The sequence below is a fragment of the Lithobates pipiens genome, unplaced genomic scaffold (genome assembly GCF_037356315.1).
Source record: "Lithobates pipiens isolate NorthernLeopardFrog02 unplaced genomic scaffold, aLitPip1_a1.2 Scaffold_122, whole genome shotgun sequence".
Lineage (NCBI taxonomy): Eukaryota > Metazoa > Chordata > Amphibia > Anura > Ranidae > Lithobates > Lithobates pipiens.
In genome coordinates, this window is record NW_027507710.1 from 240,496 (window position 1) to 305,195 (window position 64,700).

General features: G+C 48.8%; 1 non-coding gene and 21 pseudogenes across 1 annotated transcript; 14 read left to right on the plus strand and 8 right to left on the minus strand.

Moving 5' to 3' along the window:
• Positions 1-26,499: 26,499 nt before the first annotated feature.
• On the plus strand, positions 26,500-26,618 carry LOC143973840 (5S ribosomal RNA; annotated as a pseudogene).
• Positions 26,619-26,725: 107 nt separating this feature from the next.
• LOC143973838 (5S ribosomal RNA) lies at positions 26,726-26,844 on the plus strand (annotated as a pseudogene).
• A 324-nt stretch (positions 26,845-27,168) lies between these two features.
• On the plus strand, positions 27,169-27,287 carry LOC143973846 (5S ribosomal RNA; annotated as a pseudogene).
• A 323-nt stretch (positions 27,288-27,610) lies between these two features.
• On the plus strand, positions 27,611-27,729 carry LOC143973843 (5S ribosomal RNA; annotated as a pseudogene).
• A 106-nt stretch (positions 27,730-27,835) lies between these two features.
• On the plus strand, positions 27,836-27,953 carry LOC143973847 (5S ribosomal RNA; annotated as a pseudogene).
• Positions 27,954-28,059: 106 nt separating this feature from the next.
• Positions 28,060-28,178, plus strand: LOC143973844 (5S ribosomal RNA; annotated as a pseudogene).
• A 324-nt stretch (positions 28,179-28,502) lies between these two features.
• LOC143973833 (5S ribosomal RNA) lies at positions 28,503-28,621 on the plus strand (annotated as a pseudogene).
• Positions 28,622-28,729: 108 nt separating this feature from the next.
• Positions 28,730-28,848, plus strand: LOC143973835 (5S ribosomal RNA; annotated as a pseudogene).
• Positions 28,849-29,331: 483 nt separating this feature from the next.
• Positions 29,332-29,450, plus strand: LOC143973845 (5S ribosomal RNA; annotated as a pseudogene).
• Positions 29,451-29,559: 109 nt separating this feature from the next.
• Positions 29,560-29,677, plus strand: LOC143973848 (5S ribosomal RNA; annotated as a pseudogene).
• Positions 29,678-30,227: 550 nt separating this feature from the next.
• Positions 30,228-30,346, plus strand: LOC143973836 (5S ribosomal RNA; annotated as a pseudogene).
• Positions 30,347-36,758: 6,412 nt separating this feature from the next.
• Positions 36,759-36,877, plus strand: LOC143973841 (5S ribosomal RNA; annotated as a pseudogene).
• Positions 36,878-37,201: 324 nt separating this feature from the next.
• On the plus strand, positions 37,202-37,320 carry LOC143973839 (5S ribosomal RNA; annotated as a pseudogene).
• Positions 37,321-37,655: 335 nt separating this feature from the next.
• Positions 37,656-37,774, plus strand: LOC143973828 (5S ribosomal RNA; annotated as a pseudogene).
• A 328-nt stretch (positions 37,775-38,102) lies between these two features.
• LOC143973837 (5S ribosomal RNA) lies at positions 38,103-38,221 on the minus strand (annotated as a pseudogene).
• A 312-nt stretch (positions 38,222-38,533) lies between these two features.
• LOC143973834 (5S ribosomal RNA) lies at positions 38,534-38,652 on the minus strand (annotated as a pseudogene).
• A 342-nt stretch (positions 38,653-38,994) lies between these two features.
• LOC143973842 (5S ribosomal RNA) lies at positions 38,995-39,113 on the minus strand (annotated as a pseudogene).
• Positions 39,114-39,713: 600 nt separating this feature from the next.
• On the minus strand, positions 39,714-39,832 carry LOC143973832 (5S ribosomal RNA; annotated as a pseudogene).
• Positions 39,833-40,958: 1,126 nt separating this feature from the next.
• On the minus strand, positions 40,959-41,077 carry LOC143973827 (5S ribosomal RNA). The gene has a single exon (XR_013272121.1). It is a non-coding gene; the product is annotated as a 5S ribosomal RNA (ribosomal RNA).
• Positions 41,078-54,745: 13,668 nt separating this feature from the next.
• Positions 54,746-54,864, minus strand: LOC143973829 (5S ribosomal RNA; annotated as a pseudogene).
• A 274-nt stretch (positions 54,865-55,138) lies between these two features.
• LOC143973830 (5S ribosomal RNA) lies at positions 55,139-55,257 on the minus strand (annotated as a pseudogene).
• Positions 55,258-55,365: 108 nt separating this feature from the next.
• LOC143973831 (5S ribosomal RNA) lies at positions 55,366-55,484 on the minus strand (annotated as a pseudogene).
• Between the last annotated feature and the right edge of the window lie 9,216 nt (positions 55,485-64,700).

Here is a 64,700-nt window from a genome sequence, read left to right on the forward strand (position 1 = left end):
CGCTTTGAAAGGCATTTTTTATTGTCTGCTTGCTTCTGCTATTCAGGTCGTTCTTTCAGGCATTGCTGTTTATCGGTGATTTCTGGTGTCCATTCTGACGAGCCAACCGTTTTCAAACCATGTTTCGTCTACATACTCGTCGTAGAGTTTGTGCTGTGCAGGGGCTTCGTGTTGGGGTTCTTACTTTGACACAAGCCCGGTCCATGGACAGGGTGGGGAGGCGTTTGTGGACCAAGAATTGGTTGCGCCAGCGTGACCAGTTCTCGCACATGCCTTTGCTCCGTGAGGTCCACGAGAATAATCCTGATGATTTCAGGAATTATCTCCGGATGACGGACCCCGTTTTTCACCGTCTGCTGGCTTTGCTGACCCCTTATATTACCAGGCAGATTACCTGCATGCGGCAAGCCATCACTCCGGAGCAGAGGCTCATCGCCACGTTGTGCTACTTGGCGGCTGGGAGAAGCCTTCAGGACCTCAAGTTCTCTACAGGCATCTCCCCCAGGCTCTGGGGATCATTATTCCAGAGACCTGTTCTGCCATCATCTGCCGTCCTGCAGAAGGACTATATGAAGGTAAGTTTTATCCTTTAACATCACATTCTATGTATTTCATGATTGCTAATGTCTTGCATTTCTTTCCTCATTCCCTAATTACCATCATTGCAATATGCTCGAATTCATATACTCTGCCCCTTTGTCCTCATGCATATTTGCCTCACTAACTTCCCCACCATGCTCTTCTTGGCCCATAAAACTATAGTCTAGTCACTTACCAATGTCTTTTGTCAGCTCCATAGTATTGCTTTCCCCTAAACACCCCCTGAAATGTCTCCAAATGTGATGTGTATGCTTCAATTCATGCAGAGTGACATTTTTTTGGGGGGGGGGGGGGGGTTTGGGGTTGCTTCAATTCATGCAGAGTGAAAAACATTTTTTGGGGGTTTTCATTAAGAACCCCCCTCCCCCCAAATGCTAGCTCAGCTGATAGCAATCCTCTATCTGCTGACTTTACCAAACCCAATACACACTCTACCTACCTTTTTGATGCTCACATTTATGGACGAGTTCACCAAAGCATGTAGTGCAAGGGCCTGCCTCAATACTTTCAAATGCTATATATTTTTTTTAACCTATTAATTATCTGGATATGTAATAGCAGAATGTCCAAAAGTGCTTCCATTTTGGTTTCTTTTTGTTATTATGACACTTCTTACCTGTCCGGTGGGCTGCCAATAGTGTAACTAAGGAGGGGCTTCCCAAAGCAGCACGCATTATTTAGCCATTCAGCTCTCAATCAAGTGGAGAGGGTTACCTGTCCTAAACATCCCCCCCTAATTTTTTAGCAAGGGCCCATCACATGGGGGATATGGGGTGGGGGAGGGATGGGGGGGTGATGACTCTCATAAGGGGACATTAGACTTTAGGCTTTAAATACTCAGTTCCCAAAATGTTATACTAATTTTGACCAAAAATGTTGGTGTCTAATCTGCTTGCAATGTTGATTTGTCAAATTACAAATTTTTGTTCTTGTTTCACTCCACAGTGTCCTTCAATGCCACAGGAATGGCAGACTGTGGCCTCCCACTTTGCCAGTTGTTGGGACTTTCCCAATTGCAGAGGAGCAATAGATGGGAAGCACGTCCGCATCGTCCCACCACCCAACTCGGGGTCGTACTATTATAATTATAAGGGGTTTCATAGTATCGTGATTTTGGCAGTGGTGTCTGCGACATATGACTTTTTGTATGTGGACGTGGGGCAAAATGGACGGATTCGGATGGTGGAGTCTTCACATGGACGGAGTTCTACTGGCATCTCCAGAGTGGCAGTCTGGGCTTGCCACCCCAGAGGAAAATCAGGAAGGACTCCCGTTCTTCTTTGCTGCGGATGAGGTGTTTGCCCTGGTGAACCATCTGATGCGGCCTTTCCCCATGAGGACCCTCACCCCAGACCAGAGGATTTTTCATTTCCGCCTGTCCAGAGCCCGAAGAGTGGTGGAGAACACTTTTGGTATACTGGCCAGCCGGTTCCACCTTTTTCTTACGCCTATTCACATGGCGGAATACAAACTGAATCACATAGTGCTGGCGTGCTGTGTTTTGCACAACTTTATGAAAAAAGTTTCTGTGAACTATGCGGTCTCAGTTGGCCAACAAGAAGCAGACTTGCTGGAAAATTAAGATGACCTCACGGGCCTTGAACATGCTCATCCTGGCTTGCCCCCCCCAAAGCGACCGTGAGGTTAGAACCCAATACATGGACTACTTTGTGGGTAGGGGGGCCATTGATATGCCAGACAATGTTTGAGCGGCATTTAAAGAATACATTTTTATCTAAAACTCCTTCATTTACTGCTTGGCTTGGTTTTAGGTGTCTCCTAGGTATATTTAGTTTTTTTCAAGTTGTGCCTTTTTCACCAACAGTGCAAACCCAAGTTCATAGCGAGATGAGGGGACGGTCTCTTCTTCAGATAATGTTATTATGTTGTGGGTCTGCTACACACACACCTTGTTTTTGGAACTAATGTATGTAGTGCATTACTGACCAAAATTGTGCTCATTTTCTGCACCATGGCAGGAAAATGGCATGATTGTTCAAATTTACACCTCACTGTGGGTGTTTTTTTACTAAAGACACATCCACTATGCATTACAAGTGCACTGCAAAAGTACACCTGAAACTGCACTTGGAGTGCAAAGTGGAGTTGCCTTTAGTAAATCACACTCCTTCTCAGCACAAACTAAAATTGTACTACAAATACATTTTTGGTGCAATGAAAAAGGAAGCCACACATTGTTGATAATTAAACTTTCACATGTGCGTTTCGAAAAGGTTTTTACAACAAACCAAGAAATTGTGTGATTCAAAAACAGAGTTTAATCAAAATTTTGTTTACTTGGTGTTTTTGGGTAAACAGGCATGTATCAAACCGTAAAATACAGAACACAGGAACTTACAAAGTTCAACTTTGAAAAGTGAAGACAATATCAGACATGAGTATGTACAAACTAGGCTGATATTGCCTTCATCACATGGGGTGTCACCCCTGAAAAAAACTAATTTGGAAGATGCACACAGTGTGTCAACATGTGCTATCTCCCATCATGGGGGAGCAATGTACATGCTTTGGGGCTGCAACCCCTTCATCTCAGACACTTTACACAAAACACGTACATTGATCCCCCATGAAGGGAGATAGCGCATGTTTACACACTCTGTGCATCTTCCAAATTTTTAAGTTCGAGAAATACAACATTTTGTTTTTAAAATAGCAAAAATAAAACCCTATCTAGTTTTTGGTGTTTCACACTCTCCCCAAAACATCAATGATGTTCTTCATTTTATTTTTAACATCATTGATGTTTTGCAGGATATTTTCCAAATCCCGATTGCACCCCATTATCTCCCAAATCTGGATCTGGGCACTTTCACTGGTAAAACGGGAATCTTCTTCCACATCACCTACAAAACAAAGCAAAAAAACACACCATGTAATAAAAATATGGTGACATACATTGATGAGCTTACCGGAAGCTGTATTCTCTGACACTCACCTGTTGTGGTGACAATTTGCCCAACCTCCACGATCTCTCCTTCCTCTTCCTCCTCCTGCTCCTCTGTTTCTGCTTTTGTAAGTTGACCTTCTTTGGGAGGGGTGTGGTCCCTGGTGTCCTCATACTTGCAGAGTCTTCTCTCCCCTATGAGAATGGAAAAAAAAAATAATTAGCACACAGAGGGCAGAATTAACAATATGAAACATTGTTTGGAAGTGTTGTCCAATTGTTTATTTTGGCCGAGCTTTAAGGTCATAACATTATTGGGGACACTGTGTTCAGCTGGAATACTTACCGGAAGAACAATGTTTCCTACGAACGAATGAAACCATGAACTTGAAAGTGGCCATTTTAAAATGCACAACATGAAATCAAAGCACATGGAGCAGTATGCAAGCAATAAAAATCATATGAACACACGACAACTACTTACTTTTGTCAAGAACACGCTTCATCCTTAGGTACTGCTCGTGCTCCCTCAGTTTCAGGTCTGACCAGCGTTTTCGCAGTTGATCCATGGATCGTGTACCCCAAAAGTCTTATGAAGACTCTTCACAACTTTATTCATGATCTTGGCCTTTCTGATATTTGAGTTTGGGTAAGGTCCATACTTCCCATCATGGCTGGTCCTGTTCAATATGTCGACCAGCTCCAACATCTCTCCAAAAGACATATTTGAGGCCTTAAATCTTCTCTTCCTGGATCAGGACGTTTCAGGCTCCGGGCTTTCCTCACCCTCCTCCTCGTTAGTGGAACTATTATTAGTGTTCTCTCCGCCATGTGCTCTCCCCACTGCTCCAGAAGCAAAGGGGCGGGGAATAGTCTGGAATGAATGTCAGGGGCGGGCAGAGTTTCACGCATGCGCACTGTATATAAAACGCAACACGCGTGTATTGTCCGTACAATCGGTGAACAGAGGGAGAAGCTGACGTGACGAACGTGCAAACGAAGGTAACATTTTGAACTTGGTGCATCACTAGGCTACACTGCTTCTAGATTGAGGCCTGCATTAGTGGAGTTTAGACTGACATTAGGGTTTGTCTTGTGTTGTGTCTTGCAGACATTATGGACGGCTTCAATGACCATAGCTTCCTCCCTCTGTTCATCGATAAATTCAGAGACATGCCCATCCTGTGGCAAGCAACACACCCACTATATAGTAACAAACAAAAGTGGCAGGCAGCACTGTTGCAACTGGTTGAGTTTGTGAAGCCGGGGGTCCCCAAGGCAGAGGTCAACTATTTAAAAAAGAAAATTGGTAGCCTCAGGAGTACATATATAAGGGAGAGGAGCAAGGTGCTGAAGTCCATGCAATCTGGAGCTTCAGCAGATGACGTTTATGTCCCCACCCTGTGGTATTATGACAGGATGCATTTTCTGGCAGACCAGGCTGATGTCAGGGAATCCCTCTCTACTCTTCCTTCCACGCGTCTTTCTATGCTCCATTCCACACCGATGAGTCTTCCGACACCCAACCTGGGCCTTCCACTCAGGAAGAACTGTGGGAGCCCAGCTTGAGCCAGGTATAATATTGTTGTACATATTTGTGGAGTCAAAATGAATGATGTTAACTTGATTTTTGCTCACTAATTGCTGAGTTTAGAAAGTGTTTCACATATCAATAGACAGTAGTGGCCAAAACCTTTGGGACAAGAAAGAAAAATGCTGGGCTCAGAATGATAGTCTTTTCTATTGGTTAACAATTTGCAACAGTGTTGATGTGAAAATTGAGTGTGTTTGATGAACCTAAAACTCAAACTATGTCCCTTTTTCATACACAGGAAGAACTCAGCCAGGAACAGGAGGGTGTGGAATGCAGCAGCCAGGAGGTGGCTCTGGAAAGTGGCAGCCAGGAGGAGGCGGGGGATAAGCGGCAACCAGGCGGTGGGCAGCCAAATGAGCCTCACTGAATGCCAGGTCCCTCCCCTCCACCTTCCATGCAAAAGGGCAAGAAAGGGGGGGAATGTTGAGGAGTCGGCCCTGAGGCTGATTGGTGAGGCTTCTGCGGCACTCCAAGCAAAACCCACCTTCCAAGAGTCCTTTGCTGCCATGGTTGCGTGCAAGCTTGATAAAATGGAGGGGGGGCAACAGATCTTGTGTAAAGAGGTTATTCTCCACACCCTCAACAAGGGTCTGTTGGGCCAAATGACACCAGAAACACACTTGTGTGGTTTGGCCCATGCCCCTCCTCCTCCTCCTTCTGCCACACCTCCAGCACCACAGCCACAGCCTGGAAGGAAGCGTGGAAGGAAGACCAGAGAGTGATGACCTGGGTTCAGTCTGGTCTGAAAGAAGATGCAGCCTGTTGTAGTACCACAGCCTGGAAACATAGATGTCATCTGCTGCTGTTCCGGGTTTCATGGACTTCAGGACCAGACTTCTCTCCCTCAAACATGTATTCCTCAGGCCACCAATTTTTGCGTTAAAATAGTTGATGTGTGCCCTGGGGGTCAAAGGCTTCGCTAATCTCCCCAGTTTCAACATTGCTGCTTCCCTCTTTATTTGTTACTGACACCGAAATAAAGGTATTTTTTGTTTGAAGAAATACTTGCATATGTGTTTTCCTTTCAAAAGGCCAGTTTATTTGTGAGCAGGCAGGTACATTTCAAAAATACAAAGTGAAATAAATAACAAGGGGTACCAACACTAAACAACCTCCTGTAGATTAAAAAATAAAAACAAAATATCAAAAATAGAATAATGTTGTTGTGGTAAGTTTACACACCAAAAAAAAAAAAAAAAAAGGAGAAATGAGCAAACTGTCTTTAAAGGAGATTTTTTAGGGAATCCAAAAAAAAAAATCCAAAAAAGAATAAACAAAATCTAAAATTGTATAGATGTGACGCAAACTAAAATTGTATTGCTGAAATGGTTAAAAAAGAGTAATGAAATACGTTCGGTAGAAGTGTGTGTGACTATGAGCATCAAAAAAAGTTCGTTCTTGTAGCATTGTAAAGAACAAGAGAATGCGCTTGATGAAAGAATTTTTAACATTGCAGCGTGACGAATGTGCTATATCACTTACGAGCAGTAGTTTTACCTGAACGAGCGCTTCCGTGTCAGAATTTGAATGTGAGCATGCGTGGCACTTTGTCCATCGGAGTAGGCTACACATGATCGGAGTATGTCTGATCGGACCAATTTGTCGGAAAATATTTCCAGCAAGTTGGAAAACTTGGTCCGATGGATATTCCGACGGAATCAGTCCGATGCATACCACACACAGTCGGATTATCCGACAACACGGTCCGATAGGACACATTCCGACAGATTCTCCAACCGTGTGTACAAGGGCTAATAGGTAGTGAGGAGTGAAATCAAAAATTTGCGCCCTTAGAAAACCAGAAGGTTGTGATTGGTTTTCGGGGCCCCGTACGCAGCTAGGCTCCCAAAAAGTCCCACACATGTGGTATCCTCGTACTCAAGAGAAGCAGCTAAATGTATTTTGGGGTGCAATTCCACATATAACCATGGCATGTGTGGGCAATATATAATTTAGTGACAACTTTTTGTAAAAAAAAAACATTTTTTTTTGTCATTATTCAATCCCTTGGGACAAAAAAAAAAATATTCAATGGACTCAACATGCCCCTCAGCAAATAGCTTGGGGTGTCTACTTTACAAAATGGGGTTATTTGGGGGGGGGGGGTTTGCACCATCTTGGCATTTTGTGGGCTTCAAAACTGTAATAGGTAGTGATAGGTAGTGAGGAGTGAAATAAAAAATTAATGCCCTTAGAAATCCTGAAGGCGGTGCTTGGATTTCGGGGTCCCGTACGCGGATAGACTCCCAAAAAGTCCCACACATGTGGTATCCCCGTACTCAGGAGAAGCAGCAGAATGTATTTTGGGGTGTAATTTCACATATGCCCATAGCATGTGTGAGCAATATATCATTTACTGAAAGCTGAAAAATGGCCTGGGCAGGAAGGGGGTGAAAGTGCCTGGTATTGAAGTGGTTATGGACCCTGCTTTGTGCATTGGTCCAAATCATTTGGTGGAGGGGGGGATTATGGTTAGGGGTAGTTTTTCAGGGGTTGGGCTTGGCCCCTTAGTTCCAGTGAAGGGAACTCTTTAGGTGTCAGCATACCAAGACATTTTGGACAATTTCATACCCCCAACTTTGTAGGAACAGTTTGGGAATGGCGCCTTCCTGTTCCAACATGACTGTGTACGATATATACAGTGGCAAAGCGGCTCCTCTGCACAGAATCACGTACCTATAGGTGTCCTCAACAACCCCATTTCCGCTGTAATTGGACACAGAGGGAGGCAATTAGTGGGTCCAGCAGATGAGATCCGATTGTTCCCAAGAGAGACAGAAAGGTGATCTACCTATGTAAACCAGGCAGAGCGTCATTCTGTGAGGAGGGGAGATAGTGATCCTGTGTTTCTCAAAACAGGAACATGGATCTCTGCCTTCCCACAGTACAAGTACCTCCCCCACACAGTAAGCACTCCCTAGACCAGTGATGGCAAACCTTGGCACCCCAGATGTTTTGGAACTACGTTTCCCATGATGCTCATGTACTCTACAGTGTAGTTGAGCATCATGGGGAAATGTACTTCCAAAACATCTGGAGTGCCAAGGTTCGACATCACTGCCCTAGGAACACATTTAACCCTTTAATCGCCCCTTGATGTTAACCCCTTCCCAGTCAGTGTCATTAGTACAGTTACAGTGCATATTTTTAGCACTGATCACCATTGACCACTTCAGCCCCGCAAGGTTCACTTTCATTTTCTTTTGGTGGTATTTGATCACCTCTGCGGTTTTTATTTTTTGCGCTATAAACAAAGAAAGACCGACAATTTTGAAAAAAAAAAAGAAAAAAAAATTTTTTTTTTAACTTTCTGCTATAAAACATATCCAAAAAAAATGTAAGAAATCAAATTTCTTCATCAGTTTAGGCCAATATGTCTTCTACATATTTTTGTTAAAAAAAATCCCAATAAACGTATATTGATTGGTTTGAGCAAAAGTTATAGCTTCTACAAACTAAGGGATATTTTTATGGAATTTTTATAGATTTTTTTTAACTAGTAATGGTGGTGATCTGTGATTTTTAGTGGGACTGCGACATTGTGGCAGACAGATCAGACACTTTTGGCATTTTTTGGAGACCAGTGACACCAGTCCAGTGATCAGTGCTAAAAATATGCACTGTCACTGTACTAGTGACAGTGGAGGGGAAGGGGTTAACATCAGGGGCGATAAAAGGGTTGAACTTGTTCCCTAAGGGGTGCTTTCCAACTGGGGGGGTTGCTGTGACTGGGGAAAGAAAGAGATCAGAAACACAAGAATGCTATCTTTCCCTCACAGTTTGGCAATCTGCCTTGTTTACATAGGTAGACTGCCGTTCTGCCATTCCTGTGAGCAACCAGCTGGTCCCAGTGGACATCGCGTCCCATTGGACCCGCTGATTGGCTCCCACTGTGTCCAATCACAGCATGAGTGAGTCACGTGCGCCCCCCAAACCTTGTGCACTAAATCACGTACGGGAACGTGATTTCGCACAGCCGGGCCGGCCTGCCACAGTATACATGCGTGGATCAGTCTGGAAGCGGTTAATTTCACTGGTCCCCAAAAAAAGTGTCAAAAGTGGCACTTAGTGTCCGATTTATCCACCATTCACTTATTTATTTTTTTACCAAAAATATGTAGCAGAATACATATTGGCCTAAATTACCCACTTAAGGACCAGGCCTCTTTTTCAGACTTGGTGTTTACATGTTTAAAACAGTTTTTTTTGCTAGAAAATTACTTAGAACCCCCAAACATTTTATATTGTTTTTTTTCTAACACCCTAGAGAATAAAATGGCGGTCATTGAAATACTTTTTTTCACACCGTATTTGCGCAGCGGTCTTACAAGCGCACTTTTTTTGGAAAAAAATCACTTTTTTGAATAAAAAAATAAGACAACAGTAAAATTAGCCCAATTTTTTTATATTGTGAAAGATAATGGTATGCCGAGTAAATTGATACCCAACATGTCACGCTTCAAAATTGCGCCCGCTCGTGGAATGGCGTCAAACTTTTAGCCTCAAAAATCTCCATAAGCGACATTTAAAAAATTCTACAGGTTGCATTTTTTGCGTTACAGAGGAGGTCTAGGGCTAGAATTATTGCTCTCGCTCTACCGATCGCGGCGATACCTCACATGTGTGGTTTGACCACCGTTTTCATATGCAGGCGCTACTCACATATGCGCTCGCTTCTGTGCGCAAGCTCGTCGTGACGGGGTGTTTTTAAAAATTTTTGATTTTTTTTCTTATTTATTTTAATTGATTTTATTTATTTTTACACTGTTTTTAAAAAAAAATGGATCACTTTTATTCCTATTACAAGGAATGTAAACATCCCTTGTAATAGAAAAAAAGCATGACAGGTCCTCTTAAATATGAGATCTGGGGTCAAAAAGTCCTCAGATCTCATATTTGGGCTAAAATGCAACAAAAAAAAAAAAAAAAAAAAAAGAAGAAAATCTGACATTTAAAAAAAATATACCTTTAAGAGGTATGGGCAGAAGTGACGTTTTGACGTCGCTTCCGCCCTTCTATGGTATAGAGACGAGTGGGGGCCATCTTAGCCTCACTTGTCTCTATGCCCAGCAGATGAAAGGACCCGATCACCGGCGGCGGGAGGGGGGGTGGCACCTCTCCCGCCTCCGATAGCGGTGATCTCGCGGTGAATCTGCCGCGGAGACCACCGTTATCGTACAGCCGACCGCTGCCTGAAGAGATGGATATCTCGGTTGTGGCAGCAGCTGCTGCCGTTACCGAGATATCCCTCTTCAAAAATAGGACGTACATCGTCGTGCGGCGGTCGGCAAGTGGTTACTGAAGAAAAAAAAAAATTTTCCCATTTTTTTTATTGAATATGTTTTATAGCAGAAAATTTGATTTTTTTCCCCCAAAATTTTCAGTCTTTCTTTTGTTTATATTGCAAAAAAAATAAAAAATGAATTAAAAAAACAAAAACACAGAGGTGATCAAATACCACCACGAGAAAGTTTTATTTGTGGGAAAAAAAATGGAGTTAGACTTACCGGAAACTCTTTTTCTAGGAGTCTTCCAGGACAGCCTCTGAGATATAGGGCTCCTCCCTCTAGGACAGGAAACACGTCAACCCAATCAAATAAAAGGTGTGGTCCTCCAGGCCCTCCTCAGTTTTACTCCAAGAACCGCCGGAAGGCTCTGAAAGACATAACACACTAACAATCACGTTAGTACACATCCTCACCCTTTAGTCCAACTTAAGCAACTTTGGGTGGGAAACCAGGCTGTCCTGGAAGACTCCTAGAAAAAGAGTTACCGGTAAGTCTAACTCCAGTTTTCTCATATCGTCTTCCAGGACAGCCTCTGAGATGATAAGTAAGGAGCTCACCTTGTCAGGGTGGGACCACTGCCTGGAGGACCTTTCATCCAAAAGTCTGCTCTTTATCAGACCATAAATCCAGACGGTAATGTCTTGCAAATGTAGAGTAGATGGACCAGGTTGCTGCCTTGCAGATCTCCTCTGGAGAGGCTCCAGCCCTCTCTGCCCAGGTTGCGGAAACCGCCCTGGTAGAATGTGCCTTAACTAAGGGAGCCTGCTTCCCATCTAATTCATAAGCTTTAACTATCGCCATTCGTATCCACCTGGCGATAGATGATTTGGACGCCTTTAACAAAAAGTGAGTCTGACTTCCTGAAGACCCTAGTGGCTTCTAAAAGAATTAATAGACTTCTTCTGACGTCTAACAAACTTAAAGATCTCGCCTCATCTTCGTCTGAGGCTGAGAAAAATGTTGGTAAAATAATATCCTGTGTCCTATGAAAAGTGTACACAACCTTAGCGAGAAAACTAGGGTCAGTATTAAGCACTACCCTGTCCTCTAAAATTAACAAAAATGGCTCTCTGACCGAGAGCGCCTGCAGATCACTGACCCTTCTAGCTGACATGATCGCTATCAAAAAAACTGTTTTTAGTACCATCCACTTAAGTGATGCTTTCTCTAAGGACTCAAATGGATCTTGGGTCAAAGCCCTAAGGACCAAGGACAAATCCCAAGTAGGACAGGTCTTCATCTTCACAGGCCTGGATCTAGCCAAAGCCTTGAAGAAGTTCTTGACAAAAGGATTCTGCTGGAGAGAGGACTGAAGGAAAACACTTAAGGCCGCCACCTGTACCTTTAGGGTGCTGATAGAGAGGCCCAGCTCTACCCCTGCTTGCAGAAAATCTAGGACTGCCGGGACCCCGGGATGTGCAATCCCCTGTTCTCGCAACCAGCAATTAAACCTTTTCCCTATCTTGGCGTAAATCGCTCTAGTTACTGGTTTACGGCATTCTAACAAGGTCTTAACCACTCTCTCTGAAAAACCCTGTGATCTTAAGATCTGTTCCTCAGATACCAGGCCGCAAGCTTGAGTCTCTCTATCTGAGGATGCAGGATAGGCCCCTGGGAAAGCAAATCCTTCCTGACTGGCAGTAATATCGGAGGATGAACAGCCAACTTCTTTATGCTGGCAAACCAGGGTCTCCTTGGCCAAAAAGGAGCCACTAAAATGAGGTCCGTAGCTTCCAACCGGAACTTCTGCAGAACCCCCGCCACCATCCTTACAGGAGGGAAGGCATAACACAGGCCGAACTGCCAAGGATTGGCAAGGGTGTCTATCCCCCTGGCCCGATCCTGTGGGTGAACCGAAAAAAATTGTGTCACCTTCCTGTTGCTTTCTGTTGCAAATAGGTCTATTTCTGGCCTTCCCCAGCATGACACAATCTCCTCGAACACTTCCTTGTTGAGGGACCACTCGTCCTGGCCTATCTTCTGCCAACTGAGAAAGTCGGCCAGCAAATTCTGAGTTCCCTTCAGATGAATGGCTGATATCGAGGACAAGTTCTTCTCGGCCCAGCAGAAGATTCTGTCCGCAATAGCCTGCAGCGCGGGGCTTCTGGTTCCCCCTTGCTTGTTCAGATAAGCTACGGCTGCTACATTGTCTGACCGAACCTGCAGATCCCTGCCCTGTAACTGGGACTGGAAGGTTTCTATAGCATTCCAAACTGCCAGAAGCTCCTTTCGACCAGGTTCCCTGGGCTAAGATTCCCTCTAGGTGGACACCCAAACCCAGCGCACTGGCATCGGTCGTGACCACCACCGTAGCTTGTGGGGACCAGGGAAGACCCTTGTCCAGGTTGACCTGGGCCCGCCACCACCACAGAGACCTCCTTACGGCAGAAGATAGGGGCATAACCTGCTCCCTGCCATCCCAATAACGGAGCATAAGTCTCTGCAAAGGGCGCTGATGATGCCTTGCCCACGCCACCGCTGGAAAGCATGATGTCATCAATCCCGGGACTCTCATAACCTCCCTGATCTGGGCTTCCCGACTTGATTGAAGCTGGGCTACCGCCTGCTCTAGCTTGTTGATCTTCTCCGCAGGAAGAAACACCCTCATCTCCACCAAAGAGATCCTGTATCCTAAATACAGGACTTCCTGTGAGGGGGTCAACTGGGATTTTTCCTGGTTTATCAGCCACCCCAGTGAGCGCAGGAAACCCAAGGCCTCCTGCACGTCCTTCTGCAGCTGTTGGGCCGACTGAGCTATAAACAGTAGATCATCCAGATATGGAATCACCGTTATAGCCTTGAACCTTAACGGGGCCAGCGCCTCTGCCAGAACCTTTGTAAAGATCCTTGGCGAGGCCGAAAGCCCGAAAGGGAGAGCTCGAAACTGGAGGTGTACCACTCCCGTGTTCATCCTCACGGCCAACCTGAGAAACCTCTGGGACTCCGGATGAATCGGGATATGCAAATATGTATCCCTGAGATCCACTGTGGCCATGTGACAACCCTGAAACAGAAACTTGGTTACCAAGAAGATTGACTCCATACGGTACCGCTTGTATTTTATGAACCTGTTCAGGGGGCGGAGATTTAGTATCAGCCTGAATTTCCCCGAAGGTTTCTTTACCACGAATACGTGGGAGTAAACCCCCAAGCCTCGCTCCTCCGGAGGCACCTGCACCAGTACTTCTTGGTCCACCAGATCCCCCAGAAGAAGACCCAGAGCCTTTGCCTTCTCTTGGTCCCTTGGTAACCTGGTTACCTGAAAATTCGGGAGGGGAACTGAACCAAACTCCAACCTGTAACTGTTCCTTATTACATCTCGTATGAACGGACTTTCGGTTGAAGTATCCAATTGTGGAAGGAACTTCCCCAGCCTTCCTCCCACCGGGACACAGGAGTCACTGGGTTTTAGGGGAGGGTTGAGGAGGATTAAATAAGATTCCTCCTCTGCCCCTTCCCTTGTGACCCGATCAATGTTTTTTGGGGCGAACCTCCCTTTCCTGCAGGTTCTGTTGCCTAGAGCCTCGAAAAAAGCGCCTTCCTTCAGCTTTCTTTTTCTTTTCTGGGAAAGCTTTCTTCCTATCCTGCGTGCGCTCTAACGCCTCTTGCAGGCCGGGCCCGAACAAATGGTCCCCTGAAAAAGGTAATCCACATAGCTTGAATTTCGAAGCTGAGTCGCCTGTCCAGGTTTTAAGCCAAACGGTCCTTCTGGCAGCGTTCACTAATGCGGCAGATCTAGCAGCCAATTTGACTGATTCTGCAGAGGCATCGGCCAAAAACCCCACTGCCTTGAACAGTAGCGGAAAGGACTTCAACAGCTGTTGCCTGGAAGTGCCCGCTGAAATATGCGATTGTAACTGTGTAAGCCAACACTCTAAGTTTCTGGCCACACAGGTAGCTGCTAAGGCTGGTTTAAGCCCAATGGAAGAGGCATCCCAGGCCCTCTTAAGCAGCACGTCTCCCCTCTTATCCATGGGATCCCTGAGAGAACCCATATCATCAAAGGCCAAATCTGTCTTTTTAGAGACTTTAGCCAAGGGAGCATCAAGTTTGGGAACTTTGTTCCAGGGATGCACCGCATCCATCTCAAAAGGGAACCTCCTTTTAAGGCTACCTGAAAAAAATTGCCTTTTTTCCGGTTGTTCCCACTCCAGCAGAATCGCCTCAATCAGCGATTTATGGATGGGGAATACCCTGTCTTTCAGTACACTCGACCCCTGATACATCATGTCGTGTTTTGAAAGCTGGACCTGTTCTTCCCTGATCTCCAAAGTGTCATATATTGCCTTGAAGAGGTCACCCACATCGTCCAAAGACAGCTTGTATCTGGATGATCTAATGGATTCTTCCTCCCCCTCTGACTCAGAAGTAGACTCTGTCCTAGAGGAGGTTAATGACCTTGGTAACCTCTCCTTATCCACCTCCTCCTCCTGACTTGGTTCAGACAAGGAGGGCATACTCACGACCCTGGGTAAAGAGACAGAAGGACGCTGCATCCTATCCATCATGCTCTTGAATGACTGGAAGGTGGATGCTATTTCATCCTTTATGGATGTCAAAACTTTGTGGCAAGCCCTGAGAAGAAGGAGCTCCCCTACTAGTTCCAACGTGCTCCTTCCCATCCGGCAGGAAACACAAAAACTGAGGAGGGCCTGGAGGACCACACCTTTTATTTGATTGGGTTGACGTGTTTCCTGTCCCGGAGGGAGGAGCCCCATATCTCAGAGGCTGTCCTGGAAGACGATATGAGAAAAAAGGAAAAGGACAATATTTGGACACAACGTCGCTCTTACTGTATGCAAATTTGCGTTCGTGGCTTGAAGGTGTTACTTTTTTTTTTTAGAACGGCGTTTGGCTTTTTAGTGATAACAACCAAAGGCGGCTAAAAGCCGTTCAAGAGGGGGCGTCCAACCCCCCCTCCCGCCGCTCTTCCTGTCCCACTGGTAGACCTGAGCTACCAGTCGGCACATCCGTCGCCTAGGCTGAGACCTGAACAAAGCCAGATTTGGTTTGGATCGGGTCTCCCATGTAAAATCCCAATGGCACCGATTTATAAAAAAAAATAACAGTATTCAGAATCGCAGATTTTTGTGTTCTGAATGCTTGTAAGTGCAAAAGGAGGGTCTTTTAGACCCCTGATACCTCCATAAAGAGTACCGGTCACATGCCCATTACTGTCACAAGGGATTTTTACATTCCTTGTGATAGCAATAAAAGTGATCAGAATTTATTTTTTTTTGTTAAAAGGGACAATGCAAAAGAAGAAAAAAGAAAAAAAAGAAGATTATTTTTTTAAAGCACCCCCCTCCCGTCTTCGCATGCTTGCGCAGCAAAGAAAACGCATACATAAGTCACGCCGCATATATAAATGGTGTTCAAATCACATATGAGGTATTGCCACAATCGTCATAGTAAGAGCAATAATACTAGCACTAGAGCTCCTCTGTAAGCCCTTGTACACACGGTCGGAGAATCTGTCGGAATGAGTCTTATCGGACCATGTCGTCAGATAATCCGACTGTGTGTGGTATGCATCAGACAGATTCCGTCCGAATCTCCGTCCGACCCAATTTTCCAACATGTTGGAAAGATTTCCCGACCAACTGGGCCAGACGGACCTAATCCGATCATGTGTAGAGCATTTTCATCGGACCAAGTGCCACGCATGCTCACATTCAAATTCCGACACGGAAGCGCTCGTTCAGGTAAAACTACTGCTCGTAAGCGATATAGCACATTCGTCACGCTGCAATGTTAAAAAATCATTCATCAAGCGCATTCTCTTGTTCTTTACAATGCTGCAAGAACCAACTTCTTTTGATGCTCATAGTCACACACACTTCTCCCGAACGGATTTCATTACTCTTTTTTAACCATTTCAGCAATACAATTTTAGCTTAAATCACATCTACACAATGTTTTTTTTATTTTTTATTTTTTTGGATGTTTTTTGGGGGGGGAGGTTCCCTAAAAATCTCCTTTAAAGACACTGCTGCTCATTTCTCCTTTTTTTTTTACTTTTTTTTTTTGGGTGTAAACTTACAACAACAACATTATTGTATTTTTTAGATTTTATTTTGCTTTTTTAATCTACAGGTTGTTTAGTGTTGGTACCCCTTGTTATTTAGTTCACTTTGTATTTTGGAAATGTACCTGCCTGCTCACAAATAAACTCTACTTTTTGAAGGAAAACACATTACACAAGTATTTCATCAAACAAAAATAAAATTTATTTTTTTTGCTTGAAAATAAAAATAGGAACGCAGCACTGGATAAACTTCTTAACTTTGGTGCAGCCTTTGGCCCCCAGGGCAGACATGACTAAATGACATATAAAAAAAATTGGTGGCCTGAGGAGTACATATCTCAGGGAGAGAAGTCTGCTCCTGAAGTCCTAGAGAGCAGGAAATTCAGATGACATTTCTGTCCCCAGGATGGTGATCTTGAAGAGGCTGCATCTTCTGGCACACCAGACTCATCCCAGGTCATCACTCTCTGGTCTTCCTTTGTGACTTCCCACCAGGCATCCTTCCAGGCTGTGGTTGGGCTCCTGTAGCTGGGGCAGGAGGAGAAGGAGGGCGTTGTTGGACCTCCTGGCTGCCACTTGCCACAGCCTCCCCCCGACTGAGGTCTTCCTGTGTATGAAAAGGGGACATAGTTTTCATTTTTTGATCATCAATCACAACATTTTGTGCTCCTGGCTTTTGCTATTTGACTGTTACCAAATAGAACAGACTATCATTCTGACACCAGCATTTTTCTTTCCCGTCCCAATCATTTTTGGTCACTACTGTCTATTGAGATGTAAACCACTTTGAGAAATCACAACTTACTGATCAATAAGAACATCTAGTTAACATCATTAAATGTAACACAAGAAATATGTTCAACAATGCAATACCTGTCTCAAGCTGGGCCCCACCACATGGTGCTGCCTGGAAGGCTCAGGTTGTACATCAGAAGCCTCAGCTGGGGGTGAAGGATGCCTTGGAGGAAGCCTGGAGAGTGGTGGCCTGAGTGGTGGCCTGGGTACCCCCTGGTCTACCAGAAAATGCAGCCTGTCAAAGTGCACCATCCTGAGGTAATAAACAGCATCTGGATCTCCTGCTCTCAAGGACTCCAGGTGCTTCTTTCTCTCCCTGAAATATGTAAGCTTCATGGCCACAATTTTGCGATTCAGCTATGTCATGTCTGCCGTGGGGACCCTGATCTGCACCAAAGCAAGCAGTTTCTCCAGTGCTGCGTTCCTCTTTGATCTGTCATAATAAAATTTGTTGTGGAACTGCCACAGGCAGGGCATCTCCATGTAGAGCTCGAGGAAGAGCCCCATAAAGTTGGGATTGTTGAATGAGTCCATTTTGTCTGCAAGACACAACACAAGACAAACCCTCAAATACTAATAATGCAATTAAAATCCCTCCTAATCTTGTCCCAGGGGTTCTTACTTTGACTTTGACACAAGTCCTTTGGCTTGTGTCAAAGTCAAAGTAAGAGCCCCTGCACAGCACAAACTGTACGATGAGTACGTAGACGAAACATGTTTTGAAAACGGTCGGCTGGTCAGAACGGACACCAGAAAGCAACGCTAAACAGCAAGGCCTGAAAGGACGACCTGAATAGCAGAAGCAAGCAGACAATAAAAAATGCCTTTCAAAGCGTACTATACCAAGATAGAGTCCACAATGAGAAGGAAATACTTAATGACTGCACGCACTGATTATCAGATACGCAAAGACAAGCACAAACTGAAGAGCAGTAGCGATCTGAATCACTAATCTGAAAAGCGCGAATCGTCCTTCACCAAACTTCTACTAAAACACAAGATCAGAAGAAGGAGCCCAAAGGGTGCCGGACGTGGTGCTGAACTTCCTTTTTCTAGTCCCGCCGTACACGGCTTACGTCACCGCGTTCTTGGCAACCGCGAAATCAGACAACTTGGCCCGACCGTGTGTATGCAACAGTTTAGGACACAATCCGTCTGACTAAATCCGACGGGGCAAAATCCGACAGATTTGGTTGGCAAAATCTCCGACCGTGTGTACGTGGGCTAACTCTAACCTGGTAACCGTTACATTATTTTTAAAAGCGCTGCCTATGGAGATTTATTGGGTACCTTAGATTGTCGCCATTCCAGTAATGTTCACAAGCATGACATGTTAGGTATCTATTTACTTGACGTAACATCATCTTTCACATTATAGAAAAAAATTGGGCTAACTTTATGGGGTGTTTTTTTCGTAAAAATATATATATATATATATATATATTAATGTTTGGGGGTACCACGTAATTTTCTAGCATTAAAAAAACTGATTTTAACATGTAAGCAACAAATGTCAGAAATAGGCTTCGGGATGAAAGGGTTAAAGTAATGCAGTGCCATATCGCAAAAAAATGGCCTGGTCATGAAGGGGGGGGTAAACCCCCCGTCCTAATACACAGGGGTCAAGGAGGCCTGAAGATAATTTAGTTACACACAGCATTTGGAAAAACTCTCCTCCAACGTAAATTTACAAGCAGCACCGTAGTATTGTACATTAGACTGTAGCAATGTAGAAGTTTCATCATTAATTACTAGCCGATATACCTCGGCACAATGGCAGCAGTGGGCAAATGGGTGTACCTGTACATCCCCTTTAACTGTATGGGCTGGGATAGCGTACACAGCATGACCGTGCCCGCGGAACTGGCAAACTTGATGTCCGCCGGTCTCTTGGCGATCGTGTCACGGAGTGGCAGAATGGGGAAGTGCCTATGTAAACAAGGCATTTCTCAGTCATCGGGAGCAGTGATCGCTGTCATGTGAGTAGTAGCCCCCCCCACATTTAGAATCACTCCCAAGGACACACTTAACCCATTCATTGCCCCCTAGTTGTTAACCCCTTCCCTGCCAGTCTCATTTACAAAGTAATCAGTGCATTTTTATAGCATTGATCACTGTATAAATGTCAGTGGTCCCAAAATAGTGTCAAAATTGTGTCCGCCGTAATGTCACAGTCACAATAAAAATCTCAGATTTTATTGCTCTGGTCAGGAAGGGGGTAAAATCTTCCAGATCGGAAGCTCTGAATGCCACTTTGTGGCCATAAATTGCAAATGGGTACGCAATGTGGAGAGTAAGGATGAGCTCAGGCGTGTTCGCATGGTCCACGTGCAGAGCCCGCCAGGAAGTCGGCGCAGCGCTGCACTAATCACAGTGAGACATTGCCCCGATGCACGGCTGCAGAGATCGGGCAATGTCTCACAGGCTGTGATTAGCACAGCGCTGCGCCGACTTCCTGGCGGGCTCTGCACGTGGACCATGCGAACGCGCCTGAGCTCATCCCTAGTGGAGAGGGTGATACAGGGACAAGGTTGCAAGCCAAAGCTTTGAACTTTTACTATATGCTGCAATGGTATAACTTGATATAATATACAAAGCTTGGTTTGGTTCCATGGTGGTGGCTGGATGGAGGGTAAGCAGATTTTATTGAAAGGCGTGAGCACTGTACATGGAAATACAGTTTGTGATCCAAATCTAACATTGTCCTACCTTCTTGATGTCAGGTAGCCATTTTACCCTTAGACAAACTGAATGTGAGGATCCACCTTCTCCAACACATCCCTGAACCAGTGAGTGAGTATCTGATTCATTACTGGTGTTGATGTCGCTAAGGTTAACCCTATAACCCAGCACAATATTCTGCCAGATTTGTTTCTAGGTCTTATAATATAAAAAATATTATCAAAAGTATTGGAACACCTGCCTTTACACGCACATGAACTTTAATGGCATCCCAGTCTTAGTCTGTAGGGTTCAATATTGAGTTGGCCCACCCTTTACAGCTATAAAACTGGGTTCACACTAGTGTGAACTGGAAATTGGTTTCCCCACTGCCAATTTGCATATCAGGAGATTGTGACCGGCTCTCTATGGAGTAGGGTTGCCACCTCATCCCTTCAAAACTGAACGCATATTAATTGCACAGTTTCTGTGGCTGATTAAGGTGATAATTAAACTCACTTGGTGCCTTATCTGCATGAAATTAGCATCAGAACCTGTGTAATTCATATGTGTTCAGGTTTAAAGGGATGAGGTGGCAACTCTACTATGGAGCCTGTTCACGTATCTCCGGTGGCTGTGGAGGGGTGGCAGGGGTCCTGTGCGTCTTTGGCTCCATTTCAGGGCAGAATTCAGGTAAAAATTTGGCCTCACTGGACCTAGAGTTGCCACCTCATCCCTTTAAACCCAAACACATATGAATTACACAGGTTCTGAAACCAATTTAATGCAGATAAGGCACCAAGTGAGTTTAATTACCACCTGAATCAGGCACAGAACCCGTGAAATTCACAGGTGTTTGGTTTTAAAGGGATGAGAGGGCAACTCTAACTGGACCCCTGCTGGGAGCCACATCGGTCTACCAAGCCTTAAGCCTCGTCCACATGATCGGATTGTTGGCCAACAAAACGTCAGACTTTTGTCCAAAAGGCGTGTGCCATGAACTTGTCCTGCATACAAGATTGTACACAATTGTCGGCCAACAAACATGAACACAGTGATGTACTACGTGGAATTTCAGCTCTTGAGCACCACCCTTTGGGCACCTTCTGCTAATGTCGTGTTTGGTGAGCATTGATTCCGCTCATGCGTGTTTGTACTTTGGACTTTTGTGCGATGAGCTTGTGTACATACGATGCAAAAATCGTTGTCTGCCAAAAATTTACTAGCATGTCATCTAACATTTGTTGTGATTGGACACAGCTGATCACATGGTAAAGAACCTATGTCAGAGGCTCCTTAGCTCGATCGAAGATGCAGTATGTCAAACTGACACACCACCAATCGCTGCAATGCATGCCCTCACGGGCACACAATCGCGTCTTATCCTGTTGGACGCCATATGTCGCCCAGTCAGGATAATGAAACCACTTCTCAGATGTAATTTTGTTATATGGCGGGTGGGAAGTGGTTAACCACATGCTGACCGCGCAATAGCCAAAATATTGGTCTTGTGTTTGTGGACTTAGGAAGGACACACTACACTATAATCCCACTATACTGACACAGTACACTATACTCAGACCATATTGAAACCCTACACTGAAACTACACAATATTGACACACTATACTCAAACTATACTCACACTATACTAACACTTTCCACTGAGTCACAATAACACACTAACTCTCTAGTAGCAAACTGAGCCCTGCTCTATCTATCGCCACTCCAACAACACACTGCAAAAGCTTCCTGTGGGAAGGAACCTTTGGGGTGGGACTATGATCACTGAGAAATCATTGAGCAAAGTCTTCATGACTTTGTCCAATCATGGCTCTGACAGTGTTCTGTGCACCGATTAGGTGAAGCTTTGCACCTGACCAGCGGTCAGAAGCATTGCTTCAGCCAATCAGGGCCCTACTATGCACTGTGCATTGTAGGGTGCTTGGGGGGCGAACATCCCACAGAGAGCCCCTAGGGTTGCCACCTGTCCGATTTTGACCCGGACAGTCTGGGTTTTGACACATGTGCCCAGGTTTCCGCCTGCTGGAAACCCGGGCACACATTCCACGGACCTATGGCCGCCAGATCTCTGTCCCCGGCCGCAACATCTAGAGGGGCTGCGCGCATGATTCCGTGCCCGCTATCACTATGACACAGGTGCACGGTACTCTGAGCCAGCAGGAGCCCTGCGATTGGCCGAATGGGCCATGTGCGGGACGGGCCGGGCGGCAGACATGGGGGTCTGTGAATGGCCCTGCGGAGCTGGTGCTGGTCAGGTGTGGAGGCGGAGGCGGGGGCGGGGCTGCACTGTGGATTTGATCATCGCGCCTGCTTCCTCCCAGAGTCCTGCCTCACGATGTGTTTCCTGAGGTCTCATCTGCTCTGCCAGCTCCTCTGTGTGACCCCCCATCTCCTCCTCTGTGTGCCCCCCATCTCCTCTGTGTGCCCCCCATCTCCTCTGTGTGACCCCCCATCTCCTCTGTGTGACCCCCCCTCCTCCTCTGTGTGATCCCCCCATCTCCTCTGTGTGACCCTCCTCCTCCTCTGTGTGACCCCCTCCTCCTCTGTGTGACCCCCCTCCTCCTCTGTGTGACCCCCCATCTCCTCTGTGTGACTCCCCATCTCCTCTGTGTGCCCCCCATCTCCTCTGTGTGACCCCCCTCCTCCTCTGTGTGACCCCCTCCTCTTCTGTGTGACCCCCATCTCCTCTGTGTGACCCCCTCCTCCTCTGTGTGACCCCATCTCCTCTGTGTGAACCCCATCTCCTCTGTGTGACCCCCCTCCTCCTCTGTGTGACCCCCATCTCCTCTGTGTCACCCCCCTCCTCGCTCTCGCTCACCCCCTCTCGCTCACCCCCCATCCCTCTCTCTCGCTCACCACCCATCTCTCTCGCTCACCCCCCATCTCTCTCTCGCTCACCCCCCCTCTCTCTCGCTCACCCCCCTCTCTCTCACTCACCCCCTCTCTCTCTCGCCCACCCCCCTCTCTCTCTCTCACCCACCCCCCTGTCATGGTCGTTCCGGTAATCCAATGGTACATGGGAGGCCTGCCCGCAGAATTCCTATGTTAAGAACTAACCGATATCCTAGAGCATGCGTTGACGTGAACGGGTGCACGCGGGTGCGCGTTGGTGCGAACGGGCGCACGACGACACAAACGGGCGCACGCGGGTGCGCGACGACACGAACGGGCGCACGCGGGTGCACGACGACACGAACGGGCACACGCGGGTGCACGAGGTTACGAACGGGCGCACGCGGGTGCGCGAGGTCACGAACGGGTGCACGGTTACACGCGGGTGCACGCAGACGCGCCGTTCGACCGTTTTTGGCACCCAAAAGGCTACTTAAGGGAACCTGTTACTGTGCCTCCCTGCTGTCCAGTCTACAGCGTGTCCGGTGTTCCTGCTTTCTGCTACTCTGTTGTCCTTGATTCCTGTTTACCCGGCCTGTTCCTGACGACGTCTGTTTGCTGCCAGCCTCCGACCCTCGGCCTGTCTGACTATGCTTTTGCCTCTTCCTTGGAACTTTTTGCTGCCCGTCTGTTACCGATCCAGCTTGTACCTTGACTACCCCTGGCTTTCCGCTGTTCCTGCTCGACTGTTGTGTTCCTTCCGCTACCTTCTGCTCCAGCCTGCCTGCCAAGTGTACCGGCCTCCAGCTTCTTCTGCGCTTCAGGACACCTCCTCACTGTCAGCTGCTCCAGTGTCCTTGCCACGTTCCTGTGCATCGCCTGCTGCCTGCTGATCCAGCGCTCTGCCAAGTTCCTGTGCATCTCCTGCTGCCTGCTGATCCAGCGCTCTGCCAAGTTCCTGTGCATCTCCTGCTGCCTGCTGATCCAGCGCTCTGCCAAGTTCCTGTGCATCTCCTGCTGCCTGCTGATCCAGCGCTCCTGTGTTCTTACGCCTTCCCTGAGGTCCGGACCAGTCCTACACCTGCTTGGCACTTGTGCCCTCTGAACTCTAGAGTCCATGTCCCCACTTTCAGGGGTTCTCGAGCCAGAGGCTTACGAGAGGCCGCTCCCTGCATTCTGGGCTCCTACACCAGGTTCGTGACAGTACTGGACAGCCATGTCCGAGCCCACGCAGGGAGCCTCCCCTATGGATGAACTCTGCCGCCACTTAGCTGGACTTACTCAGGTGGAGAAGAGTCTGCAGGAAGGCTATGGCCGACTGGAGGAACGTGTCCAAGCCCTATCTGTATCTACGCCAGCTGTTTCCAGGACTTCTGCTCCACCTTCGGTGGTGATGATGCCGCCTGAACCCAGGGTTCCTACATCTGAAAGATTTTCTGGCAACCGGGGTAAATTCAGGGCTTTCCACAACTCCTGTGAACTTTTCTTTGCCTTGCAACCAAGGACCTTCTCTCTTGAGGCTACCAAAGTGGGGTTTGTCATCTCTCTGCTGGCAGATGAACCTCAGGCCTGGGCCGATCGTCTCCTGGAACGGAAAGATCCCTCTCTGGATACCTTGAATACCTTCTTTCAAGCTATGTCACGATTGTACGAGGACCTTCAGCTAACTGCCACCACAGAGGCAGCTTTGCACGCGCTGCAGCAAGGCCGCAGACCCGTGGAAGACTATGTGTCGGAATTTAGACGCTGGAGTTCCGACACGGACTGGAATAATGCTGCCTTACGATACCAGTTTCGTATGGGTCTTTCAGAGCCTTTGAAAGATGAACTGGCCCGAGTGGGCATCCCTGAGACTCTGGAAGCCCTCATAGACCTATCCGTTCAGATTGACAGATGCCTAAGAGAGCGTCGCTTGGAACGTTCTTCTGCAACCCCTCGTCCCGTTTGGATGTTACCATGAGTGCCTAGTTCCTCCCATTCAGCCTCTTCTGCTCCAGCTACGGCCGCCCTGGACACTCCAGAACCCATGCAGCTGGGTTTGCTCCGACCTTCCTTGACACCTGAAGAGCGCCAATGCCGTTGGACGGGCAACCTTTGCCTGTACTGCAGAGAACCAGGACATTATGTTCGCACTTGCCCTGCTAAACCTCGTAAGTGCTTTTCCATCTCTCCTGCTCTTCCTCCTGTTTTGCCGAACAGTGCTTCTCAGCTGGCTGTTCCTATTCTCTTGCAGCTCCCAGGAGGGACTATCCGAACCAGCGCAGCCTGTAGTGGCTTAATGGACTCGTCCTTTGCCTTAAAATATGACATTCCCCTTCGGCCTAGGGCAAAAGTACTTTCTGTGTATCTGGCTGATGGCTCTACCCTTGAATCCGGAGCGGTGACCCAGGAGCCTTCACCTCTGCTTACCACCATTGCCAGGGCTCACCAGGAGTTACTGTGCTTAGACGTCATCAAGTCTCCTCTATTTCCTATCATACTAGGCATGCCCTGGCTGAGAGTCCACAATCCACGAATCAACTGGATCTCTGGGAAAATCGAATTTCTCTCACCCTACTGTCTCCAGCATTGTCTTCCGGGTGTCAACGAAGCCCCTTCTCCTCTACTTTGCATGGAAGTAGACGCTGAGGTCCGACAAGCTGTACCCGAAGTCTATCACAGCTTCCTGGACGTTTTTTCAAAGACTGGGATCAGCTGTAGTATTTTCCAAGTTGGATCTTCGGGGTGCCTACAATCTCGTTCGCATTCGGAGGGGAGATGAGTGGAGGACCGCCTTCCATACACGTTTCGGGCACTTCGAATATTTGGTTATGCCTTTTGGTCTGTGCTTGCTTGCTGAGGTGACCATCTTGGCGTTTGTCAAGAGGGTTGAGAGTGGGCAGCAAGATCACCTTTGACCACATCACTCTGAATGCACCCGATCTTGTCTGATCTGAGATGCTAAGCAGGGTCAGGCCTGATTAGTACGTGGAGGGAAACCGCCTGGGAATCCCAGGTGCCATAGGCTTTTTTTAATATGTTGTTGGCGACGACGACCTGTTTTGTTTTCTGCTTGTTTGCCGAGGTGACCATCTTGGCGTTTGTCAAGAGGGTTGAGAGTGGCCAGCAAGATTGCCTTCGGCCAAATCACCCTGTATGCGCCTGATCTCGGATGCTAAGCAGGGTCGGGCCTGGTTAGTACCTGAATGCGAGACAGCCTAGGAATACCAGGTGACATTTTTTTTTAGTAAGTTGTTGGCGTCGACGACCTGTTTTATTTTTCTGCTTGTTTGCTGAGGTGACCATCTTGGCGTTTGTCAAGAGGGTTGAGAGTGGCCAGCAAGATCACCTATGGTCCTATCACCCTGAATGCGCCCAATCTCGTCTGATAGTGGATGCTAAGCAGGCTCAGGCCTGGTTAGTACCTGGATATGGATGGGAATACCACGTGCAATAGGCTTCTTTTTAATATGTTGTTGGCATCGATGACCTGTTTTATTTTTCTGCTTGTTTGCCGAGGTGACCATCTTGGTATTTGTCAAGAGGGTTGAGGGTGACCCGCAAGATAGCCTATGGCCAAATCACCCTGAATGCGCTTGATCTTGTCTGCTCTCGGATGCTAAGCGGGGTTGGAGTGGTTAGTACCTGGATGGGAGACCGCCTGAGAATACTAGGTGCCGTAGGCTTTTTTTTAATATGTTGTTGGCGTCGACGACCTGTTTGATTTTTCTGCGTGTTTGCCGAGGTGACCATCTTGGCGTTTGTCAAGAGGGTTGAGAGTGGCCAGCAAGATCGCCTATGGCCACATCACCCCGAATGCACCCGATCTCATCTGATCTTGGATGCTAAGCAGGGTCAGGTCTGGTTAGTACCTATATGGCAGAATACCTGGGAATACCAGGTGCCATAGGCTTTTTTTAATATGTTGTTGGCGTAGACGACCTGTTTTGTTTTTCTGCTTGTTTGCAGAGGTGACCATCTTGGCATTTCTAAAGAGGGTTGAGAGTGGCCAGCAAGATTGCCTATGGCCATGGCACCATGCATGCGCCTGATCGCATCTGATCTCAGATGCTAAGCAGGGTCGGGCCTGGTTAGTACCTGGATGGGAGACCGCCTAGGAATACCAGGTGCCATAGGCTTTTTTTAATATGTTGTTGTCGTCGACGACCTGTTTTATTTTTCTGCTTTTTTGCCGAGGTGACCATCTTGGCATTTGTCAAGAGGGTTGAGAGTGGCCAGTAAGATTGCCTATGGCCACATTACCCTGAATGCGCCTGATCTCGGATCCTAAGCAAGGTTGGGCTTGGTTAGTACATGGATGGGAGAACGCCTGGGAATACCAGGTGTCGTAGGCTTTTTTTAAATATGTTGTTGGCGTCAATGACCTGTTTTATTTTTCTGCTTGTTTGCAGAGGTGACCATCTTGGCATTTCTCAAGAGGGTTGAGAGTGGCCAGCAAGATTGCCTATGGCCATGGCACCATGCATGCGCCTGATCGCATCTGATCTCAGATGCTAAGCAGGGTCGGGCCTGGTTAGTACCTGGATGGGAGACCGCCTAGGAATACCAGGTGCCATAGGCTTTTTTTAATATGTTGTTGTCGTCGACGACCTGTTTTATTTTTCTGCTTTTTTGCCGAGGTGACCATCTTGGCATTTGTCAAGAGGGTTGAGAGTGGCCAGTAAGATTGCCTATGGCCACATTACCCTGAATGCGCCTGATCTCGGATCCTAAGCAAGGTCGGGCTTGGTTAGTACATGGATGGGAGAACGCCTGGGAATACCAGGTGTCGTAGGCTTTTTTTAATATGTTGTTGGCGTCAATGACCTGTTTTATTTTTCTGCTTGTTTGCAGAGGTGACCATCTTGGCATTTCTCAAGAGGGTTGAGAGTGGCCAGCAAGATTGCCTATGGCCATGGCACCATGCATGCGCCTGATCGCATCTGATCTCAGATGCTAAGCAGGGTCGGGCCTGGTTAGTACCTGGATGGGAGACCGCCTAGGAATACCAGATGACGTTTTTTTTTTTAATATGTTGTTGGCGTCGACAACCTGTTTTATTTTTCTGCTTGTGTGCTGAGGTGACCATCTTGGCGTTTGTCCAGAGGGTTGAGAGTGGTCAGCAAGATCGCCTACGGCCACATCACCCTGAATGCACCGATCTCATCTGATCTTGGATGCTAAGCAGGGTCGGGCCTGGTTAGTACCTGGATGGGAGACCACCTGGGAATACCAGGTGCCTTAGGCTTTTTTAATATGTTGTTGGCGTCGATGACCTCTTTTATTTTTCTGTTTGTTTGCCGAGGTGAGCATCTTGGCGTTTGTCAAGAGGGTTGAGAGTGGCCAGCAAGATCGCCTGCGACCACATCACCCTGAATGCGCCTGATCTCGTCTAATCTTGAATGCTAAGCATGGTCGGGTCTGGTTAGTACCTGGATAGGAGACGGCCTGGGAAAACCAGGTGCCGTAGGCTTTTTTTAATATGTTGTTGTCGTCGACGACCTGTTTTATTTTTCTGCTTTTTTGCCGAGGTGACCATCTTGGCATTTGTCAAGAGGGTTGAGAGTGGCCAGTAAGATTGCCTATGGCCACATTACCCTGAATGCGCCTGATCTCGGATCCTAAGCAAGGTTGGGCTTGGTTAGTACATGGATGGGAGAACGCCTGGGAATACCAGGTGTCGTAGGCTTTTTTTAAATATGTTGTTGGCGTCAATGACCTGTTTTATTTTTCTGCTTGTTTGCTGAGGTGACCATCTTGGCGTTTGTCAAGAGGGTTGAGAGTGGGCAGCAAGATTGCCTACGGCCACATCACCCTGAATGCGCCCGATTTCATCTGATCTCGGATTCTAAACAGGGTCGGGCCTGGTTAGTGTTTGGATGGGATTCCGCCTGGGAAAACCAGGTACTGTAGGCATTTTTCTAATATGTTGTTGGCGTCGACGACCTGTTTGATTTTTCTGCGTGTTTGCCGTGGTGACCATCTTGGCGTTTGTCAAGAGGGTTGAGAGTGGCCAGCAAGATCGCCTATGGCCACATCACCCCGAATGCACCCGATCTCATCTGATCTTGGATGCTAACCAGGGTCAGGTCTGGTTAGTACCTGGATGGGAGAATACATGGGAATACCAGGTGCCGTAGGCTTTTTTTAATATGTTGTTGGTGTAGATGACCTGTTTTGTTTTTCTGCTTGTTTGCAGAGGTGACCATCTAGGCATTTGTCAAGAGGGTTGCGACCGTCCAGCAAGATTGCCTATGGCCACATTACCCTGAATGTGCCCAATCTCGGATGCTAAGCAGGGTCTGACCTGGTTAATACCTGGATGGGAGACCGCCTGGGAATACCAGATGCCGTAGGCTTTTTTTTAATATGTTGTTGGCGTCAAAGACCTGTTTTATTTTTCTGCTTGTTTGCCGAGGTGACCATCTTGGCGTTTATCAAGAGGGTTGAGAGTGGCCAGCAAGATATCCTAAGGCCACATCACCCTGAATGTGCCCGATCTCGTCTGTTCTTAGATGCTAAGCAGGGTCGGGCCTGGTTAGTACTTGATGTTTTTATTTTCTGCTTGTTTGCCGAGGTGACCATCTTGGCGTTTGTCAAGAGGGTTGAGAGTGGCCAGAAAGATTGCTTACAGCCACATCACCCTAAATGTGCCCGATCTCGTCTGATCTCGGATGCTAAGCAGCATTGGTCCTCGTTAGTACCTGGATGGGAGACCGCCTGGGAATACCAGGTGCCATAGGCTGTTTTTTTAATATGTTGTTGGCGTCGACAACCTGTTTTATTTTTCTGCTTGTGTGCTGAGGTGACCATCTTGGCGTTTGTCCAGAGGGTTGAGAGTGGCCAGCAAGATTGTCTATGGCCACATCACCCTGAATGCACCGATCTTGTCTGATCTTGGATGCTAAGCAGGGTTGGGCCTGGTTAGTACCTGAATGGGAGACCACCTGGGAATACCAGGTGCCATAGGCTTTTTTTAATATGTTGTTGGCGTCAACGACCTGTTTTATTTTTCTGTTTGTTTGCCGAGGTGAGCATCTTGGCGTTTGTCAAGAGGGTTGAGAGTGGCCAGCAAGATCACCTGCGACCACGTCACCCTAAATGCGCCTGATCTCGTCTACTCTCGAATGCTAAGGATGGTCGGGTCTGGTTAGTACCTGGATGGGAGACTGCCTGGGAAAACCAGGTGCCGTAGGCTTTTTTTAATATGTTGTTGTCGTCGACGACCTGTTTTATTTTTCTGCCTTTTTGCAGAGGTGACCATCTTGGCGTTTGTCAAGAGGGTTGAGAGTGGCCAGTAAGATTGCCTATGGCCACATTACCCTGAATTCGCCTGATCTCGGATGCTAAGCAAGGTCGGGCTTGGTTAGTACATGGATGGGAGAACGCCTGGGAATACCAGGTGTCGTAGGCTTTTTTTAAATATGTTGTTGGCGTCAATGACCTGTTTTATTTTTCTGCTTGTTTGCTGAGGTGACCATCTTGGCGTTTGTCAAGAGGTTTGAGAGTGGCCAGCCAGAATGCCTATGGCTATATCACCCTGAATGCGCCTGAACTCGTCTGATCTCGGATGCTAAGCAGGGTTGGGCCTGGTTCAGTACCTGGATGGGAGACCGCCTGGGAATACCAGGTCCTTAGACTTTTTTTAAATATGTTGTTGGCGTCGACGACCTGTTTTATTTTTTTGCTTGTTTGCCGAGGTGACCATCTTTTTTTTTTTATTATTCTGTTTATTATTTTCACGTAAAGCATGCAATGAAAACAGTGAACACCTCAACTGGAGGCGTCCATCCCAGCCAACCGGCCGCTGAACTATCTAACATGGTACAACTAACTACCACCCCACCTCCCGTTCCCCCCTGGGTCACAGCTCGACCTCCTAACGGTTTCCCCTGTTGTCTTGCATCACCTTAACATGTCAACCCCATCTTCATAACCCCAGTCTCCGTACCCCCCTAGGTGTATTACAGGAGTCACTAATTCACATCTTAGCTACTTCAATATCAGCAGGCCCTGCACCCAAGCAACCATGTGACTCCAGTCCGGTTCACCCCACTGTTGATTCTGAATTAAACCATGTCAAACTTCTTCATGTACCCCCTAGCTTCATAAGTAGCTTTGTAATATGGCATCATCGAGTTAACCATCCCCTTCCAGAAGGAAATACTCATAGCCCTGACCTTTTTCCAGTGCAGCAATATGGCTTTCCTACCATAGAATAGTAACACATTCAACATTGTGCGCATAGCACGTGACGGAACCATTTCCTCCACCAACCCTAGCAGACACACTCGTATTGTTAATGGGACTGGTACCTGAATTAGATCAGATATACAAGAAACAACCTGCTTCCAAAATTCCTGTACCTGGGGGCATCCCCAGAAGATGTGATCCGCATTTGCGGGTGCGTAAGTGCACCGCCAGCACTCCGCAGATACGGTCGGGTAGATCTTGTGTAGTCTGGCCGGGGTATAGCAGCTCCTGTGTAGGAACTTGTACTGGATCAGCCTGTCTCGTGCGGACACCAAGTGTCTAAACGGTTGGGCCCATAGAGAGTCCCAGTCCTCCCCCTTACCTCCGGGACCTCCACTGCCCATCTGTCCCTGCATTTAACAATCGCTAAAGGTGTGGATGCAAACATTGCTTTGTACGTGAGCAAGAGAGGCTTAACCAGACTCTCACTCCGTAGCAGAGTCTCGAGCGAGGAGGGCACCGACTCCGCTCTCATCACTCGAAACTGAGCCTGAAAAGCATGCCGGATCTGCAAATATCTAAACAAGTACCCGTTGGGGAGGTCATGTCTCGCCTGCAATTGAGGGAACGTGAGCAGCTCCCCAAAGGTGGTAATGTCCTGTACCGTATTAATAACTTTTGTCGCCCAAAGCATAGGATCCAGTAAGTTATAGAAGTGGGGCAACGTGGGGTTCATCCATAAAGGAGTCGACGGTGTCACCCCCCGATAAGACGGGCATGCCAACTTGACCGCTACCCCCAGGCCTTAATGGTGGCCTTCATCGTTTCCGTTAAGGGCAGATCCGACCGGAGACCTCTGAACAGGGCGAACCTGAGACTCTCCAGGGAGCCCAACTAAGAAGCTTCCAGCACGGTCGCCTCATCCCCCTCATCAGTCGTCAGCCATCTGTGTGCGAATACCAGCTGGCCGGCTATATAGTATTTGTGACAGTTGGGCAGCGCCAATCCTCCCTGGTCAGTTGGTTCCTGCAGCGTTCCAATGCCCACCCTCGGGGACCCGGGGGCCCAAATGTAAAATGTGATAATGCTATTGATTTTCTTAAAATAAGACTTCGGGGCCCACACAGGAGCATGCCTAAGAAAATACAGAATAATCGGGAGAAATTTCATCTTTAGAAGACTAATTCTCCCAGCAAGGGACAACGGTAATCTGGCCCAGGCCTGCACCTTTTTCCTAAGTAATTGGAGCAGAGGAAATAAGTTCAGAGACATATAGTCCCAGACTTTGGCTGTAATACGAACACCTAGATATTTCATAGACTCAACCCATTGTAACGGTAGCGTGGGATCCGCCCTCCCCTTGGCCCCCGGGTCTATTCGGCAAGATAGAGGATTTACTTAAATTCACCCTTAGCCCAGAGAAAATAGTGAAGTGGTCGATAACTTGTAATGCCGCCCTCAGCAACACCCCAGGGTCATTTAGAAAAAGCAGCATATCGTCTGCGTAGAGCGCTAAGGTCTCGTGGATAGTACCCACTGTAATGGGATTAATCTCGGAAGAAGTGCGCAGGGCTATCGGCAGTGGTTCAAGAGCCAGGGCGAACAAAAACGGGGATAAAAAACGCTGTCAGGGCAGGAGGCAGGAGCTGGAACATTTAACATTTACAGCGCCCCACCAATCATAACTGCATCTGAATGGGAGAGATGTCAGTGTTTTGACATCTGTGCCCATTCAGTTTGTGTCTTCATACGGAGCTTTCAATCAGGTCTGCATGAAAAAGGACCTAATTGCAAAGCTTGGGTGAAAGGTTATGAAAGGAGAGTGGTTTGGGGGTGGTAAAAATGCAGCTTGGCTATGTATTTTTACTGTCCCTTCCCCCATCACATGTGTAAAAGTAGCATCTCACTATGTGCACATGGTCATTATCATTATGATGATCAGAGCACAGCAGGTGCTGTGTGGCTATATGTTAGTAATCAAGTGGGTGCAGGTTAATATAGTTATTTCGTTTTTTTTTTTTTTTTTTTTTTTTTTTTTAGCTAGAAGTTAAAAGCTGCTCGGGCCCCCCCTGCTGGCCAGGCCCGGTACAACAGGGCTGGTTGTACTGCCCTATCAGCGGCCCTGATAACATAGACACCCATTTTCTAAACTGAGGGCCGAAACCCAGGGCCTTCAACACCGTGGACATGTATAGCCAGTCCACAGAGTCGAAGGCCTTCTCAAAATCTATCGAGACCACCACCCTCGATGCATCCGCCGGCGGGGGAATCTGTAAGTGGGTAAATAACCATCTTAAATTCGTGTCAGTAGACTTACCCGGCATAAATCCTGTTTGATCAATATTAACTACAGAGGGAAGTACAGCAGCCAGCCTAGTGGCCAGTATTTTGGTCAGGATTTTAAGATCCATGTTTAGCAGCGCTATCGGTCTATAAGACGCCCACTCTGTAGGATCTTTGCCTGGTTTCAGAAGAAGGACCATATAGGCCTCTAGCATGGAGTGTGGGAGAGTATCATGGTCATGACAATAGTCCAAAAGTAAATTAAGTCTGGGAGCTAATAATCCCACATTGGCCTTGTAGAACTCCGCTGGAAAACCATCCGGACCCGGGGCTTTATTAGGGGGGAATGTAAATATTGCCCCGTGTTATTTTAGCATCCAGAAGATCTCTGTCTTCAGTGGACAATTACGTAATCGGGAGGGTCTCCAGCAGGGCCCCCAAGGCCACAGGATCATAGGAAGGGAGGGGAGAGTACAGCTTAGAGTAATAAGACACGAATTCTTGCATAATCTGTTCAGGATCAGTTACCAAGTTCCCCCGCCCATCCCGAACCCGCCGGTATACATGTAGGGGGAGGACGATCCGCCACCAGCATTGCCAAAAGTTTCCCGTTTTATCTCCCTCCGCGAACACTGTCTGGGCATTCCTTGTCAACTCCACCATGGCTTGTCTGGTAAAATGTAGAGACAGAGCTCGCCTAGCCTCCAGTAAGGCCCCATACGAGTCCCCTGTTGGGGAGTCCGCATGTGCCTTTGCCTCCTGCCTTTCACGTAGTGCCAACTCCTCGGCCTCCTCTCTATCTGTTGTTCGTGCAACTTTAATGGCCGATATGTACTCGCCCCATGCTACCGCTTTGAAGGTGTCCCATACTATCGCCGGGTCAGCCGTGCCATCATTAGATGTCCAGTAGGTTTGCATAGCGTTACCCACCTGGGCAGAGACCCCTTCATTCTGTATCCAGCCCGGGGAGACCCGCCAACCACACCTCCTCTTCTCCTTCCCAAAGGTTAGGGTGACCACCAGAGGATTGTGATCGGTCAACCCCCCTGCCAGATATGAGGTCTCAGACACATACGGCAACAACACATTATTCCCAAAGGCCAGGTCAATTCTGGCTGAAGACCTGTGGGTGGTCGATATGTGCGAGTAGCATCTGTCTAACGGATGCCGCCAGCGCCACAACTCCGTCAACCCAGCCACAGAGCTCCAGCCAACTAGTCCGGCAGAGTCCCCCCTGCCCGGATTGGAGGAGTCCAAAGCCACATCAAGAACAGCATTGAAATCCCCCAGCCATATAGTCGGGAGATGGCCATATGGTGCAAGCCTGGTCAATAATTCATATAACACCTTTGAGTGAAATGGGGGGGGACACATATACATTCACCACCACTATTTGCCTATGGAATACATCCAGAACAAGCCCCACACAACATATCTCCCATCTGGATCAGACATAACCTGATGGATCACGCAGGGCACACTCTTGCTGACTAGGAGGGAAACCCCTCTCGCAAACGTGGAATAAGTGGAATGAAAGGTCCTCTGTATCCACGGCCTGCCCAGAGCAAGGACCCTACTCCCGTCCAAGTGTGTTTCCTGCAGGAGAACCAGGTGCGGCTTAGAAACTTTAAGAAATTGGAACACTGAGGCCCTCCTAAGTCTGTGGTTAAGGCCTCGAACGTTCCAAGACACAATTCTCAACTCATCCGCCATTATCAAAAGTGGCTTCTATGGCCAGCCAGCATGACCCAAGTGGCGGGAGTTGACTCTCCCACAACAACATCACTAAGACAACTTTAGCATCAATTACATCCCTGTATCGAGCTGTGACCCCAAAAAAAAAACACCCATGCTTGTGTACCAGAAACAACCCCAACATGTCCGGCATTAAGCTTAGTCCCAAAACCAAAAAACTTGACCATAACTGTCACTTTGAACTCCCGCCGCACTAATCGAAAGTCCGGCATTTCCTTAGCTGGTTCCGTAGCGTCTTCACAAGCTCCGATCAGCAATACGGGAGCCAGGCCCGACAGTAGCACCGACCAGAGACTGGTAACCGGCCCAGCACAGCAATCAGTCATTGGACAGACATCCGGTGCAGTAAATGCCAAAGGGGGGCAGGGTGCCACGTTAACCAAAAAGCCCCCTGTTCAAGAAGAACCCCCAGAGTGGCAGAACATGCAACCCCGGCAGTAAAGTCCAGGAGGTAGCACCACATCCCCACCCTTGTACCATCTGTCCCTTTAGTCCGAAACCATGGGCAAAACAGCAAGGGAACTCACTAACCCCAGGACCCCATCAACCGAGCAGCAATAGCAGGTGGTAAGGGTTCCTTCACGTCAAATATCACCAATCCATTGTCAATCCACTAGGCCCAAATCGGATGTAAGAACCCCCCCCCCCCCCAATGTAGAATGGGACCCCTTCACCACGTCTCCGTAGTTGAGGAGTTTACCTTCCAAACTCTTTATCCATCCAGTCAACGGCTTCCTCCGGGTGATCAAAAAACCTCACCGATCCTTTATATTGAACTCGGAGTTTACTTGGGTACAACATGCTATACTTGATCTCCTTCTCTCTTAGCCGTCTTCTGATGTCATTAAAAGATCTTCTTTTCTGTTGCGTGGCCGCAGAGAAGTCTGGAAACAGCATAATCTTTGCATTTTCAATGACGCAATTCCGGAAGTCTCCTGGCACTGAACAGGATCATGTCGCGGTCCCGAAAGTTCAAGAAGCGAACCAGGAAAGGGCGAGGGAATGCTCCAGGGGGACGTCTGCCAGTGGGGACTCGGTGCGCCCTTTCGACCACATATGCAGAGGACACCTCTTGTAGGGACAGAAGCTGTTTAAAAAATTGTTCTGCAAACTGAGAGGGCTGATCACCTTCCGCCCCCTCGGGGAGCCCCACCACTCTGACATTATTACGCCTCTGGCGGTCCTCAGCATCAATAGCCTTGTGTTGTAGGGACCTGACCTGGTCCCTGAGCTCTGCCAACTGGGCTCCATAATCATGGGATACGTCCTCCACTGCTGACACCCTTGTCTCCACTGTGCTGAGGCGGCCCCTAATCTTGTCCAGGTCATGCCTGATCAGGGGGCATTCAGATGATAGGTGGTCAATACGCCCCATGAGTTCTGCCTTGCTGGCGTTAATTGCCTCAAGGATAGGCCGGGTAATATCTGTCACTTCTATGCCAGAGGGATGTGCATGGCCTGGGAGGATTCCCTCTGCCTCCTGAAGCTGCGCCATACCCCCCTCCCGTAGTGCGGCGTGCTGTGACCTCGGCGGAGAAGACAAGACGGCGGGGGCGGGGCCAGCCTTCATGTTCAGCGAGGTGGTGGATTTCCACGGGGTGCTGCTAGCCTTAGCCGCTCTCTTCGCGGCCGATGAAGGCATCCTCAGCTGCTGCTCAGTTTCCCCTAGCTGGAGGGCACGGAATTCGCTGCACAGCGGTCGGATGGCTGACGGAGTAGCGGAGCTGCGAGACGCTGCTGCTGCCGCGATCACATCCGGCCAGAAGTCCCGAGGTGACCATCTTGGCGTTTGTCAAGAGGGTTGAGAGTGGCCAGCAAGATGGCCTATGGACTCATCAACCTGAATGCGCCTGATCTCTTCTAATCTCAGATGCTAAGCAGGGTTGGGCATGCTTAGTACATGGATGGGAGACCTCCTGGGAATACCAGGTGCCGTAGGCTTTTTGTTATTTGTTGTTGGCGTCGACGACCTGTTTTATTTTGCTGCTTGTTTGCCGAAGTGACCATCTTGGCATTTTTCAGGAGGGTTGAGAGTGACCAGCAAGATTGCCTTCGGCCACATCACTCTGCATGTGCCCGATCTCGTATGCTAAGCGGGGTCGGGCCTGGTTAGTACCTGGATGGGAGACCCACTGGGCGTACCAGGTGCCGTAGGCTTTTTTTTAATATGTTGTTGGCGTCGACGACCTGTTTTATTTTTCTGCTTCTTTGCTGAGGTGACCATCTTGGCATTTGTCAAGAGGGTTGAGAGTGGCCAGCAAGATTGCCTACAGCCACATCACCCTGAATGTGCCCAAACTCATCTGATCTCGGATACTAAGTAGTGTCGGGCCTGGTTAGTACCTGGATGGGAAACCGCCTGGAAATATCAGGTGCCGTAGGCTTTTTTTTAATATGTTGTTGGCGTCGACGACCTGTTTTATTTTTCTGCTTGTTTGCCGAGGTGACCATCTTGGCGTTTGTCAAGAGGGTTAAGAGTGGCAGGCAAGATCACCTACGGCCACATCACCGTGAATGCGCGTGATCTCATCTTATCTAGGATGCTAAGCGGGGTCGGGCCTGGTTAGTATCTGGATGGGAGAGCACCTGGGAATACCAGGTGCTGTAGGCTTTTTTTAAATATGCTGCTGGCGTCGACAACCTGTTTTATTTTTCTGCTTGTTTGCCGAGGTGACCATCTTAGCGTTTGTCAAGAGGGTTGAGAGTGGTCAGCAAGATTGCATACGGCCACATCTCCCTGAATGCGCCCAATCTCATCTGATCTTGGATGCCAAGCTGGGTCGGGCCTGGTTAGTACCTGGATGGGAGACCGCCTCTGAATACCAGGTGCCGTAGGCTTTTTTTGAATATGTTGTTGGCGTCGACGACCTGTTTTATTTTTCTGCGTGTTTGCCTAAGTGACCATCTTGGCTTTTGTCAAGAGGGTTAAGAGTGGCCAGCAAGATCGCCTACGGCCACATGGAGACCGCCTGGTAGTACCAGGTGCCGTAGTCTTTTTTTTAATATATTGTTGGCGTCAATGACCTGTTTTATTTTATTTGTTTTACCTGTTTTAGGCCATCTTGCTGGTCACTCTCAACCCTCTTGACAAAAACCAAGATGGTCACCTCGTCAAACAAGCAGAAAATGAAAACAGGTCGTCTACGCCAACAACATATTAAAAAAAAGCCTACGGCACCTGGTATTCCCAGGTGGTCTCCCATCCATGTACTAACCAGTTCCGACCCTGCTTAGCATCCGATATCAGACGAGATCAGGCACATTCAGGGTGACGTGGCTGTAGGCAATCTTGCTGGCCACTCTCAACCCTCTTGACAAATGCCAAGATGGTCACCTCAGCAAACAAGCAGAAAAATAAAACAGGTCGTCTACGTCAACATCATATTTAAAAAAAGCCTACGGCACCTGGTATTCCCAAGTAGTCTCCCATCCAGGCGGTTTCCCATCCAGGCGGTCTCCCATCCAGGTATTAACCAGGCCCAATACTGCCAATCTTGCTGGCCACTCTCAACCCTCTTGACAAACGCCAAGATGGTAACCTCAGCAAACAAGCAGAAAAAAAAACAGGTCATTGACATCAACAACATATTAAAAAAAAGCCTAGGGCACCTGGTATTCTTAGGCGGTCTCCCATCAAGGTACTAAGCAGGCCCGACCCTGCTTAGCATCCGAGATCAGACAAGATCGGGCACAATCAGAGTGATGTGGCCATAGGCGATCTTGCTGCCCACTCTCAACCCTCTTGACAAATGCCAAGATGGTCACCTCAGCAAACAAGCAGAAAAATAAAACAGGTCGTCTACGCCAACAACATATTTTAAAAAAAGCTAACGGCACCAGGTATTCCCAGGCAGTCTCCCATTCAGGCGATCTCCCATCCAGATATTAACCAGGCCCGATACTGCTTAGCATCCGAGATCAGGAGCATGCAGTGTGATGTGGTCATAGGCGATCTTGCAGGCCACTCTCATCCCTCTTGACAAACGCCAAGATGGTCACCTCAGCAAACAAGCAGAAAAATAAAACCGGTCGTTGACGCCAACAACATATTAAAGAAAAGCCTACGACACCTGGTATTCCCAGGCGGTCTCCCATCCAGGTACTAACCAGGCCCGACTCTGCTTAGGTTCTGAGAGCAGACGAGATTGGGCGCATTCAGTGTGATGTGGCTGTTGATGATTTTGCTGGCCACTCTCTACCCTCTTGACAAACGCCAAGATGGTCACCTTGGCAAACAAGCAGAAAAATAAAACAGGTCGTCGACGCCAACAACATATTAAAAAATAGCCTACGGCACCTAGTATTCCCAGGCGGTCTCTCATCCAGGTACTAACCAGTCTTGACGCCGCTTAGCATTTGAGAGCAGACAAGATCAAGCACATTCAGGGTGATGTGGCCATAGGCGATCTTGGTGGCCATAGGCGATCTTGGTGGCCATAGGCGATCTTGGTGGCCACACTCAACCCTCTTGACAAATACCAAGATGGTCACCTTTGCAAACAAGCAGAAAAATAAAAAAGGTCGTCGACGCCAACAACATATTAAAAAGAAGCCTATGACACCTGGTACTCCCAGGTGGTTTCCCATCCATGTAATAACCAGACCCGGCCCTGCTTATCATCGGAGATCAGATGCGATTGGGCGCATTCAGGGTGATGTGGCTGTAGGCGATCTTGTTGCCCTCTCTCAACCCACTTGACAAACACCAAGATGGTCACCTTGGCAAACAAGCAAAAAAATAAAACAGATCGTCGACGCCAACAATATATAAAAAAAAAGCCTACGGCACCTGGTATTCCCAGGAGGTCTCCCATCCAGGTACTATTCATGCCCGGCCCTGCTTGGCATCTAAGATCAGACAAGATCGGGCGCATTTAGGGTGATGTGGCCGTAGGCAAACTTGCTGTCAAGGCGGTTCTGAGGGGTATTCAGAAGGGTAGCTCGCCGAGCCCCAGCAATAGGCTTCCTATCACCGGGGACATTTTCCGGGCCTTGTCGGTCACGTTATCTAGATCTCCTTTCGGGGTTTTACCTAGTCTGGTGCTGAAGGCGGCAATTTATTTGGCCTTCTATGGTTTTCTTAGGCCAGGGGAATTTGCTTGTACCGGGGCTGGGTCTTATATGTTGTCCATTAAACAATTAGTTAGGTATCCTGATAATTTTTTATTACATTTAGAGGTTTGTAAGACGCAACAGATTGAGTCCGGCACAGATATCAGGTTTTTCAGGATCAATTCTAGTTGGTGCCCGGTCATGGTTTTTGATCTGTTGTTGCTCCAGTTGGCAGGACAACCCAGGGATGGTCCTCTTTTGCCCTTTAACGGGGCCCCGTTCACATCATCACTTTTCATCAAATACTGCCGCACACTTTTGGGGAATTTGGGGCTCAACCCCAAGTCCTACTCGGGTCACTCCTTTAGGATCGGGGAAGCCTCTGCAGCTTCACGTCAGGGGGTCCCCGTGCATATCAATAAGAGATTGGGTAGGTGGAGGTCTTAATGCTATGCCAGGTACATCCCGAAGCCAGTAACAGAGATGTCCCAAGCGTTTCTTCATTCAACTGATTGAGTGATTGGTTCAGGTTGAATAAACTTTGTGTTTTCATCTCCCTGTCTGTTGTACTTTTTGCCCCCTTTTAGGCATACTGACCACGTGACCACGGCACACCTTCAGGTCACTTTCTTTCAGTATCTGTCATTCCCATTTCATCATTGTTATAAGAGTCTCCGAGGACAAGTGGGTAGGCGGAACGTAGGCCCACCGTCATTTGTGGGAGGAGCCTCGCCGTTATAAGACGGCCTCGGTTCCTCCCTGCCCTGTCAGATGTTTCCGGAGGTTGTCCCACCCTCCCGTTCCCCCTTTTTCTTTGTATCCCCTTTTCTTTTATAGTACTACTTGGGAATGCCCCCTTTTAGGCATACTGACCACGTGACCACGGCACAACTTCAGGTCACTTTCTTTCAGTATCTGTCATTCCCATTTCATCATTGTTATAAGAGTCAAGAAGCACAAATAAAAAAATAGCCTACGGCACCTGGTATTCCCAGGCGGTCTCCCATCCAGGTACTGACCAGGCCCGACCCTGCTTAGCATTCAAGATCAGACAAGATCGGGTGTATTCAGGGTGATGTGGCCGTAGGCAATCTTGCTGGCCACTCTCAACGCTCTTGACAAACGCCAAGATGGTCACCTTGGCAAACAAGCAGAAAAATAAAAACAGGTCGTCGACGTCAACAACATATTAAAAAAAAGCCGGGAGGGCGTGGCTTGCCTAGAGAGAGGATGGCTGCTTAAGCTTTTTGCCTCCGTCTTACCTCAGCCTAAAAAAGATCGATCACCGAGGATTTTACCTGAAAAACACTGTCACATCATGGGGACCTCCTCAAGCGGACCCTCTGCATCTAGATCCCGCTCACCAAGGGACCTGGGATCCCATAATACCCAGACAATACCGGATCTTTTCAGGAACCAGGGGGCCCGACATGGCGGCCCGTTCTCCCACCACCAACCACATCGGGATTACCCTGACGCCGACTGATCCACAGCACACTATGGCAGACAGTCCATCTCCCCATCACCAACAACTAAATATCCACGACCTGAGGACTGTCGCGGCCGATATAAAGAGCACTCTAACTGTGGCCATCTCAGACCTCCGCCACTAGATACAAGCAATCACAGGGAGAGTAAACTTCATGGAGGTAATGGCGGAGCAACAACAGCATGAATTGCAGATGGCTCAAGGCAAATTTGACACACACACCTGGCAGCTCAGGGACCTCCAGCGCCATGTCGAAGATATCGACAATAGGGGACGAAGACACAATCTGAGGATTAGAGGCCTCCCGGAGTCGAGGGAGCCAGAGCAAATCCTCCCAGCGGTCACATCCCTATTCAACCAGCTGCTAGTCTGACCCTCCGGTACACCTATAGCTATGGAGCGGATACATAGAGCCCTTAGGCCTAAGGGCAAAGATTCTGATCCCCCACGGGATGTCATCTGTTATGTTAACGACTATACCCTCAAAGAAGAGGTTCTTAAAAAGACTAGGAGCGATCTGAACCTGACATTTAAAGGCCATTTGATCCAGATATATCAGGATCTTTCGGCGATCACGCTGAAACATCGAAGAGACTTGCGCCCATTACTTGACGTGCTGAGGCAGAGAGACATCCACTATTGCTGGAAGTTTCCGTTCGCTCTGCAAGCCTCTTACCACAGCCGCACTGCCATCTTAAAAGTGCCAGAAGATCTAGAAACCTTCTGCAAAACGCTGGACCTGCCACTGGTTGAAGTACCTAATTGGTATGCTGATTTTCGGGTCCACATTTCACCCAACACCCGCAGCACTGAAGATCTCATGGAAACTCAACTGTCCAGATCTCGCAGACATAGGTCGCCATCCACCTTCAGACCACTTGGGGGACACCGACCCCGCCACACACCGATGAGCCCGACTTCGGCCCCGCTACCTCGCAGAGCACGCAGGGACCGCTAGATCTGTCGCCTCACGAGAGCTCCGGGACACCCATGCGATGGTGGATTAGCCTACATGCTTCATACCCTGCCTAGTGCCGCTCTCCTTTCCTCTGCCGTGCATATGGACCATTCCCTTACTCACCTGCCTTGAAAGACTACAGACACTTACACTAGCTTCAATATCCCTGACTCCGGTTACCACCATGATTTCTACCTGGAGCAGTCCTGGGCCGTCAGACGAGAGAGCATTCAACGCACGCACTCGACTAGACACCAGACCTGCTTGGATCCCATATAGTTGTAGCCTTTTACTCTCTAACTGAACACTACCACGGCCGAATGAGCGCCCAGAAGGACCCTAGACACCTATCTGTAAAGTATACATCGAACGGAGCACTTGGTATATTTTAGTGACTGATCCGATCTTGTGCCCTGCTGCAACATTTATATTGGCGCTTACCTCTATGCCTTATATGAACTATTCTTCATATTGCAGACCTCATATCATCATAGAGGAGCTAGTAATTCTATATACTTTACTAAACGTTTCCACTGTGCATCATTGTGACTGCTGAGCTGTTCTGCAGCGATACTACAAAGAGTGACAAACGCAATCCAAAAAAAAAGTATTGTAACTGGTGTGATAGACCAGTGGCCCCCAAAAACAACAGATTGAAGCGGGGTGTTATATACCTTCTTCCACATACATACTGCACTTCTGTAGAGAGTTTTGTCACAGGGTCATTTAAAAAATGTCAGGCAGAGGAAGAGGCAGGCCCTTCCGCAGGGGTGGTAGGGGTAGGGCAGGAGCAACAGGCTTGAGCCAAAGTGGGAAATTGCAGAAGGCGCGTGCGATTACGTCAAAGGAAGCACCAGAATTGGTTGAGTGGCTCACTCAGCCTTACTCTTCTGCACCCTCCTCATCCTCTCGATCTGCACCCTCTTCTTCACTCTCTGCTATGTGCACCCGCAAAGACACTACCACCAACAATACCACCACCACCACCACATACCTTCCACTTGAGTCACAATAATTATTTTCCGATCCATACCAAGACATTTTTGATGCGCAGCCACTCTTGGCATTGGATCAGGAAGAGGAGGTAGCAACAACCGCCACTCAGCAGTCTGACGACAGTACCCAGATCAGCCCAAGGAGGAGGTTGGTCACCGGTGTTGCTGCCTACTCCGAGATCTCTAATTATAGTGGTGGGGAAGGTGACATTGATTATGACGTGTCTAGTGATGTCACGTGGGTGCCCACAAGAGAGGAAGAGGAGGGGAGTTCAGAGGGAGATATGGACCAGCAGATAGGGGGGAGAAGCAGGTATAACTTACATTGCACAGGAGGGACAAAGCAGACTGCTAATGTATCAGGAGCGAGTCATCAACCATGTACGGTCACATCTGGCACTCCCAGGACGCCGGCACATGGCTCCGCAGTGTGGGCTTTTTTTAACGTGTCCGCTGCTGACAATAGTGTTGCCATCTGCAATCTTTGCAGTCAACGCATTAGTCACGGTAAGCCCAACACTCACCTAGGGACGACCGCCTTAAGAAGGCACATGAGCAGCCATCACCGAGCCCAGTGGGAGCAACGGAACATAAAAAGCCACACTCCAGGCTCTCACCATCCAGCCTCGTCTTCTACTTCTTCTCCTCTCTCCTCACAATTGTCCTCCACTCCACCTTCCATCACGCCAAGCTCACGTTTTTCTGCAAAAAGGCAGGCTTCCGTGGGCCTAATTTTCGAGCGTAAAAAAATGATGACGCCGGATAACCCTCTTGCCCAACGGTTGAAGGCTGGCTTGTCAGAACTGATAGCCCCCTACTACTGCCATATAAACTGGTGGACTCGGAGGCCTTTCAAAATTTTGTGGCCATTGGAACACCACAATGGAAGGTCCCAGGAAGGAAGTATTTCTCACAGAAGGGCATCCCAGAGCTATATGGCCATGTTCAGTGGCAAGTGAATGTATCTCTGGCACACAGTGTCGGTGCCAAGATACATCTGACCACAGACACGTGGTCTAGCAAACACAGGCAGGGAAGGTATATCACTTTTACTGCCCACTGGGTGAACCTTCTGACGGCCGTCAAGCATGTAACCCGTGGCACCCGTGTAGATTTGGTTTTACCGCCATGGATTGCATTCAGGCCTGGCTCTTCTTCTCCTCCTCCTCCTACTCCATCCTCCTCCCTCTCCTCCTCGGCTGACTCCTCCTTTTCCGCTGCTAGCGTCTCTTCTGCTGTGCCGCCCAAGCTCCCCAGAACCTATTCGACATGCCAGGTGAGACATTGCCATGCCGTGCTGTGTCTGTTGTGCCTGGAAGCCAAGAGCCACACTGGCCCGGCACTCCTTTCAGCTTTGCGTTCACTGGCAGATCAGTGGCTAACACCACTCAATTTGACAGTTGGTAAAGTGGTGTGTGACAACGGTGCCAATCTGCTTAGTGCATTGAAACAAGGCCAAATTACGCACGTGCCATGCATGGCACACAACTAAAACTTGGTCGTGTAGCGATTCGTTGTCAAATACCCTGGGGTCCAGGACATCTTGCGGCAGGCAAGGAATTTCTCGGCCCATTTCAGAAGATCTTACAGGGCCATGGCTTGCCTTGCTGACATTCAGCGGCGACACAATCTGCTGGTCAGACGTATTTGCGATTGCCCGACGCGATGGAGCTCAACCTTTTATATGCTTGATAGGCTGCTCCAGCAGAAACGTGCAGTTAACGTCTACCTGTATGAACTCTGCGGCAGAACAGGTTCTGGGGAGCTGGGTTTTTTTTCACCGCGCCAGTGGCTGCTCATGCGTGACACATGCAGACTTCTGCAGCCATTTGAGGAGATCATCAAACTGGTCAGTCGCAGCCATGGCGCCATCAGTGACATGGTACCTTATGCCTTCTTTATGGAGCGTGCATTGCGTTGTGTCATTGATCAAGCTGTGGAGGAGCAGGAGCGGGAAGATGAGGAAGTCGCAATGCTGGATGAATTCCCAGGGGGGGCTACTCTATCTGAGACAAGTGAACAACAGGAGTCTGAAGAGGAGTCAGAGGAGGATGGTGCCGGGGCGGATGAGGAGGAGCAAGAAGAGCATGCTTTAAACCTTTCTGGGATCTCCGTTGTGCGTGGATGGGGAGAGGAGAATGAAGAGGACGACCTGGATGATGAGCAGGAGCCAGGCCACCACACCGCTTCCAGTTTAGTGCAAATAGGGGCCTTCATGCTCCAGTGTTTTAATAGGGACCCCCCGTATAAAAAGCATAAGGGTCAAGGACCAGTACTGGGTGGCAACATACTTAGACCCCCGGCACAAACACAAAATGGCGGAAATGTTACCGCCGTCCCAGAGGGCTGTCAGAATGGAGCACTTCCAGGCCTTGCTTCGAGATATGCTGCATTCTGCTTTTGCGTGCACTGGCAGAGGAGCAATTCCGACTCCCAGAGAAGGAGTTGCGGGTACCAATCCAACAGCGACTGCAAGAAGAGGCCGGTTTGAAGATGTGTTGGTGACTTCTGATATGAGGTCATTCTTTCAGCCGACCCATCGACAGGTGTCATCCGGATCCAGCATCAGGGAACGCCTAGACCGTCAGGTGTCCGACTACATCGGGTTAACGGCCGATGTGGACGCTCTAAGGAGAGATGAACCCCTGGACTACTGGGTGGGCAGGCTTGACCTCTGGCCAGAGCTTGCCCAATTTGCAATCGAACTGTTGGCTTGCCCCTCGTCCAGTGTCCTGTCCGAAAGGACGTTCAGCGCAACAGGGGGGATCGTGACCGATAAGCGTACTCGCCTAGCTCACGACAGTGTTAACTACCTCACATTTCTAAAAATGAATGAGACATGGATCTCGGAGGAATTCAACACATGTGACCAGTAGACCATGTATATGTCTATAAACGATTTTTTTAATCGAGAACACAGACCTTCTTTCTTTATTTGGCTCACTTCCTTGTACAAAAAAAGCACACCATACTATATGCCCGTACCCTCCTGTTTGAAGAGGTTGAGCGGTGTCATATTTCTCCTGGGGCTGCTTATTATGAGGGGCTCCCACCATCCCTGTGCTGTGCTGACTTCCTCCTGGGGCTGCTTATTATGAGGGGCTCCCACCATCCCTGTGCTATGCTGACATCCTCCTGGGGCTGCTTATTATGAGGGGCTCCCACCATCCCTGTGCTGTGCTGACTTCCTCCTGGGGCTGTACCTCTGCTGTGCATATTATGAGGGGCTCCCACCATCCCTGTGCTATGCTCATTATGAGGGGCTCCCACCATCCCTGTGCTGTGCTGACTTCCTCCTGGGGCTGCTTATTATGAGGGGCTCCCACCATCCCTGTGCTATGCTCATTATGAGGGGCTCCCACCATCCCTGTGCTATGCTGACTTCCTCCTGGGGCTGCTTACGGTGCAGGTGTCAGTGCTGTATATCACGGTGCTGGTGTCAGTGCTTTATGTCACGCTGCTGATGTCAGTGCTCTCTATCACGGTGCTGGTGTCAGATCACTCTATCACGGTGCAGGTGTCAGTGCTCTATATCACGGTGCTGGTGTCAGTGCTTTATGTCACGCCGCTGATGTCAGTGCTCTCTATCACGGTGCTGGTGTCAGATCACTCTATCACGGTGCAGGTGTCAGTGCTCTATATCACGGTGCTGATGTCAGTGTTTTATGTCACGGTGCTGATGTCAGTGCTCTCTATCACGGTGCTGGTGTCAGATCACTCTATCACGGCGCAGGTGTCAGTGCTCTATATCACGGTGCTGGTGATCATCTCCTGAACCCTCTTCTTTGCCTACCCTGACCTTCCCTCGCATCCATTGCCTCATGAGTCCTGAATTGTCAGAATTTCACATATAAAAAAAGAATGCTTGTAGTTGTCGATCCCAGATTCACCTCATACATGTGTTATGTCATTGGCCATGTGGTGCGACTATGTGTGCACAGCTAGTAATTATTTTGTGGCTGCAAATTTGACCTGTAGGTTTGTAAAGTTTGCCTCCCATTGAAGTCAATGGGGCCCGCCGCCAACGTTACGGTTCGTGAACTATCGGCCGCGTTCGCGTTCGCGAAACGTCCCGTCGGGAGTTCGTCCATCACTAGTTCAGAGGGAGCCCAAGCAGTATCTGACAGACAATGTTTACCTAGTCTTACAGGACCTAGTGGCTAAGTGCCAGATGGGGAAAACGCTACCCCTGACACCGGTGGGTAGGGTCAACTTGCTCAAGATGACGTTTCTCCCGAAATTTTTATATGTCTTTCGAAACACCCCGGTCCCGATCCCCAATTAATTTTTTAAGAAGGTAGAACAGATAGTGAACACCTTTATATGGGCCGGGGCGACCCCAAGAATAGCACAAACTACCCTCCAATTGCCCCTGTCACTTGGGGGTCTAGCCCTTCCCTGTCTGAAGGAATATTATTGGGCAGCGGTACTGGTTACGGTGCGGTGGTGGTTTATGCAGCTCCGCTCCAACCCGTCTGTTAATCTGGAGGCGGCAATTTTAGGTTCCTATGCTGCATCGAGTAACTTAGTCTTTAGAGGGCCGAAGGCTCACCCTGAGGTCACTACCCCTATGCGAACTACGCTTCGGGTTTGGTATCAGGTTACGACTCGACTGAACCTGCCCTCCGCACTGTCGCCATACACCCCACTGTGGGAAAACCCAAAGTTGAAACACCTCAACTCGGTCCCGGACCCTGCCCTTTGGGCTAGGTATGGTGTCACAACTCTGCAACAGGTGATGCCGAGGGGATCACTTATCCCCTTTGATTCCCTTAGAGAAGAATACCAATTGCCCTCCAGAATGATTTTTCACTACATACAATTACGCCACGCACTGAGAGCACAATTTCCTTCAGGAGTAATCTTACACTCCCACATTGTCGAGAAATTTCTCATGGCCCAGGAGGCGGATCGTGTCCTCTCTCTTTATCTTAGGATCTCGACAGGGTCGGCCAGGGGTGGACCTAGCCTCTTCCAGAAATGGCAGGAGGACCTCCCCACCCTGGCGACTGATGATTGGGAAGAGGGGATACAACAATATTTGCCATTGATGATATCAGCTAAGGACAGGTACATACAGTTGAAATTTATTCATAGGGCATACTATACCCCGCAACGCCTTTCCAGAATATACCCGGGATACTCGGATAGATGCCCGAAGTGTACCACTTTATACATGTGGTGTGGGAGTGCCCGGTTATAAGACGATTTTGGGAAGGTGTGGTGCGGGAGATCAACGAAGTTGGGGACCTCTCGTTGGGGTTAGATCCGGTAGTTTTACTGCTGGGCGTGTGTGACAGGGTGGCGCCAAATACATATAAACAGCTTTTTGTGTTTTATACGGCGTTCTATGCCAGAAAGACTATTCTTATGCAGTAGAAGAAATCGGACCCACCTAGTGTAGCCCACTGGAAATCCCTGATTGATTCTGCCCTCCAGCTGTACAAGGTACAAAGTTTACTAAGATCTGGGGATGTTGGGTGCAAGAGAGAAGCGCACTATGAGACACAGGGCTGACCTGTATTGATGCGTTGGTCCCCTCACCCCGACCTACTGTAGATGGTTAGGTGCTGTATTATGATCAAATGGCCTGACCCTTTATAGCAGCCAAATTAAGGAGTTGTCCCCTACGAATACTGGGATAAGTGCAGTGCGGCTATGTTCTGCGGAATATGACTGCTAAATCTGAATGTACGCTATACTCCATAGCTTGATTCTGCTCTGATCCTTTTTTTCTTTTTTGTGCTTGTTACATTGTATTTTATATTTTATATGTAAAAAATATGATGTGATGCATTGCTGTATCCGTTAAGAGACCAATAAAAATGTTTCTGTTAAAAAAAATAATAATGCATGCCAATCAGTGATGCCCATTGTGGGCACTGATTGGCATACATCGTGAGCACTGACTGGAATCCCTGGTGGTCTAGGGTGGCATACCTGCTGCTGGGCATCCCTGGTGGTCTGGTGGAGTCCCTGGTGGTCCAGTGTGCAGCACAGACCCCCCCTCTCAGAGGAGCAGCCGATCAGCTCTCCTCTACTCGCGTCTGACAGACGCGATTGAGGAACAGCCGATCACCGGCTCTTCCTATTTACACTGTGATCAGCCATGATTGGATCAGACTGACACCCGCAACAATGATCGCCGTGATGCGCACCCCTGGGGGCGCGCAGCGGCTCAAAATACTGAGGACGGTCTATGACATCCAGTCAGGATTTTGAAACCACTTTGCCGCCGTCATTTGACAATGGCCAGGTGGCAAGTGGTTAATGTGGACTAGAATATAAGTGTCTTAAATATCGTATATTGTATATAACATCCAACGTTAATCAAGGATCAATAAAAGTCCAAAAATAGTGCAAAACTGTATATCTCTTGTGTCCATAAAGTGCAGAGTGCAAAAAAAATCCCCAAAATATGTGCAAATAGTGCAAAAAAAAAAATTGTATATGCAAAAAACTGTGGAAAAAACTGAGCAAAGCAATGCTGTTTTATATATGCCACATAAGGCTACCAGCTATATAAATAATGCGCTCAGTCAATATGTATCAGTTCACAGGAACCATGAGGTAGATCAAAAACAGATTATAAGTGAGTCACCTATAATCTGTTTTTGATCTACCTCATGGTTCCAGTGAACTGATACATATTGACTATTTATTGGTGACCTGCTACTCAGGTAAAGTGAAAACACACAGATTTCAATAGGTGCTGTCTTAAATTCAGTGACTTGAGTCTTGCAGTATTTTTTGGTGACTCTGGTGTAGCACGACTCCCATTGTAAAATCACCAGCTAGGGGTACGTTTTGTCTTAATCTTTGAGACTTCTGACGTAGTGTTTTTGTTTTTTGACCCACCCCCCTCTCCTCCCTAGTTATCCTTGCTGCCTAAAAGCTTACTCCCCAACACACCCCATCCACACCCGAGCATAGTGAAAATGCATGTTCCTGCTTCACTTTTTTTTGTGTTTTTCCCATGTAAACAAGCATCACTTGACTGGGCTGCCCTATAAGCGACAAACGCCCCAAAGTAATTTAAAGAAACTTTTTGGTCATGGAGCATTGTGCGTTTTGGCAGCAAAACCTTTCTGCATGTTTCCAAAAAGGCAACAAATGTGCATAGCGTGTGCGCTTCCATTTAGGCAGTGTCTGAATCCATCTACACGTTTCCGAACACGCAACCCACACAGAAAATGCAGTTTGCTGTGCGGTTTGAAAACGCGCTGCAACGCCCACTGTTCTGCTTTGCGTTATTGAACTGTTGTATAACACTAGTCAGACAACTTAAAAATAATTCAGAAGTCAAGAAACACGAGACATCAGATCTGTATGTATTCTTTTTTCCAAATAACTTTGTAAAACTACAACATAAGCATAAACAAATGTGTCAGTGCATTAAAACCATTATACAGCAGCCTCACTCTATCAGTGAAAGTACTCACGGACAATTCCACCATTAGCCCAGGAATAGTTAAGAGCTCTACTGCATTCAGTCAGCTTGGATCAAGGAGCAATCATGAAATTAACCACTTGAGACCCGCGCTATAGCCTAATGACGGCTACAGCGCGGATGTCCTTTTCCGGGACTACGTCTATTGACGTAGTCCCGTGCACGAGCGGCCTGCGTGCCCCCTGAGGGGCGCGCGCAGCGCGCTCTGTGATCGGCAAGTCTACGAGACTCGCCTGATCACCGATCCGTGCAAGGGGTCGATCCCGACCCCTTATCACGTGATCAGCTGTCAGCCAATGACAGCTGATCATGTGATATAACGGAGCCAGTAATCGGCTATTATAAAAAGCCGATCACCGGCGGCCGTGATCTGGACATCAGTCCCGATCACGGCCAGCCCTGCCAGTGCCCACCTGCCCCCTGCTTTGCCTGCCTGAATAAAAAATGTGTCCCCCCTGTCAGTGCCACCCAGCAGTGCCCATAGTGCCACCCAGCAGTGCCCACAGTGCCACCCAGCAGTGCCCACAGTCTGCCTCAACAAAGGTGCTGCACCCCAGTGCCACATATCCGTGCCCAGCAGTGCCGTCCATCAGTGCCCATCAGTGCCCAGCAGTGCCGCCCATCAGTGCCCAGCAGTGCCACCTATCAGAGCCACCTATCAGTGCCACCTATCAGTGCTCATCAGTCCCATCTATCAGTGGTACCTATCAGTGCCCCTTAGTGCCACCCATCCGTGCCAACCATCCGTGCCATCTTATCTGTGCCCGTCTTTGCCCATCAGTGCCGCCTTATCTGTGCCCATCGGTGCCGCCTTATCTGTGCCTATTAGTGCCGCCTTAACTATGCCTATCAGTGCCCACCAGTGCAGCCTATCAGTGCCCACCAATGCAGCCTATCAGTGCCCACCAGTGCAGCCTATCAGTGCCCACCAGTGCAGCCTATCAGTGCCGCCTCATCAGCGCACTTCAATTAAGGAGAAAAATGACCTGTTTGCAAAATTTTATAACAAACTATTAAACATGATTTTTTTTTGCATCTTTTTTTGTTTGTTTAGCAAAAAATAAAACTCCCAGCTGTGATTAAATACAACCAAAAGAAAGCTCTATTTGTGGGAAAAAAATGATAAAAATTTCATTTGGGTACAGTGTTGTATGCCCGCGCAATTGTCATTCAAAGTGCATCAGCGCTGAAAGCTGAAAATTGGTCTGGGACTGAGGGGGGTTTAAGTGCCCAGTAAGCAAGTGGTTAAGGAAGTACAGTTCCAGCTTTCACTGTGAAGAAAATATCACTTCCTGTCAAGCTGTGGCAAAATAATAACTAATTCTGACCACTAGATGGCAGCAACGTGAAACTAACATTGCAGTATAATCTGTAACAGCACATAAAAAATATGGGCAGAACACTCTGTCTGGCATAATTTATTATGTCACTACCTAAATAACTACTGCTATGCAGAAAAAACATATAAACAGGAAAATTGAATCCTAGCTAGTCCAAGATCAAAACTGTCAATTACAGGTCTGAGATAAATTCTGGCGGTCTCATTTTTCACAATCTTGACCTCCACCTTTCTAACCTTGCCATCCCTGCTTAGAGCATTAACAAGTCCCACGGGCCACTCATTCCTGCCCTCTTGGCTGTCCTTCAACATAACATCACCCACTTTTACATTTGGACGATCCTGAGTCCATTTCCTAAGGTGTTGCAGATTTGACAGTTACTCTTTTCCATCTTTTCCAAAATGTGTCTGCCAAGCATTGTACTTCCATTGTTTTGCATGAAATTGTGTTGTACTTATGGTTCCAGATGGAGCATACAAAGAGTTCACCTTTTGAGCCAACAACATTGCTGGGGTAAGGGCCATAGGTGTATCTGAGTCTGAGGACACAGGAACTATAGGCCTGGCAATAGCCGTAACCTCTGCCATAAAGGTGCGTAAAGTCTCATGGGTCAACTGAGCAGGTTTGGTTTGTAGCAACATAGCATCCAAGATTCGACCTGGCAATACCTATAAGTCTCTCCCAGATGCCACCCATATGTAATGAGTGTGGAGGATTAAAGACCAATGTACATCCTCCGTCTTGGAGAAAGTCTTGCAATTGTGATTCGCTGTCACAATTGGTAAGTTCTTTGCAGGCTCCCATAATTTGTTCCTCTCACTTCCCCCCCCCCCCCTGTTCTACCCCCCCAGTGCTCTCCACTCCTCCCAGTGCTCTCCCCCCTGTTCTTTCCCCCCCAGTGCTTTTCACTCCCCCCAGTGCTCTCCCCCCTGTTCTTCCCCCCCGTGCTCTCTACTTCCCCCAGTCCTCCCCCTGTTCTTCCCCCCCAGTGCTATTCACTCCCCCCCTGTTCTACCCCCCCAGTGCTCTCCACTCCTCCCAGTGCTCTCCGCCCTTGTTTTCCCCCTCCCCCTTGTTCTTCCTCCCCCCAGTGCTCTCCCCGTGTTCATCCCCCCCAGTGCTCTCCAGTCCCCCCAGTGCTCTCCACCCTTGTTTTCCCCCTCCCCCTTGTTCTTCCTCCCCCAGTGCTCTCCCCCTGTTCTTCCCCCCACCAGTGCTCTCCCCCCTGTTCTCCCCTGAGTGCTCTCCACTCCACCCAGTGCTCTCCTCCCTGTTCTTTCTCACCTCCCCAGTGCTCTTTAGCTCTCCCCATCACTCTCCAGCTCCCACCCCAGTGCTCTCCATCCCTCCATTCTCCCCACCCCTGTTCATTATGGCCCCCTGGTGCTCTCAAACTCCACCCATCTCTCTCCAGCCCCCCATGCTCTCTACCCCCCGTGCTCTCTACTCTTGTTCTTTTTGGCTCCCCCCAGCACTTTCCACTCCCCACCCCTGTACTCTCCACTCCCCCTGCATTTTGCCCCCACCCATGTGCTCTCCAACCCTGCCAATGCTCTCCACCTCCCATAATGCTCTCCAATCCCCCGTGCTTTTCCCCCTGTTCTTTCTGGCCCCCACTGGTGCTCTCAAGCTCTCACCCCTACTCTTTGTACCCCCCCCAGTACTCTCCAGCCCCGTGCTTTCCCTCCCTGTTTTTCTGCCCCCCCAGTGCTCTTCGCCACCCCACATTCTTAGTCCCCTCAGTGCTCTCAGCCCACCATGCTCTCCACCCCTGCCTGCTGCTGGCTGTCATGGATATCCTGCTGGCATGCAAGGTACCGTACCGAGCATCAACAACACACCTTCCCACAGACAGGGACTGCAGACTGGGACATGGAGCACAGGAGGGGCTGCATTCATGGGCTCAGTATGGCTGCATCATGGGCACAGTAAAACTGCATTTGATGGCCAGAGCGAGGCTGCAATAATGGGCACAGTGAGGCTGCAATGGTGGGCACGGTGAGGCCGCATTTGTGGGCACAGTGAGACTGCATTCACAGGCAGAGTAAAGCTGCATTTGGTGAGCACCCGTCCCCTTTACCTTAGTGTATTCTTTCTGTGGAAGGTGGTCCCCCCCACGTTCTGAGTTCCTGGGGTCCCCCTTGATGATTGTCCACTTACCACTTTTAACTGGAATTTGCATATATATATATATATATATATATATATATATATGTGACTTCATATCTATATATAATACACTCTTCATCAAATGTTCTTTAAAATGTATGGCTTTCCCTTTCATGAACAAGAAAATAATAACGTTATGCTGTTTTATTCCCAGTCCGGCCCATCCGGGTACTAACCAGGCCCGACCCTGCTTAGCATCCGAGATCAGACGAGATCGGGCGCATTCAGGGTGATGTGGCCATAGGCGATCTTGCTGGCCACTCTCAACCCTCTTGACAAACGCCAAGATGGTCACCCCGGCAAACACGCAAAAAAAAAATAAAACAGGTCGTCGACGCCACCAACATATTTAAAAAAGTCTACAGCACCTGGTATTCCCAAGCGGTCTCCCATCCAGGTATAAACCAGGCCCGACCCTGCTTAGCAGCCAAGATCAGACGAGATCAGGTGCATTCAGGGTGATGTGACCGTAGGCGATCTTGCTGGCCACTCTCAACCCTCTTGAAAAAACGCCAAGATGGTCACCTCTGCAAACAAGCAGAAAAATAAAACATCAGGTACTAACCAGGCCGACCCTGCTTAGCATCCAAGATCAGACGAGATCGGGCGCATTCAGGGTGACATGGCTGTAGGCGATCTTGCTGGCCACTCTCAACTCTCAACTCTCTCGACAAACGCCAAGATGGTCACCTTGGCAAACAAGCAGAAAAAAAAAACAGGTCGTCGACGCCAACAACATATTGAAAAAAAGTCTACGGCACCTGGTATTCCCAGGCGGTTTGCCATCCAGGTACTAACCAGGCCCGACTGTGTTTAGTATCTGAGATCAGACGAGATCAGGCAAATTCATGGTGATGTGGCCGTAGGCGATCTTGCTTTCCACTTTCAACCCTCTTGACAAACGCCAAGATGGTCACCTCAGCAAACAAGCAGAAAAATAAAACAGGTCGTCGACGCCAACAACATATTGAAAAAAAGCCTACGGCACCTGGTATTCCCAGGCGGTCTCCCATCCATTTACTAACCAGGCCTGACCCTGCTTGGCACCCAAGATCAGACGAGAATGGGTGCATTCAGGGTGATGTGGCCGTAGGCGATCTTGCTGGCCACTCTCAATCCTCTTGACAAACGCCAAGATGGTCACCTCGGCAAACAAGCAGAAAAATAAAACATCAGGTACTAACCAGTGTAGTTCAGAGGTACCCAACCTGCCTCTTACTGCTATACCACTTGTACTCCAACATCCCCATTTCTTACCCTTCTAAAATGATGAGACCACACCTTAATTTTGGAGTATAAATGGCCATAGCAGCCTATTTATTATTCACATCATATAAATAACTCCAATATCAAATGTATACCAAAATATCACCTCCGTAACAACTTGTTTAACTTCAGTCTGTTGGTCTTTGACGGCACCCCTGAACTCCAACACATATTCCACCAATACACTGCGGGACCTTTTTTCACACGATAGGCCTCCAGCGGATAATCAGCTCGGAGACAACCCCCTTCCCGCAGTGCAACCATTACAGTATTCCAGCAAACCTTTCGCTGGAATACACTGGAGGGGCACATACTACCGATGAGCCCCCCACCCCTTTCCATCACATATGTTTACTGCCACCGTCAAAGACCCACAAAACACTGCCACAGCCCGCAAGGTTGACACCTTACCCTTAAGGGCTCCCCCACACCCCCGGGGCCCGCTGTATCCCATCTTGCAGCCCTAGAGCCCAGAAAACAATCCCCACTACCTAGAGGTGTATTCTAACACCCTCAATTACAGGCCCACATTAGTTTCCACCTCTACTTGCCTGATCACCAGGCCCCCCATTCTGAGCCACAACCTCCCCACCACCTGAGTGTTAGACAACTGTACGAAGTCGTAAAATATCTGACTTAACGTCCGAGATCAGCTCCCTGATCATTCGAACCCAAAAGCATTACCCCTTGCATGCATAACCCAGACGGCCGGCGGTTTATCCCGCCGTGCCTAACATTCCATTTCCCATATCACCTTGCTCCACCTCAACCCCAATACACCTAGCCAGTGAGCACATGCCTCCCTCCTTTAACTACCCAACTGTCTGCCAACGGATCTCGCATCTGCTCTCCTGGCCCCCCAACAAACATACAGATAACAAAGAAAATCCAGACAAGGCGTATAAGTCCTCCATCTGGACAAAAAAACCGCCAAACAAAGGCAGCACCAACTTTAAAGTAAACCAATGTACCCCTTACCACAAACAACACAGCTTGTATATACAGACTACTCCCTCACTCGTGTTTTATTTTTTTATTTATTTTTTATTATTTATTCCACCACCACATGAAGGCATAGGTAAGTGCGTAATCGCTTTGCTTCCCACCTACCATTCCTCCTTACTGCCGCCTCATCCAACCCACATCTGGCAGCTTCTACAGCCGCCCGATGCAGAAGGAGTGTGAAGCGTATTCTGCACCATCTAACCTTGCGTCCCAGTGACATTTTCAGAACACCGACCCGAACTGGAACCTCGACCAATACTTCCCAGCCTTGTGCCACATGAACTGCCCCCCATGCCATCTGTTCCAAACCCTAGAAACTCCCTAAACGTTTTATCCCTTTTTTTTTTATTATTACCCCGAATCCTGGTAACACAAACAGCAGCACCTCCACCTCTCTAACCCTTTGATAATTTTTTTATTCATTTTTTTTAAATTATCCAACCCAAACTCTTTTTTTTTCAATCCACCCTGCACCGCAGGTTAAACAAAAGCCAAAAACCCACCAGTTTCCGCTCAATGGCAGATACCGACCCCCGTTTACCAAGTTCCTAGAACCACAGTACCACCAACAACCTTACCCCCCACATAGCCATGTTTGACCTCAGACTCTTGCACCGAACAACCCACCCTTCTTTTCATACCTTCACGTAAGCCGCCCATGTGGACTCACTGGCTGACCGCCCTGTTACCTCCCGTGGGGACTACAATGCCATCTCCCATACCCAGCCCGAGTAGGGAATTCCTCCCCCTCTGTGGCCGGCTAACTCCCACCGAAAATAGATGCAAGGAGTAAGCCCCCCGTGTTTCCGAAGCCTGCAAGATGAATAGCATATAGAAAATGTTCAACTGCACCTAACGCACCACAAAGTGGCGTAGCTGCCGTATGACAAGTTGTGACAACGCGGACATGTGGTTGACCATGTAAACCACACCCACATAATCACAATTCAACTCCATGTCAGGTTCCTGCATGACCCTTACCCCAGCTCCATAGCCACTGGAAAAATTCCAATAGCACATGTTTATGAATGAACACCCCACTTCCACCTAACAAAATTGGGGCCAAATTTCCTCACTCTATTGCCCCTAAAAGAAAAAATTTCCCCCAAACCTGTTTACCTTGCCGTGTTCGTGACCCCTTTTCCCATCGACCTGGCATCCACCTATCGTCTGTTATGTGTGGCCAAGAACTCGTACGAAACCTTCTAACCCTCCATATGTTCCGCATTTAACTGTTCAAATTAGCCAGGGCCTGAAGCCCCCACTGTAGCAGACGGCAGCCGTCGGCCAAAACCCACTCATCAGAATAAAACTGGCAGGTGAAATTGAACTTACCCAGCAACGAATGCAAAGTCCTCAACTGTACCTCACGCCATCCCTAGGCCTCCCCCACCCCCTTCTATAGTACCTCCACCTTGGTCACCGGCAGATGACCCTCCGTAACCCCTGAAACAATCACAATGCCAGAACAAAATAGTACAATATTCCTCGTCGGCCCCTCGTGTTTTGCAGCCAATGGCACTAATGAACCTACCTGCAATGTGCTGCAATGTATAAAGTATAATCGCACACACATCGGAGGAAGGCGGCCCAACACACAAAAAACGTCCAAGCCATGTACGATTGAATCAGGGACCGACACGTCTCTACCCCCCCACTCCGATAATTGCCTAAACATCTAACCATGGCCCACTAAATTGAGCAACCTATGGGCAGGCATCGTTCCATGTAAAAAACTCCTCTTGCCAGCATCTATCCAGCAGCCAAAGCTCTCCGAATAAACTGTAAGCAAGTGGAACACGGATTCCTAGTTCACCATAGGCGCCCCTTTTCCGTCACACCTAACCCACCTTATAGCTGTGTATGTGAAGTATCGGACACAGTGCACCACATCGGATTATGACAGAACCTTTTAACACTCGTGTTTAACGTCAAAAACCACTGAACTGACAGGAGCTCACATTGCACTGCCAACCCACCTCCCTTCCTTTTCGGCCGACCGTCCAGAGGGGGTATACGCAGGGCCGCCTTTAAGGCAGGGCAAAAGGGGCAGCTGCCCAGGGCCCTGTCATTGTTGTGGGGCCCAAAGCAGCTGCCTCATATTTGACAACTATCCCAGTTTACATTCCCTTGTCCCTTGAAGTTTTAGTCCTGTGCTGCTACTAATGCTGCCCAGCTCTGCCCTATTGTTGTGTACAGATGACTCACCTGCAGACCTGTGTTTACCTATAAACACTGACATTCATATGTAAATAGCAGTCACATGCATATGTAAATAGCCGAGGCCAACGGCATTGATATGTAAATAAAGGCAGCATTCATAAGTATATCATACCCCACTGCAGTGAGAAGATGTGCTGTAACCTATTGCAACCAGTGAGCAGTATTACTGTACAGTAACCTCTAGCAGCCAATCAACAAGCAGAAATGTGCTGTAACCTCTAGCAACTAATCAGTAAGCCTTAAGGAGTGCTGTAACCTCTAGCAACCAGTCAGTAAGCAGTAATAATATGCTGTAACCTCTGGCAACCAATCGCAATCGCAATCGCTGCCTGATCTGATACAGTAAAGTGATTTTAAGTCTTGCTGCTATTTATTGTATGTCTCAGAGAAGGTGGAGAGCGAAATTGCATGGGGGGGGGGGAGACCCTAAGAAAATGTTTGCCCAGGGACCAATCAATATTAAAGACGGCCCTGGGTATACCCCCCGAAGGAACTGCTTCGGGGGCCTCGACTACTACAGAAACCGCATCCAGAAGCCGCTATCCTTTGATCCCCATTAAGAGGCGGCCATACCGACCTGCACGGTCTAAACTGCTCATCATCCCATAGCCAATCAGATCCCCCTTTTTAACGTGTGCAATGGCCTACATATAACTGAACAACGGGTTCTTCCCCCCCATGGCAATCGCATAATGGCGACCGCCTTCCACAAAATCAATCGGTACCTCCTCTTACCTTCATCCCTTTTCCCTTAATCTTCCTGTATGACCCTACACACTTAATGTAAATTCCCCCCCTTTTATTTTTATTTTTTTTAAAGGGGGCCATAACGAGAAGATCTCCACACACTTACCTTTTCAAATCGTATCCCGGAATTCCTATTTAATTGTGTTCCCAGGGGACCCTCAAAGCACCCGTACATCTCACATTTTATTTATTTATTTATTTATTTATTTATTTTGCATCAGCAATCCTTACCATCTCCATCCTACCATTACCTGACAACCCCACCACTGCACCACTGTCCCCAAACTGCAGACGCACCGCCCGCCATTTGTGGGCCAGCATCCACCACCTCTGTTCCCGGAGGAGCAACTGCCGCCGACATTGCACCCCCCTTTCCAACCCCCCAACAAATCCTGTAATGCAACTTAAACTAAAAACATTTAGACATTATTTGACTTACCGGGCTGACTGGAACCCCAACAGCCGCCGTGCTTGCCTCCATTGCTGGCTCGCATTCCTGCGGCTCCTCCTCCTCGCACACTGTCAGCTCGCCTTCCGACCTGTCGTCCTAGACCAGGACCGGTGGTGTCATCAGCCCCCCAGGCAAAGAGGTCCTGGGGGCTGTGGAGTCCCTCTGTTGTAGTGCCTTTCTCACCCCCGAAGCTCTGCCTCCTGCCATGGTTCTACACATGCCCTCACATACTGTGACCTGGAAGGTCAACCTCATCCTTCCACCGCCATCTTGTGCCATCTCGCGCCGCCCGTATAGGCAACGCCCACCCGCGGAGCTCCGCCCCTTAAAAACTTTTTTTTTAATATAAGCAGCCTGACGGCCATACTAATAAGTCTCCCTCTCCAAGCCTTCCTCCCCGCGCAGCTATGCAGGCAGAGGAGGTAGTAGTCCTGCGGGGAAGCAGCACCATAACGGCCCGTGGCCCCACCCACCGAGCTGGTCTGGCGGCGTGGAGTCCGCCCAGACCCTGCTCAGGCAGACGGCTGGGTATTCTTTGCTGGGGGACCGGATTGTTCCCCCTAGAGTGCTCCTTGCCTGGCGCATGGCCCCAGATGAGGGCCCTGGTGAAAACAGAGTGCCAGAGGCCGCAAACTCTGCATGCACAGCAACCCTCACCTCCCAGCCTCCATCCACTCACCTGGTCATCCATAGAGACCCTCATCCGAGTGACATCTCAGCCATGTTGGAGGAGCAGAGCAAAAAACTGCCTCCTCCTTTCTTTCTCCACAACTTTCTGTTCCCCCTTTTCTGTCTTTTCAGTTTCGGGCCTCACTATATCGGTATTATATCATATTGTCGTTCCCCGAAGTAAGTTGGGGGTCTGTATTCTATAATGTGCAGCATCCATATAGCGATGGGCAAACAAGTAATGAAATTAATTAACCCTAACCGGGGCTTAGATGGGTGACCCAATATATATAGTGGCGGCTGTTTGACTAGGGGAAGTGAGAGCTACATAATCTTAACAACTAGGGACGGCTTGTCTACCCCTGCCAGTGGCATAACTAGAACCTTCAGGGCCCCAATGCAAGAAACCATGAAGGGCCCCCCTGAACCCCAGCCAGGGCCCTTCCCTTCGAGTCTGGCAGTGGAACTCAAGGGCGTGGTCACAGGTATGACCTTTGTGAGCCCTGTAATTCCACCACTGGTATCATTAGTTTTTTTTTTTATAATTTTTTTATAATTTTTGTCCCCAGAAGAGATGAGGTCCTTTTCTCCAGGGCAGATGAAGTTACTGCCCCCAGGTGAGAAGGGGTCCCAGTCCCCAGGGGAGGTGGGGGTCCCTGTCCCCACGTAAGAAGGGGTCCCTGTCCCCAGGGGGAGAGGGAGGGGGTATGTAATGGTGTGTGGGGGATGGGGTCCTTTCACTCACCATGACCAAGCTGTAGGCTGCGCACTCATCCATGTTGGCCTGGGCTCCATCCAGTGTGCTGGATGGGCGATCAGCATATCTCCCAGAAAGACCTTTCATCAGCTGTGTATGACGGGGGAGGAGGGGGGCTGGCAGACAAGCCTGCAGTGTCCTCCGGGGAGCCGGCTCTCATAGGGCTGCACTGCATCTGTGTGCTTAAAGTTTGTTTACCCGGGAGAAGTATGCAGCGCAGTGTGGGCCGGACTCGGGGGGGGGGGACTCTGGCCGGGGAGAACAGATATCGGACTGAGCGGCAATGCATGGAGCAGGATAGGGGTACTCTGAGGAGCCGGCTGAGGACACAGGTCATGCGGGGAATGCACAACTAAAGAGCAGCCAGTGCGATAGTCGAGCATGGAGCTCTGCTAGTCACTCTCCACCTCCAGCCACCCGTGTGCATGGTGCACTGGTACCCCTAGCTGCCTATGCTGCTGCTGGCCATATGTAGAGGGGGCTGCATGGGTCCCCTGCATCACAGGGCCCGGTTGCAGTCGCGACTGCTGCACCCCCTATAGTTATGCCCCTGACCCCTGCCCTACACCTGATAGATGTTATAGGTTTGTAAGAGGTGGGTACTGGGGGGTAGGTTTGGATGGGCCTAAAAATCATACTACCCTGAAAGCAGTGGCCCGTTCACTACCTTACAATATTGCAGGCATTGGGTGGTCAATTTATCAAGTGATACCCCCCTTACTAGCCTTATCCCTGATCCAGGATATACAGGAGCCATGATTTATATGATTTTTAGGCCCATCCAAACCTACCCCCCAGTACCCACCTCTTACAAACCTATAACATCTATCAGGTGTAGGGCAGGGGTCAGGGGCATAACTATAGGGGGTGCAGCAGTCGCGACTGCAACCGGGCCCTGTGATGCAGGGGACCCATGCAGCCCCCTCTACATATGGCCAGCAGCAGCATAGGCAGCTAGGGGTACCAGTGCACCATGCACACGGGTGGCCTGGAGGTGGAGAGTGACTAGCAGAGCTCCATGCTCGACTATCGCACTGGCTGCTCTTTAGTTGTGCATTCCCCGCATGACCTGTGTCCTCAGCCGGCTCCTCAGAGTACCCCTATCCTGCTCCATGCATTGCCGCTCAGTCCGATATCTGTTCTCCCCGGCCAGAGTCCCCCCCCCCGAGTCCGGCCCACACTGCGCTGCATACTTCTCCCGGGTAAACAAACTTTAAGCACACAGATGCAGTGCAGCCCTATGAGAGCCGGCTCCCCGGAGGACACTGCAGGCTTGTCTGCCAGCCCCCCTCCTCCCCCGTCATACACAGCTGATGAAGGTCTTTCTGGGAGATATGCTGATCGCCCATCCAGCACACTGGATGGAGCCCAGGCCAACATGGATGAGTGCGCAGCCTACAGCTTGGTCATGGTGAGTGAAAGGACCCCATCCCCCACACACCATTACATACCCCCTCCCTCTCCCCCTGGGGACAGGGACCCCTTCTTACGTGGGGACAGGGACCCCCACCTCCCCTGGGGACTGGGACCCCTTCTCACCTGGGGGCAGTAACTTCATCTGCCCTGGAGAAAAGGACCTCATCTCTTCTGGGGACAAAAATTATAAAAAAATTATAAAAAAAAAAACTAATGATACCAGTGGTGGAATTACAGGGCTCACAAAGGTCATACCTGTGACCACGCCCTTGAGTTCCACTGCCAGACTCGAAGGGAAGGGCCCTGGCTGGGGTTCAGGGGGGCCCTTCATGGTTTCTTGCATTGGGGCCCTGAAGGTTCTAGTTATGCCACTGGCAGGGGTAGACAAGCCGTCCCTAGTTGTTAAGATTATGTAGCTCTCACTTCCCTAGTCAAACAGCCGCCACTATATATATTGGGTCACCCATCTAAGCCCCGGTTAGGGTTAATTAATTTCATTACTTGTTTGCCCATCGCTATATGGATGCTGCACATTATAGAATACAGACCCCCAACTTACTTCGGGGAACGACAATATGATATAATACCGATATAGTGAGGCCCGAAACTGAAAAGACAGAAAAGGGGGAACAGAAAGTTGTGGAGAAAGAAAGGAGGAGGCAGTTTTTTGCTCTGCTCCTCCAACATGGCTGAGATGTCACTCGGATGAGGGTCTCTATGGATGACCAGGTGAGTGGATGGAGGCTGGGAGGTGAGGGTTGCTGTGCATGCAGAGTTTGCGGCCTCTGGCACTCTGTTTTCACCAGGGCCCTCATCTGGGGCCATGCGCCAGGCAAGGAGCACTCTAGGGGGAACAATCCGGTCCCCAGCAAAGAATACCCAGCCGTCTGCCTGAGCAGGGTCTGGGCGGACTCCACGCCGCCAGACCAGCTCGGTGGGTGGGGCCACGGGCCGTTATGGTGCTGCTTCCCGCAGGACTACTACCTCCTCTGCCTGCATAGCTGCGCGGGGAGGAAGGCTTGGAGAGGGAGACTTATTAGTATGGCCGTCAGGCTGCTTATATTAAAAAAAAAGTTTTTAAGGGGCGGAGCTCCGCGGGTGGGCGTTGCCTATACGGGCGGCGCGAGATGGCACAAGATGGCGGTGGAAGGATGAGGTTGACCTTCCAGGTCACAGTATGTGAGGGCATGTGTAGAACCATGGCAGGAGGCAGAGCTTCGGGGGTGAGAAAGGCACTACAACAGAGGGACTCCACAGCCCCCAGGGACCTCTTTGCCTGGGGGGCTGATGACACCACCGGTCCTGGTCTAGGACGACAGGTCGGAAGGCGAGCTGACAGTGTGCGAGGAGGAGGAGCCGCAGGAATGCGAGCCAGCAATGGAGGCAAGCACGGCGGCTGTTGGGGTTCCAGTCAGCCCGGTAAGTCAAATAATGTCTAAATGTTTTTAGTTTAAGTTGCATTACAGGATTTGTTGGGGGTTGGAAAGGGGGGTGCAATGTCGGCGGCAGTTGCTCCTCCGGGAACAGAGGTGGTGGATGCTGGCCCACAAATGGCGGGCGGTGCGTCTGCAGTTTGGGGACAGTGGTGCAGTGGTGGGGTTGTCAGGTAATGGTAGGATGGAGATGGTAAGGATTGCTGATGCAAAATAAATAAATAAATAAATAAATAAATAAAATGTGAGATGTACGGGTGCTTTGAGGGTCCCTGGGAACACAATTAAATAGGAATTCCGGATACGATTTGAAAAGGTAAGTGTGTGGAGATCTTCTCGTTATG